This window comes from Coffea eugenioides, chromosome 6, assembly GCF_003713205.1.
Source record: "Coffea eugenioides isolate CCC68of chromosome 6, Ceug_1.0, whole genome shotgun sequence".
In the NCBI taxonomy this organism is placed as follows: domain Eukaryota; kingdom Viridiplantae; phylum Streptophyta; class Magnoliopsida; order Gentianales; family Rubiaceae; genus Coffea; species Coffea eugenioides.
Genome location: NC_040040.1, coordinates 21,267,967 through 21,340,055, shown reverse-complemented (window position 1 = coordinate 21,340,055; position 72,089 = coordinate 21,267,967). Strand labels below are relative to the sequence as shown.

General features: G+C 34.0%; 2 protein-coding genes, 1 non-coding gene and 1 pseudogene across 3 annotated transcripts in view; 1 reads left to right on the top strand and 3 right to left on the bottom strand.

Moving 5' to 3' along the window:
* Positions 1-30,124: 30,124 nt before the first annotated feature.
* Positions 30,125-32,199, bottom strand: LOC113773829 (cytochrome P450 71A2-like). The gene is made up of 2 exons (XM_027318433.1): positions 31,279-32,199; positions 30,125-30,736 (listed from the first exon to the last, which is right to left on the bottom strand). The coding sequence occupies exons 1-2, from the start codon at positions 32,197-32,199 to the stop codon at positions 30,125-30,127; spliced, it is 1,533 nt and encodes a 510-aa protein (XP_027174234.1).
* A 24,498-nt stretch (positions 32,200-56,697) lies between these two features.
* LOC113776559 lies at positions 56,698-56,802 on the bottom strand. Its single transcript, XR_003469045.1, has one exon. It is a non-coding gene; the product is annotated as a small nucleolar RNA R71 (small nucleolar RNA).
* Positions 56,803-69,284: 12,482 nt separating this feature from the next.
* Positions 69,285-70,248, top strand: LOC113773828 (annotated as a pseudogene).
* A 1,693-nt stretch (positions 70,249-71,941) lies between these two features.
* LOC113773827 (60S ribosomal protein L23A-like) overlaps positions 71,942-72,089 on the bottom strand; it is an 867-nt gene continuing 719 nt past the window's right edge. Inside the window, exon 2 of the mRNA XM_027318432.1 lies at positions 71,942-72,089. This exon is cut by the window's right edge and continues 262 nt beyond it. Coding sequence (XP_027174233.1) covers positions 71,942-72,089 — 148 coding nt within the window.

The window sequence follows — 72,089 nt, the reverse complement described above, 5'->3', positions numbered from 1 at the left end:
CACGTATACTTAATTCTTCCTTGTGCTCTTCATTTGACATGCTTTTCGTATGCATGTAGACCAAAGTAGCGTGAGTCATTTCTATTACAAAATATCTTATTTTCTTCTTAGAAGGCTGATTTGTTATTATTTACAGCAATTGAGTCACATCTATTTACAAAATGACTACTACTAGCCTCAGAGTCTAACATAGTTAAAAACATAGCACCCAAGTGGATAGTATTAGTATTTCAACAGGAAATTAAGGACATATGTAGGCAAATTGTCTTAAAGGCAAATTAGATAAAAAAAAAAGTAAAAAAAAGCACCCATCGATCATTCAACAATTGAAGCACCTCGCATAAGCTTGACATTCCTACAAGGATATTGTCCACCTTCCAATCGATCATTTTTTTCGTTTCGTGCTTCAACTTCTAATTTTAGACACTGATGGATAACTGTTTCAGTCAAGATGCACAATTTAGGGTCATTGCATGCATAGTTATTAAATTCGATCCGGTCTGACAATCGAATCGGTCAATCCGATAAACCGGTCATTGGATCTGACTGGATTTCTAATTAGATTATTTAAACATAGAGATTGTTGATTGGTCAATGATCTTGCAGTTCAACCAGATTAAACCAAAAACCTGATCAATTTTGTCCATGACCCAGGTTTTGTGGAAAAAAATTTAATTAGCTTTGTTAGGATTCAAACTTCAGACCTTTGGTATATGCTATAGTATACTTACCACTAGGCCACTTTGCCATATGTTAATAGAATAGCTTTCTTATAGTATATAAACGTTTTGCGAATTCTATCTTTTTTTAAATATCTCTAAAATAAATTTATTTGGAATCTTTTAATAAAAATTTATGACCACCTAAACTCTATAAATTATAAAATGGATTTCAAAAATAACATATTACATAATTCATTTTAAAGATAAATATTATTTTTAATAATTTTTTACACTTAAAATTCATAAATAAGTTAGATAATTACACCATTTTTTTTTTATACGATAGACTATTCTACACTAGAGGGGGGGAGGACCTCTAGAGGCCCAAGGGTAATTTGGAGGGGATTAAACCACCACCGGATCAGATGGGTATACTACGCACTCGTATAAATTTTTTAAGTAGACCCACATAATGTGGCAATTGGTAGGAGGTAAGGTTTGAACTCTTGACCTCCTATCCCACCAATCCTTAATGCTTTGGTGGTGGTCACCAACCAAAAGACTGGTGGTTAGATAATTATACTAAACGTAGATAAAATTTTACACTTGAAATTTGATGAATTACTAAATAAATTTATTTTTTATTGATTCTTATATGAATTAATTGTTCTATAGCAAATCAAATTAAATGAGCATTTGCTACAGCATTATTTATTACAATTTATATCATATATCTTATATCAAAAATTATAAAACATAAAATTTAAATATATTTAGCAATTAACTGATTTAATTAGTGACTTGTTGACCTATCTCCTTCGCGGTTCCTTCCCAGTCCGGTTTTAATAACCATGATTGCATGACTCGCTTAAAAACTTTAAAAAGTCATCCTGCATGGGTCATGACTTCCAACTCATGCTGCATAATAGAGGTGGCACAATGTAGTCCATACAAAGCAAGTTTGAATGGATTTGTATGAAGGGTAATGACTTTAGATCGATAACGATTTCAACCCAATTGAATTGATGGATTTGTGTGAATTATTCACATGGTCCATATAAATCCATTTAGCCAAATAGATCGCTATGGGAACGAGGACCAAAACTCGTCTCGCGCCCACCACCAACTCTACAAACAGTTTGCATGCAAGCATAGGCAGGACCTGCAACTTCTTTCCAGATTGGCGTTCTTGCAGTCCACAATACTGGAGAACGTCATAGTTGAACACTTGAATAATTGACAAAAACAAGTGGAGCTAGGAGCAAATAGTCAATATTGATAGCTAGCCTCTCCAAGATATTTAAATTTGACAAGAATCTTTTTTGTTATTGTCTTCTACTTCCTTTAGTATATTTCCCTTTTTTTTTTGTAGATTTTTTCCCTTAGTTGCTTAATGATCAAATGTTCTTTGTAGATTTTTTTGTAGATTTTGTTAGATTTTTCTCCTTAAAAAAGCACCAAATTTTGATATTTTGCTAAAAGTACTTTTAACACCAAAAGCCCTACTTCTATTTTTATGAAATAATGTTTACAAAATGCCTTAATAGTACTTTTAGCACATAAAAATGTATTTTTTAACCGAAAGTACTACAACCTCAAATGGGGTCTAAATCTATGCCAAGTACTAAACTCATCATTATCAAATGTTTAAACTCAAGTTGCCTTTTTAAAAAAAAAAAATCAGTAGAAAAAGGGTGAAACTTGGGAAGCAGGAAGGAAGGAAGGAAGAGATTTGAACTCAAAACTAATTCTTCATATTTGGCCTTAATCAAGGACTCCTCACCCTAGTTGCTTCCCTTTTCCTTTTTTCTCTCAATTTTTTTCATTTTCACGCAAATTTTCTAGTTATATAGTTTGCTCCAATTTCTATCCTGATTATAGAATGAAATTTTTATTGCCTAATCTTTTACACATCATGGAAATGGAAAAAAAAAAAATCACTCTTTTTTTTATTGGTAGCGGCTTGAGATAATCTTTAAGCATCAACAAACAGAACTTTCTTACCGCATTATCTTTGTATTAGATTTATCGGATTACATTCTAACCAATCATTATAATCAATTTTGATGAATTCCTAATTAAATTAATAAGAATACGATAAGGCAGTAAAGAGGCGTGGAAATGAACTTAAATTGTGCAACATCATCAAGGAACCAAAAAGACTTGCAAGAACAAAATTTGAACAACAAGAATCCGTATGCACACCAAAAAAAAGGGTTAAAAACAAAAAAAAAACCCTGTGGTATACCTAATACATAAAAAAGCCCCCCGTAATTTCAAAACATACAAAACGACACCTCATGTTTTGAACTAAATTATAAACTAACAGAATTCATTACATTTAACGAAAATGACGGTTTTGGCCGTTAAATTTACTGGATTCCGTTAAATTTATCAAATTTCGTTAAATTTTCCGTTAAGTTTACCGGATTCCGTTAAGTTTAACGAATTCTGTTAGTTTACAATTTAGTTCAAAACATGAGGTGTCATTTTGTATGTTTTGAAACCAGGGGAGGCTTTTCTATATATTAGATATACCACATGGGACTTTTTTGTTATTAACCCAAAAAAAAAAAGCTACGTGTACTATGAATGGATCATCCAGCATCGTTTGGAATTGCAGGAATTTTGAAGCCGTTTGACTCAATCCGACGCCGGCTCCGGCTTGGAGAGCCTCCGATCTAGCATTGGATCCAACATTGGCCAACAACATGATTTTTTGCTGTCTTCTCATTTTCTTGATATTTTTTTACTTTTCGGTTTCAGATGTTTTTCGCCTATAAATAGGTGCCATTAGGACTTTTGTTAGCAGATTTTTTAATTAATCATTATTCAACTATTGTTGGTTTATTGTAATTTTCTTGAATGTTTTCAAAGGTGTATCTTGATTCTTTTGAATCGTTCTTGAAAGTTGATCTAGTGTAGTTTTCATTTTGAATCTATTATGCATCATATATATAATATGAATCTATTGTCATCAAAAATCCTAAAATACCCCTTCATTACTTAGAAGGGTGAAAAACTCACTAAGAAACTTCTTCCTACATTGCAACTATTGTAAACGATATAATCACCATTCTAACGAACTCAATCCATTTCAACTTATTCTCGATATTCTCACAATTTTGACAACTTACTATTGCCGCCCCAAAGCTTCCCATGCAAATCAACTATGACAATTAAAGTTTGCATTCAATCTGATCTTCAGCCCATTTTTTCTGCCTAAATTCAGTATTTGAATTGACCAACGTCACTTTCCAAACTCAATCTAAATGGCTACAATATTGTTGTTGCTAAAATAATCTCACCCACCAAGAATACCAATGCAGAGTAACCAAAAGTAACACTAGAGAGCACATCCCATGTCTTTAAGCAAATCTAATTGCAGTTTTTATATTCCAAAATTCTTTTTTATCCATTGGTATAATAACATAACCTTCCTCAATTTATGTTCCCTTTTTAGCTATAACTTTTGCTTTCTCGTCTGTATTCTATATCAAAGTCATCCTTTTCACCTTCATTTAGTGTGACAACAAATCTAATTCAGCAACTTGTCATTTGGCAATTTCAATTCAATAATACTTATAGAAAAAGGAAAACAAAAAAAGGGAGAGAGGATCTATTTCCAAAATAATGAGGATTTGAGATGTATTAGATAACTGTGTAAATGGCAATTGTGAAAAAATAATGGATTATAGGATGTAGGAGAAAGAAGATAGGAAAGAGAGTTAAAAAGAAAGAATAAGATTTTATTTTGTATGGTAGCTGCTGCTTTAAAATGAAAGACTAGTTGTAGTTGTAGGGTTTTTTTTTGTAGGAATTATTTTTAAATGAAGGATATTATAGTCAGTTTACTACATGAAGGGAAGTGTGTGCAATTGTCAAAAACCTTAGGGGAGGTTTCTGAAATTATTCCATAATATAATTAGGTTTCATTGGTTTGACTTAATTTTTAATCCTAAAACTACGGATAAAGCATAATCTAAAGGTAAAGCTAACTGAATGAACCCTTGTCACTTTTGTGAAACCAAACACTTATGAGCTAATATCAAAAACCTCTCATGAGATTTCTCTTAATATCATATGACATTCCTAAAGTTTTAAAAATATCATCTGACATTCCTAAAGTTTTAAAAATATCACTTATTTCCCTTACTTTTGTTATTTGTGTAACAACATTTTTTAAAACTCTAAATTACTCTTTCACTTGCTAAATAAAAATATTTCTAAACCACTTTGTTCACTTCAAGAAAACCATCGGCTTAAAAACAATCTCTTATAGTACAACCACATCACAATGTTGTATCCCAAAAAATTATAAATTTGAAAAATAAAAAAGTTATTTAAAAAAGAAATACACTTGTATCAATTTAATTTTATATGCTCAAAACCGATTTCTTATGAATTTATATTTTTTCCAACAACTTCTCAACCCTTGCTCAAACCATTAAACTGTACCAATCATTATAAAAATCAACTCAAAATAAGCAAATAAATTATACCCCACTTTATCGCAATCACAAAAAGTAAAAGATAAAAAAAAATTAATTTCTTATAATTTACAAATAAAATATTGCATAGTCATCCAAAAAATATGAATGAGGGAGAATGATGAAGAAAAGGGGAAAAAAGAAAGTGACTTTCATTTATTTTTTTTATTTTGGAGTTTCATTTATTTGATATATTGTAAATTATGTGTCAAGTGAGAGTTAAAATAGTGTTTTTACAATTAATAGGGAAGATAAGTGATGTTTCTAAAATCTTAGGAATGCCAAGTGATATTAAGAAAAACCTCAAGAAAGGTTTCTAATATTATCCCAACACATATTGATTAGGCAAAAGATACTATTTCAATTTTTTAGGTGGCAACAAGTTTTTTTTTTTCCCCTTATCACTACATGCGATACTCATGTACAAGTACAAAACTAGGGGATTAGGCCTGAAGTTTAAAGAATTCAATTTTCCTCCCTTACAAAATTACATATTGTCAAATCAAATAATCTTGCTCCCGAAAAAAACCTAAAGATATTTAGATTATACATTTAAATTTATGTATATTAAAATTTGCCTCCTCGAGATATATTTTTGGGTATATGACACATGAGTCATGGATCATATACAAGTGCACATGAATGGAAAAGCACGTCACAAACACATTACCACATAGAGATTCTCAATGCCCCTGCAAGTCTCTTTTAGATTAGAGCCATTTTAGCAGTCATCAATTACATTTAGGTACCATAAATATAAAAAATTAGTCTCATCATAATAACATAAGAATAAAACACAAGGTTGAGTGCCTTTTACTTTTTTATACTATTATTGTAATATATCTTTCTAATATAGAAATGGTACGTCAGAAATGCATGTGAAAAATCTAGTGAAGCGGACAATAATAAGTGTATAAAGAATGAACTAGAGCTAGAAAAACAAAGGTACAATTTCATACACCTTTCTTGAGGTTTTTAACAATTGCAGCCATCTCCGTTGAGATTTAAAAAATTACACTTATACCCCTTGATATTATTTTGCGAATGTTTCTTTATTCAAAAGCTCCAACCTCGACCTAATACATTATATTCAGTTCTAAGGTCATTTAAATGAACTTCTTACTTAGTTTTATAAACAGTTAACTAGTAGGGATGCATTTGTTAAAAAAAGTTTCTTCACAACTGATAGGTTGCAATTTTGCTATTTATTTTGTAATTAATTTCCCCTATTACCTTACCAAATGTGGATTAATTGTCAGATTCTATTCACTTTTGGTATTTGTGCTTATTACAGGGAGTTGGAACAAAATGTGGTGAAACTGTGCAAATTTTCCACTCCAATTGCTGTTTGGCGTAGTTACGTCAGGTCGGGCCTTAACGTGTCCAGGAAATGCGGGAAAGACGCGTGACACCAACTATCAATTGGAAGTGCAATGTGGGATCACAAACATTCCTTTAGTTGATTGCTTGATTTGAATTAATAAAGGAAAGGAGAGTCAAAGTTGGAGTAGGACTCCAATTCCAGTGCAACATGGGGGCCGGCCGCACAAAGAGGAAACAAGCAGCAGACTTAAGAAAGGAAGGAAATTTGTTTCCTTCTTTTTGGTGTGGATTCGGCCGTAGGAATTTGGCCGCAAGTCATGAAGCAACGATTAGTCACTCTTTTGTTTATATAGTTTTCCCTCATTCTTGTTCTTGATACATCGGATTTACATCTCAATTGAGAAGAATGGACGTGACAATTGTTTCTGTAATTTCGCATGGGATTTCCTCATTAGGGATGAACTAAATTCCTTCTTCTAGTCAAGAAACAACGGAGGCTTTGGTTCATCTAAAATTGTGAGATCGAATTAATTTTATTTGTTCCTCTGAATTACTGGTATTTGCATATTCTCTGTTTGTAATGTTTATGGTTGTTTTGCTAATTAAATATCCTGGGTCCGGACGTTGAATTAATTTAGCAACCTGATGTCAATTAAAGCGTTAAATCCGTAATTGTTTAATTGCTCTAAAATAGTGACAACTGGCATGATTGGGTTTGTGTCAGGAGAATACGCAGGCTAATCTAAAATAACCCTGGTAGTGTGTTATTTGGTTAGAATAAGGCTCCTCTAATACGTAAGGCAATTGGAGAATTAAATCTTACGGGCGTATCTAAGCTTATTTCTCAATTAGAGTAGTGATTGACGGGCGTACCTCAGTCATCGACACAGTAAGGAGGAGTTGACTGTCATCGCTTGTCTGGCAGTTATAACTTATTTACTAGTTAATAATTGGAATTATTTTTGCATCGATAATCAATTAGTTGAACCATGGTTGAAGTTATTTCTTGACTAGTGCTTCGCTATTGTTAATTTGGTTTTAGTAATTTGTCATTTAATTTTTAGTTAGCTATTTAATTTTATTCGAACTGTTTAATTACTATCATCTTTTATACAAAAACACCCCCCTTGTTACTGTGAACTTCAAAAGAAACAAATATCCCTAATTCCTATGGATTCGACCCTACTTATCACTGTCTATAGAAATTACCTTTAGTTTGAGCAGGTTTTTATTATTGCACAGGCTCGACACCTATCAATTTTTGACGCCGTTGCCGGGGACTGGTGCTTGATTAATTTGTTTCTTTTTTAGTTCATCTTGATTTCTTTCTTTTTTTTTCTCTTATTTTTTTATATATAGTTTATAGCTGCTAACATTCCGTATTTTGGTGATAGACTAGATTTTATTTCTAGAAGAGGTTATGAGACTCATACTTTTTCTAATGATCAATTGACTGTTGCAAATTGTGGAAGTTATTTTGTCTCAAATCATTCAATTGACATATGCCCCGCATTTCAAAATAGCCTAAGTGTTCCAATCGATACTTTTGGAGATTTTTCACCTCAATATCAAATGTGGTATGACCCTTATTCAAATGGGTATAATCAAGGATGGTGGAATGATTCCAATTTTAATTATGCGACCAGGCCAATGGACTTTCTACAGCAAAAGTCTCAACAACTATCATCCATATCAGGTATGTCTTTTGAATAAATGATTGAATTAGTAACTGCTAATACATATCGATTTCATCAGGAGACACAAGCGAGCATTAGTAACCTGGCGGATCAAGTGCATCTATTGACATCCAAGATAACACAATTAGCTTCTAAGATATGTGAAAAAGTGCCCTCACAGACCAACATTGACCTTAAAGAAGATGAGAGTGCAATTATCCGAACAAATGACATGGAATTACAAGAGTTTCAAGAAAACGGATCTAAAAATGCAGTTGAAAAAGAAGTTGATGTGCAAGAAATGAGACCCCAATAGCAATTCATCCAAGTGAATGAATCCAGTGAACAATCTCCAAATACGGTGACATCTTCTCCATTCTTTAATCAATATTTTCCTGTCTCTTATTCTTCAATTCCTGTTAGTGAGATTGACTTTATTATACCAGAAAATTTTGAATTTCTTGACAGGAATAAATTAAGAGTGGCGATGGCAAAATATCTTGGACCAATAAATGCGCGCGATGGAGGAGCGAATGGAGAATTCAAATTATCGTTGACTTGTTTGGCGCCATCTACTAGTTCATGGAAGACCGTAACTCGTCTACTCAAGGATGACTCTATTTACGAGGGCTATCAGGACTATATAGAGGATGAAACACTGAAACGAGCCACAAGATTTTATCCTCCCTGAACAAACATGACAATGTCTAGCCAAAAACATTAAAGAAATGTGCTTTTTGGGAGGCAACCCAATTTCTCTCAGTTGTTTGTTCAGTTTTGTTTGATAGTTTAAATATGTTTTTCTTGAGTCTGACTAATTTTTAGCTTCAATTTTCGTTTTTGATGATTTGTAGGTATATCTCTCTGACTTGACGCGCCCGCGTCAACTGGGCGCGTGGCAAGGTGCAACTTCTTGATGCTTGGTCAAAAGGGTTTCCACCCTCATGACGCTCCCGCGTCGAGTCACCTGGAGAGCTCTTCATCAGAAAAGTTCTTGCCTTCTTGATGTGCCTGCGTCATGTTCGCGGAAAAGGTAAGTATTCAAATCTCGAGAAAAATTTCGATTTCCTTTTAATCTCTAATTTTGAATTTCGAAAATAAATTTTATTAATGATATTACAAAAAAAAATTTTAAAAATTTTAAAATTAAAAAAATTAAATTAAAAAAAAACATTTGACCGTAACTTCAAAAATGAAAAAAAAAACCAAAAAACTATTTGTTTTTCTTTTTCTCTTTTCTTTTTCTTTCTTTCTTTCCTTTCTTTCTTTCTTCTTCCCCGATTGCTTTTTCCTTCGTACGCCGCCTCCCTCCCGAACGACCGCTACCGCTGTCCACCGCTCCCCTGCCCTTTCTCTCACGGCTGCTGCCGCATGCCGCCCCTTTCTCCCTTGTGCATATGGCAACACCTCAACTAGCGCACGCCACCTCGTGCGCAACCCTCCACCAGAGTCGCCTCTCTCTCTCCTCCTCTCGCGTTCAGCCCGTGATGCGCGTCGCTGCCCAGCCCACCAACGTTCGCCGTTCCTCTCTCCCCCCACACCTTGGCGCAGCCTAGGACCACGCGTGGCCACCTCGTGGGCAGCCCTGCTCCCCCTCACGCGTGGCATCAACCACACTCCACTAGCTCTCACCACCTCCGCTGCCTTACGCCACCGCCCTGTCTCATTTTGACAGGTGGAGAATCTGGTAGCATTTATACAGCACGCGGGCTTTTCGCCTCCATTTGGGCCTAACCCGCCACTGTTTTGACGACTTCAGAGAAGTCCCGTTGCCCTTCTTCTTGTTATTACTGTTTATTTGTCACATTGAGGGCAATGTGTCATTTAGGTGTGGGGGGGATCAGATGGGGTGCTAGTGTTTCTAGTTTTTAGTTTCTAGATGTTTTTCCTTTATTTTTAGTTTGTTATTTGTTTATCTTTCATTCTTTTTCTTTCTTTTTAGTGCTTAGCTCTCATGTGAATACCAAGGTTTGATATTGGATTGTTGACTCTAATTCTACTATTGCCAAGTTTTAGTAATAAAAGTGTATGTAGTTAATGTGGATGAGCCCAAGAACATCTCTTTGGGAAATATCGTGATTGTTTGGCTCTTCTAATTTTTTGGTTAATTTTTCTAGGCATTGGGAATGATGGTTGGCATTTTCATGTAAATTGGTTCAGTGATTAACTTTAGTTCTCCATGTTTTGAACATAATGAGGCTAGCTGCTGCTATTTTCTTTGTGATATTGTGAGTTCTTGTGTTATCTGGTTGTAAATAAGCCTTGACTGTACTCCACTAGTTGTTACTACTGAGTAACTGGAGATTTTCACCAAAAGTGTCGATTCTCGCGTCAAAAAGTAGTAATTGCTATGAGTACGTGGTCGCGTGGCGATAGAATCTGAGTAACCGGACTCTTTCATCTGACAAATGTTGGAACTCACGTTAAAAGGCTCTAATGGCTAGAGACTAAGTCTTTTGTTCCCATTGAAAAAAAAAGAAAAAAAAAAGAAAGATAGAAAAGTGTGATAAAAAGGTGAAAGTTATGTCGATATGTGCTTAAAGTCAACTTGCCGATTTGTGGATTTAATGTTGAGATTTCGATTAATAATTGGACCATTTGCTGATAATGTTGAGCAACCATTCCTCTTTCTTACATTAGTTTGCCTTAAATTGCAAGAGTTTGTGGTTTAGAAGCTAACTGGGGGGATGTTTCTTGGATCTTGATCACTGATCCTTGATCTATGTTTTCTTGGTATCTTGACAATATGGTAGATAGAGCAATAGCCATTGTCAAATATTGGTATTTGTTTGTTGTTCTCATGTTTGAGAACAAGCATGGTTTAGGTGTGGGGAAATTAATAGGTTGCAATTTTGCTATTTATTTTGTAATTAATTTCCCCTATTATCTTACCAAATGTGGATTAATTGTCAGATTCTATTCACTTTTGGTATTTGTGCTTATTACAGGGAGTTGGAACAAAATGTGGTGAAACTGTGCAAATTTTCCACTCCAATTGCTGTTTGGCGTAGTCACGTCAGGTCAGGCCTTAACGTGTCCAGGAAATGCGGGAAAGACGCGTGACACCAACTGCCAATTGGAAGTGCAATGTGGGACCATAAACATTCCTTTAGTTGATTGCTTGATTTGAATTAATAAAGGAAAGAAGAGTCAAAGTTGGAGTAGGACTCCAATTCCAGTGCAACGTGGGGGCGGCCGCACAAAGAGGAAACAAGCAGCAGACTTAAGAAAGGAAGGAAATTTGTTTCCTTCTTTTCGGTGTGGATTCGGCTGTAGGAATTTGGCCGCGAGTCATGAAGCAACGATTAGTCACTCTTTTGTTTATATAGTTTTTCCCTTATTCTTGTTCTTGATACATCGGATTTACATCTCAATTGAGAAGAATGGACGTGACAATTGTTTCTGTAATTTCGCATGGGATTTCCTCATTAGGGATGAACTAAATCCCTTCTTCTAGTCAAGGAATAACGGAGACTTTGGTTCATTTAAAATTATGAGATTGAATTAATTTTATTTATTCACCTGATTTACTGGTATTTGCATATTCTCTGTTTGTAATGTTTATGGTTGTTTTGCTAATTAAAAATCCTGGGCTCAGACGTTGAATTAATTTAGCAACTTGATGTCAATTAGAGTGTTAAATCAAAAATTGTTTAATTGTTCTAAAATAGTGACAACTGACATGATTGGGTTTGTGTCAGGAGAATACGCAAGCTAATCTAAAATAACCCTGGTAGTGTGTTATTTGGTTAGAATAAGGCTCCTCTAATACGTAAGACAATTGGAAAATTAAATCTTACGGGCGTACCTAAGGTTATTTCTCAATTAGAGTAGTGATTGACGAGCGTATCTCAGTCATCGACACAGTAAGGAGGAGTTGACTGTCATTGCTTGTCTGGCAGTTATAACTTATTTATTAGTTAATAATTGGAATTATTTTTGCATCGATGATCAATTAGTTGAACCATTACTGAAGTTATTTATTGACTAGTGCTTAGCTATTGTTAATTTGGCTTTAGTAATTTGTCATTTAATTTTTAGTTAGCTATTTAATTTTATTCGAACTGTTTAATTACTATCATCTTTTATACAAAAACACCCCCTTGTTACTGTGAACTTCAAAAGAGACAAATATTCCCAGTCCCTGTTGATTCGACCCTACTTATCACTGTCTACAGAAATTACCTTTAGTTTGAGCAGATTTTTATTATTGTACAGGCTCAACACCTGTCAACAACTTACTTAGCAAAGGGCAAAAAAGAGAAGTTTGAGCATTAAAAATTGATGTCTTGAAATATGGCCTAAATTTTTTTCACAAAGAACTACCTTAAAATTTTTTTTACTCAGCAAGTAACAATAATATTTGATTTGTTTTACAATTTAATTTGTTTTGTAAAACAAATAGAGGCAATATAGAATATTTGTTGAACTTAGATTTTATCCCACCAACCATTTATTTTGTTGAATTTTGATTTTATCCCACCAACCGTTTAGTTTGTTGGGCTTGGGATGTGGTGAGATGGATTTTATCCCACCAACCATTTATTTTGTTGAATTTGAGTTTTATCCCACAAACAGTTTAGTTTGTTGGGCAACGTCAAGTCCTTTTTTTTATCAATATATTCTTATCATATATGTCTAATTAAAAGAGCTACATAAGATAGAATCCTATTTTTTTTGTTAATGAGTATAACTATGACATGACAATAGTTATTGTCTAGCTCTTTCTTTGGTCATAGTTGTTCGACAGCTTTGTCCACTAGTAGTCAAATACAATCATACCAAAAGCTATGCCATAATTGATAACCTTGTTATGTACTTGGAACAAAAAATGAAGAGGAAAGATTTTTCTTCAATTGAGGTCTGTCGGCAAATTGTTTCCTTTATTTTACTCTTATCTTTATTACATCAGGTTCGTTTGATTCGTGTAACATACGGGCGTCTTATTAATAATTATTATCTTATGACGTTGGATTTTTTCCGCTTTCATTTGCTTTATTTCTTTGACTCGTAAAGTTCGGTTACATCGGACTAGGGGTGCAAACGAATCGAGCGACTCGCGAGCGGCTCGATTCGAGCTCGACTCGAGCTCGCTCAATATCGAGCTCGAGTCGAGCTCAAGCTGGTCGAGTCAAAATCGAGCTCGAGCTCGAGCTCAAAATATTAAGCTCATTGGCTTGCGAATTCGAGTATATATATATATATTTTTTATTTTTATTTTAATAGTAAAATTACATAAATATTCTTAATATTTTATTATTTATTAAGAAAAAATATTATTTTATTTATTTTTTTGAAAAATAAAATAATTATTTTTATTTTTTTCGAGCTCGATCTCGGCTAGCTCGGCTCGAATCGAGTCGAGCTCGAGCTCGAGCTTCAAAATTGCCAGCTCGTCGAGTTCGAGCTCGAGTTCGAGTTCGATGAAATTAAGTCAAGGCTCCACTCGATAAGACCAAAACTTGACTCGACTCGGTTTGTTTGCAACCCTTCATCGGACTGTGACTTTGAATCCTGGGTACCCGGTTCTTCAAACATTTTGAAAGTTCTTATTGGAAAAAACAACCTTTTCTTTTGAAAGTTTTTATGGAAAAAGCAGTCTTTTCTTCTCATAAAAGTAGGAGTGAGGTATCATAAATTATCATATAGAGTCAACTCATTTGCTATGCAAAACTTTTTTTTATTATTTTTCTTTGGCTAGAATGGAAAAGAAAATTCGAAAGAACAACTGCATGCATGTACACAAAGTCAATCACAAAATAATCAATTTGACTTTTCTACTTTTTTTTTTAGTGTAAGCAGGATGATTCAAACCCGAAACCTCTCACTTACACTCCCTCCCCCGTACCATCCAACCCAACCCTCCCCTCTTTCCCTCTTCGTCCCATCTTTCGACCAGTTCACATATGTAAAGGGTATGAAGGGAATCACAAAGTCAATCACAAAATAATCAATTTGACTTTTCTACTCATTTTTATTACAGCTTTCTATTTGTATCTTTTGTAATTCCACATATACTTAACTCTTTTTGTGCTCTTCATTTGACATGCTTTTCGTATGCATGTAGACCAAAGTAGCGTGAGTCATTTCTATTACAAAATATCTTATTTTCTTCTTAGAAGGCTGATTTGTTATTATTTGCAGCAATTGAGTCATTTCTATTTACAAAATGACTACTACTAGCCTCAGAGTCTAACATAGTTAGAAACATAGCATCCTGCTCCCAAGTTGATAGTATTAGTATTTCAACAGGAAATTAAGGGTATATGTAGGCAAATTGTCTTAAAGGCATATTAGATAAATCAAAAAAGTGAAAAAAAAAACCCATCGATAAATCATTCAAAACACTTTTATATATAGTATAGATTTGCAACAATTGAAGCACCTTGCATAAGCTCGGCATTCCTACTAGGATATTGTCCACGTTCCAATCAAGCTGCAGTTTTCACTTTTGGACAACATTAATTGCTCTGTATTTGCTTCTCCCTTTACATTTTTTGTTTGGTGCTTCAACCTATAATTTTAGATAGTGATGGTGACAAGTGTCCATTTTACCTAATAGTTTGTATATATTTTAATTTATTTATAGCTAATTTTGCATCTCTAAGACAATGTGAGTGACCATTTTGATATTTTAGTTTATAATATTTTAGCATACATGATGCAAAGTCAAAAGGCATAAGTATACTAACCATAATTCATGCAAAAATATAATTAGTTATGTTGTCATATACAAGCATAACCAAATGAAGATCAAATATCATACTAACGATATATGTATGATACGTACATACTTGCATGACCAAATAAATCATCACAAGGATGATACATAAACATGGAATTAGCCATTAATTCTCAATCATTGAGATAATGGATACATAGATCCCATGACAAATTGAATTTGATTCATTTAATATTAACCGAATCTATGTAGCTCTTCTCAGATTGCCAACAAACCATGAAATCATATGTTAAACAACATGGTTCAACGGTGGCTTTGATACCACATGTAAACCAAATAATTACAACTAAATTGTACTAAGCAGTAGAAATTTAAATGACTTACCTCCAGCCATTGTTGTTAAACAAAGATTAATCCCTTACAACTCATTTATCTTCTTGCCTTGTTCTTGTCTATGTGGACAAGAAGGAGAATTTAGAAGAAGAGAAAAGTAGAAGAAGAATTTAGAGTATGGATCTTCTAGCCTATGCCTTACCAAAAAATGTACAATTGATGGAATACCACAGGTATTTTGTAGGCTAGGCTAGAGACCCTTACTGGCAAATACAAAAATCCCTGTGATTTCCTTCCATCAAGAAAATCTTGCCAAAATTCATAACCGAAATAATATTTTCTGACTAATTGATTGATTAACTGATTGAATAAGACATCAATTAACAGTAGAAATCATCAATTAATCATTAGCAAATGGAAGATACAAATTAATTATTCACAAAAGGATTAATAAGACCAATAGTCCCTTACATATGACTAATGTGAAATTTCAGTCCCTCTGAATCAAAATGATCGATTTTAGTTCCTAACAATTGAAAAATATTCATTTTTGGTCCCTTGTTACCTTTCCGGTCAAAATTTTGTCGGAATATGTAACTAGCCCATCACGTGATTAGTTTTTTAATGACAAATTTGACACTCAATTAATATTGTCCCTTTTTTTCCTAATACACCATTTCTCTTCATTATTCACCACGTGCAAAACTAGTTAAAATGACATAGTTTTGAGAAAAACTCCATTTTCTCTATTCTTTCTTTCTTTTTCCTTTTTCTATCATCTTCCTTCCATTTTCTTACCAAGCTCACATGAGCTGCCATGGTGCATTCCAGCAACGGCACCACTGCAGACCATCATCTTTTGTTCACAATTTGTCTCAAATTTTTACTCCTCACTTGGTTTTTTTGCATAAATTTCGATTCTGGCATTATTTTATGCAAAAATAGTACAAAAAGTGGTCAAAATGGCCAAAAATAGCTGTGATTTCTTTTCATTTATTTTTGTCAAAACAACACAAAAACTCATTGAATTTTTCTCAAAATGAGCCAGATGAAATACACAGCATCAATATCTCCAAAATCAGCCATGTAAGCCTCAAGAATCAACAAAGTTAAAACAAATCTTTTTTACAAGTAATGCTAGCCATTAGGTTCAATAATTTGGAGATGATCACATTAGAGCTTCTTGAGTGAGGCTTTCGGATGTGATTATATCTATATCAACCACATATGCTATCATGGGTTTGCTAAGGCTCTCCGGAATCTTTTACTTTTCAAGTCTTTTGGGAATAAGCTATCAAGATTTGGTGTGGCGGTGAGAAATAATCATTTCTTCAAAGTATTATTGAAAATGGGTGATGGTAGGGAAACCACCTTCGCCTTGGATTTTCTAGGTCCCTCTCAAGAAAAAGAGAGGTTGGACTACTGGATGTGCTACTGGTGACACCGCCTTACCTCTGCCGTCCATCTTTACGTCAGGCCTTGTTGACCTTTGTTGTTTAGTTACAACAAATCTTGAAATTTTACATAACACATTTCCATGATTTTTTAAAAATAGAGGTAGAAAGAAATATATTTATTTACAAGACCCATAAAGTTGGGGGAGAAGAGGAGAAAAGAGGGAAAAGGGAAGAGATGGAGATTGAGAAGTAAGAAAAGGGTCATATGGTTGTGGTGGCGGTGGCGGAAATGGGAGTGATATGAGAAGATGATGGTAGGAAAGGTAAACAAGTGATGTGGATTTAGATTTGTGAAATTAGGTTTAGGTGGAGAATAATTTGAAAAAATGGTAGATTAAATGGAAAATTAGTTCAATATTAAATGAGTTACCAAATTTGCCCTCAAAAAATTAATCACATGATGGATCTGTGACGCATTTCGATAAAATTTGGCCGGAAAGGTGACGAAGCATAAAAAATGATTGTTTTTCAATTGTTAGAAACTAAAATCAAGCATTTTAGTTTGGGTTAATATCAGAAACCTCCCCTGAGGTTTCTTCTAATCACATCTAGTACCCCCCATGTTTTTGAAATCACACTTAGCACCCCTGGCAGTAGGATGTGACAGGTTGTCCTAATCAAAAGGTGAGAAATTACCCAAAAACCACCAACACCAGGCAAATTTTTAAGCGGGGAAATGCTGGAAAAAAATAATGAATAAGAAAAATTATTGGAAACCAGAAAATAACAAAAATGCCATTGTTTTGGCGCACAATTTGAGCGCCATTTTCTGCATATATAACCATGATAACCATAAAAACGGGCTTTCACAAGTAAGACAACTTGAAAGGTAAGTTGTACTCTCTTTTTTTTTAACTCAAAATTGCTTATGTGCTGGTAGAATTAGGAAGAGATTGCTGATGATTAGTTGCAAATTAGTGCAGTGATGAAGGAATATAGAACCTATGTAGTTGAAAGCGTCGTTTTTGGGTGGAAGGAAAAGTTCGAGTGCATTTGAAGTCGTGGATTTTCAGCTTAACCTTCAATTTTGGATTCAACAAAACAGGTAAGCTTCACAGGCTGTCCTTGCATATTAAATTTGAAAATAGTACTCTTGATGTTGTTGACCTTGTCAAAATGAAGCCATGAGTGATTGTTTTTTTTATCACAGAGAGCAGCTTTTGTTGTGAGTAGGGCTGCAAACGAATCGAGCCGCTCGCGAGCGGCTCGAGTCAAGCTCGAGTCGAGCTCGATATTAAAGCTCGAGTCGAGCTCGAGCTCGAACTCAAGCTCAGAATATTAAGCTCGTTAGGCTCGCGAGCTTGAGTATATATATATATATATATTTTTTATTTTTTTTTTATTTAATAATAAAATTACGTATATTATATATATTTTTTATTTTTTATTTTCATAGTAAAATTACGTATATATCCTTAATATTTTATTATTTATTAAGAAAAAAATATTATTTTATTTATTTTTTAAAAAATAAAATAATTATTTTTTATTTTTTTCGAGCTCGAGCTTGAAAATTGCCAGCTCGTCGAGCTCGAGTTTGGTGAAATTTAGTCGAGGCTCGGCTCGATTAGCTCAAAACTCGACTCGGCTCGGCTCATTTGCAGCCCTAGTTGTGAGCATGTGATATTCGTTGATTTTGACTAATGTTATGAACAAGCTAGCAAGTTTGTGTTATGGATATTGACAAAATTGAGATCTGATACTATGTTCCATAGCATATATGATGGTTGTTTCAATAGAGTATTTATGAAACTTAGAAAATAGCTTCAGCCAATGGCGGCATGATCATGGTGATCAATAGCTATGTTGAGTGGTTGTTTGATATTGCACTAGAAATGTTGAAAACTTTCTTGTGTATTGCTCAATAATTGTGCATTTAAGGGTAGAAATGCTCTGATGTATACATGAACATGCCTTTTTCTGTGTGTACTGTATTAATCTTGTAGTGAGTAGGAACTAAAAAATTTCTAAATTGGGATATGTAGGATGGCATCTATGGTTGCTCATGACATTGTTATTCACTACTTGGGAAAGGCTAGTAGAATTCCCAACATTGATCCTGATAAGTACTCGTACATCGATCTACTTAATGATGCATCTGAAACGGCATTGAATGCTATGCCTGGAAATCTAAATTTGCTACTTCATATGAGATATTTGATCCCTAAAACTGAGACCTTTATGGAAATAGTTGATGACAAATCAGTGCTTGAGATGTTTAAAGTCCATCAAAATGATCTTGTTATCAACTTGCATGTGTTTGACATGGACATAATCCCAGAATTAGAGGGTAATATGCATGATGATCAGAATCCTGAAGCAAGCCAAGAGAACTTAGGGCCTCAAAACAATGCATATCAAAATTTGGCAAATAGTGAGAATGAGAGGGAAATATATGACTCTAGCTCTGATGAGTCTTGGAAACAACCAATGGAGAAGGACTTAGATGACATGTTGGATGATGAGAGATTGTCACTGTCATCTACCGACAACAATAACATGGACTTTTCTGATTTTGAGGAACATGAAGATGCTGCAATTGTACGTGACTCTGAAACAGATGATGAAACTGATCCATTGAAAAAAGTGATGAGGTCCAAAATGTGGATATATAACCCTAAAGAAGAAATAGAATTTCAGAAAGGACAGTTATTTACTAGTGTTGGTGCTTTCCGGGCATGTTTAAAGGATTATGCCATTGAGAAAGGATTTCCATTGGTGAGGGTAAAAAATGAAAGGACTAGATGCACTGCCAAATGTGGTTCTGAGGGCTGCAACTGGAGAATCCATGCATCCCCTGTTGCTAACACAACTATATTCATGGTAAAAACTTATAATCCAGAGCACACATGTGTCATGAGCAGGAAAAATACTGAAGCAACATCTGATTGGATGGCAAAGAAACTGATTGCTGTATTGAGAGAGCATCCAGAGATGTCAACTAAGGGTATAATAGCTGAGATGAAGAAATTTGGTGTCGAACCAAATAGGATGCAGGTATATAGGGCCAGAGACAAAGCATTGGATGAGATTGAAGGTTCGCATGCACTGTCATATGCAAAACTCCCAAAATATGCTATATTGGTGAGGCAATCCAATCCTGGTAGCATAGTTAAAATTCACTTTGATAGGCCTAATATGCTGGTTGAACCTAGATTCTTGAGACTCTTTATCAGCTTCAAGGCACAAAAAGACGGCTTCCTTACTAGTTGTAGGCCATTTGTAGGATTTGATGGATGTCACCTAAAAGGTTCCTTTGGTGGTATGTTGCTCACAGCTGTTGCTTTAGATGGGAACAACAGCTTGTTTCCCCTTGCTTTTGCAATTGTAGAGTGTGAGAATAAAGAGACATGGAGCTGGTTTTTTCACTTCTTTGAGCATCATTTTGGACCATTTCCGAACAATATGCCATTGGCATTTATGAGTGATAGGCAGAAGGTGAGTTACTTATTTTCTTTGCAAGAAAATATTCCTGTTTTGTGGTGGTGCACAATGTCTAAAATGATTTCATTGTTAATGAACTTTGCAGGGATTGAACCTTGCATACGAAGAAATAGTTCCAGCAGCTGTTGGTAGGTATTGCTGCTGGCATATATACAACAACTTCAAGCTCAACTTTCCAGGATTAATGCTTAGGAGATATTTCTGGCAAGCAGTAAAGAGTTTTGATTCTATTGGACACAATGAAGCAATGGACATCATTAAGGACCTGAACATTGAAGCTTGGAAGTACTTAATGAAGATTCCAAAATTTGCTTGGGCTAGGCATGCTTTCTCGATTGCTATCAAGTGTGATCATGTGACCAACAACTTCACAGAATCCTTTAATGCATGTGTTGATAATTTAAGAGGAAAAAGTATACTTACACTTGTTGAAGGATTGCGAAGGAAAATGATGAACAAGTTGCACAAAAGGTATCAAAAAGCCACAACATGGACAGCTGCTGTCACTCCTAAAGTTGTGAAGAAGTTAAAGGAGATTGGAAATGCATCAAGGAAATGTGAGCTAATGATGGCCAGTGAGTATGTATTTGAAGTAGGAGATGTTGACAGGACATACATTGTGAAATTGGAGGAAAAGGAATGTGATTGTGGGGTATTTCAATTGACTGGGCTTCCTTGCAAGCATGCTGCATTAGGGATTATTTATAGAAGGGAAAGTCTGGTTAAATACTGTGATCAAGCATTTTCATTGGAGATGTACTTGAAGTGCTATTCTTCAATGATCCACCCAATACCACATGAGAAAAGATGGCCTTCAATAGAGAATGTGACACCAAAAACACTATTGCCACCACTACGTAGGAAGGCACCAGGAAGACCAAAGAAAAACAGAAAAAGAGGACCTGATGAAGAACATGCATCAGTTCATACACAAAGGTCAACCACATTAAAATGCTCTAAGTGTGGTTTATTTGGCCACAACAAAAGAACATGCAAAAGAGAACCAGGAACCTCTACAAGGACCAATACTAGTTCTACTCACGGGGTAATGCTTTTAGAAACTGAAGTTTCTACTTTTAATCATCGCAACAATATGCATAGTGCAATGATATGCATACATTTGGAATGGTTATTGGTACTTTGACCCACTTGTGCATCTCCTTGCAAGCTGCAATGGGTTTGTAATTTTATCTATATGACTAATACTAATTTGCTTATAAACACCTTACACGGGGTGATTTATGAGGTACAATCAGTTTACAAATATGTACATTATGTTAGATCTTAATTACTTGATTATGTATATCTATAAAAGGTAGTGTAATGGTACGCATAATTTGGAATGGTTATTTAGCCCTTTGATCAATTTATGCATCTCCTTATAGTAGATGTGTAATTTTGCTTGTATGAGTAGTCCTTGCTTGTTTATGAGTACTTTACAAGGGGTGATGTATGAGGTACGATCAGTTTACAAAAATGTACATTATGTTAGATGTTAGTTACTTGACTGTGTATATCTATAAAAGGTAGTGCATGTATACGCATAAATTTCGAATGGTTATTTAGCCCTTTGATCAATTTGTGCATCTCCCTATAGTAGATGTGTAATTTTACTTGTATGAGTAGTTCTTGCTTATCTGTGAGTACTTTACACAGGGTGATTTATGAGGTACAATCAGTTTACAAAAATATACATCACGTTAGGTGTTAGTTACTTGACTATGTATACATATAAAAGAAACCAAATTTGTCCTGATAATCACAAAATATTAGCTAACTTGTGGGAGCTAGATAATTATATGCTCAATTTTGAAGTTGTTACATTGCAGGGTGCTCTAAGGAGAGGAAAGCCTAGTAGAGGCATAGCTAACACGGGATTGGCAGGGGCTGTGCTTTGGGTAACTAAGTTCAATCTGATCATCTGATCATGTACCAAAGTATATATGTTGCACATATTATTAACTTGTTTATCATGTCTTCTGTGATCTAGGATCATGTACAAGGAAATGTGCCAGTGGTTGTTTCAAGTCAGGGGAGTAATCCAAGTTTTCGCCAACAAGATGTAGCTGTCAATGTGCAAGTTAATTTGCAGGCTAGCACAAGCACTTCTACTAAGAGGGTAAGCATTATAATGTCATACATTGCTGCTGCAAAATTCAGAACTAGTGCACTACTGGAGTAATTTAAAGTTTTGTTGCAAAAAAGTTTAAATTGTTCTTTTCTGATGCAAAGAGGAAGGCCTTCAATGAAAACCAATGCTGCTGTAAACAAGCAAGGTATAATTCCCTTTGTACCAAATGCTCAAGCTACTCTAAATGGTGGATCTCAAGCTGAAACTTCTGTTAGCATTAATACTGCTACAATAGTGGCCTCTAACACTATTACCAGCAGTTTCTCTATGATGTTTTGAGAGTGCTAAAGGTTCCCTGCAATCCTTGCTTTTGGTATCTGAAGTAGTTTAGGTACTAGTCTTCTTAGCTCCCAGCAATACTGAAGCAATGTTAGCTTTTGTGGACAATTTTTTGATAAGTGGTGCAATGTGCATCTGATTTATATTTCCTGCCACTTATGGTGCTGTTTGACTAATCTTAGAACTACTTGTGTATAGTTTTGTGCATTGCAATCCTCACCATCTAAACAACTAGTTGTAGATGGTGTTTTTGTTCAGAATTGGATTGCAATATAAGGCTTACGTATCATGTTACTAGACTGATCCAATGTAGTATCATGGACTATGTAATTAGTGGAGAAGGGGAGGGACGGTTACTGCTGTTAAAGGTAGTATAATTACTCGTTGTTGTTCTAGTATTACAACGTGTACAAATGATGTTACACCGTGTGCAAAATGCACACAAGCTTTCGGAGTGCAACCGTTCCGGCCCCAGGTCCATAATTAGTTATGCATCTCTATATCGCCAAAATCTCTGATAATTAGTTATAACATTTTTTTTATTACACTTTTACACCCTCAGCTTCTAAATTAATATCATATGCCTATTTATTTCTATTTTTATCTTCTAAAATTCACTAATCATTTTGGGCTTTGGGTAAAAGTGGAACAAAAATAAAGTCTCTCTCCTACAATTCATTTTTTACTACCATTTTCAAATAGAGGGGCTGACAAGATACCAAAGTTGTCATTCCAGGGGTGCTAAGTGTGATTTAAAAAACATGGGGGGTGCTAGATGTGATTAGAAGAAACCTCAAGGGAGGTTTCTGATATTAACCCTTTTAATTTTAAGGGACTAAAATTTTACATCAGTCATATGTGAGTGACTATTGGTGCAATTTTTCCAAAATATCAATCAATTAATTAGAATATCAATCACTAATCATTATCTAATGAGAGATATTAATTAATTATTAACAAAATATCTATTAATTAGTTAGAATATCAATCACTTTAAAATCAACCATGTCGGTCATAATTGCCCCTAAAGGAGGCAAGTCTTACAAGACATTTGACAGGTGTCGAGCCGGTGCAATAATAATTACCTACTCAAGAAAAATACAAATTTTTGTATAAAATGGTGAGCAGGGTCGAATCCACAGGGATTAGAGATAATTCGTTTCTTTTAGAGTCCTGAATAGGGGGAATTTTAGAAAATATAAAAATAACTTAATTAACCAACTAATAAAACAACTAACGAAAATAAATAGGAATTAATCAACAGTAGATACGACTGTAACTAAATGTGTAACTTTTCAGACACGGACCATTTAACTGATCATCGATGCAAATATAATTCAATTATTCATTAATAGATTGGTTATTGTCATCGACAAATTCTGACAATCAGATTTTCCTTACTTTATCGATAGGCAAAGTACGATCGTTGACTATTTCTCTAACCAAGAAACAACCCAAGGTACGGTTGTAGAATTTAATTTTTTCGATTGCATTAGGAATTAGAAAAGCCAAACCCTAACCAACAAACACGTTACGAGGGTTTATTTAAGTTAGATCACATGTTTCCCTAATATGGGACCAATCATGCTAGTCGCCGCTAGCATTAACCAATCAAACAATTACGGATTCAACCGGTTAATCTGACAGTAGATTATTGATTAATTCGAATAGCAGGCCCTTGACATTCAAATAACACAACAATCATAGGAAGTTAAACCAAAAAACGTACGAATACCAATGAATAAAAGAAATAAGTAAAATAATTCGATCTTACAAATGTTTGGAACCGAGTCTTCAAGTTGACCTTCGACTAGAAAAAGAAATTCAGCTATTCTCCATTGAGAACTACCCAAGCAATTCCATTGAAGAAAATTGCGTGAACGTTCGACAAAAGAAGAAAACTCAAGAAAAGACGAACAGAAAGGCCAAGCGGCCGTTCTTCTCCTCTCTAACAAAAGAGTCACAACCCGTTTTTTGTTCTTTCTATCCTATGAAGTACTAATCAAATGGGAATCCGGCTTCCCTTATTCTTTGTTTCCTACTTCGCTTCTACTACTCATAATATAGGCCTATTGCCTAATTAGAAAAAAAGGAAATAAAAATAATAATAACTCATGTTTCCTAATTCAACTCTACAACTAACAAAAATAATTAAAGTCTTCCAAATTCCACCAAAGATATCCATATTTAACTCGAACTAGGAAATCTCCATGCGTGATAAATTTCCGAGTCAGACTTGAAAGTAATTTTTGAAAAATCACATCTTTTATCACTTTTTGCTCCACTTCCCTACAATTAGCACCAAATACAAAATATAACTAGAATCAATCAATTAATACAATATTTAATTAGCTAAATCAAGGGAAAAATAATTATAAATTGAATAACAATTTTGCACCCTATCAATTCCCTCCACAACTAGATCATGCTTATCCTCAAACTTGAGAAACAACAAATCAAACAAACAAGTTCAAACAATGGCTAGCACTCAAATTACCCATTGCCAAGATACAATTAAAACACATGTCAAGCACTAGTGGCTAGTCTCCAAGATGTCTCTCTGGTTAGCTTTTGTAACCAAAAGACTCTCCCAATTTCTGACTAACCAATCTAAGGATATAAAATATTCAACTAGTATTTGTTAGCAAATGGTTTGACTGTTAAGCAAAATACACTTTGACATTTTTCACTATTAGCACATCTTTTTTTATTTTTAAAAATATCCCCACACTTGAGTTTTTTTTTTTAAATTCGGGAGAAAAAACTTAGTCCTTAACTATTCAAAGCTTTTGACGCAAACTCTGACATCTACTAAATGAAGGAGCCCGGTTACTCAACTCTCATCACTTAATGACCACATACTCATAGCTATCGCCACTTTTTGATGCGAAAGTCGATACTTTTGGCGAAAACCCCCGGTTACTAGGCAACGAAAACCAGTGGAGTATAATCAAATATGATTCACAGATTAGCAACAAAATAAAATTAAAGATCACAAGTCCGCTTCATCTCTCAAACATGGAGAACTAAAATTAATAGTTGAACCAATTTACATGAAAAATGACAGACAAATATTTACAATATCTAGAAAAGTTAATCAAAAATGGTAAAAGTCACAAATCTCAAATATTCGCCAGAGAGATATGCTTCGACTTAACCATGCTATACTTGATACATTAACACATAAAACCTTAGCAATAGAAAATTTTGAAATATCTAGCCATTGTTAATTAGAAATAACCACAAAAATATGCAAGAAGTGGTAAAAATTGGATAAAATTTGACAAAGTTGAACAAAAATTCCAACAAAAATGCCTACACTTGTACTTTTCTAATATACTATCATATACTACCCCCCACACCTAAATCTTACATTGTCCCTAATGTAAGAAATAAAAAAAAATAAAAGTAGAGGAAGGGAGCAATGAAACTTCCCTGATTATCAGAGGGGCTGTGGCTCAGCTATAGGTGAGAGGCAAAAGACATGTGAAGCTTGACATTAGCCAACCGATCATCCATTTGATGGACTTGTCCATGCAGGTGAGAAATCTCCTTTAGTGGTGCACCATTCGGCCGACAAATTTTAGGGGCTACGATTGCCGACGGTGAAGCAAATTGGAGGGGGATGAAATTGGTCCAATAGCAACGGTGACCTTTCTTGGGACGTAATAGTCGATGGTGAAGAAAGAAGGATAGCTATGGCAAAGAAAATGGAAAGGGAAGAAAGATACAAAGAAAGAAGAGAGGAAAAAAAAAGAAGAGAGAAAGAAAGGAAAGAGAAAAGGAAAAAGAAAAGGAAAGAAAGAAAGAAAGAAAAAAAAATCTTTTTGTCTCTCTGTTTTTTTTTACTTCCCCCTTGTTGGAACAAGACGTGGGCATGTTTTGTTGGTTGAAACTCTTCTGGTGATAAAGTTGACTAATTACGAGTTACAATGTGTCCTCTAGGTGCGTGCGCGTCATGTTGCCTTGTCGGCCTTTAAACTCAAAACATGAGCTCTCAGGCAAGTAGCCGTGGGCACGGCTTGATGGTGTAAACGTTTCTGGTAGTGGAGCGAATTATTAGCGCATTACCACGTGCCCTCTACTCATTGGCACGTCCTGTCGGGAGGAAGTCTTCTGACCATTGAAATAAAAAATGAAAATTAAACACACCAAATATGAAAAACATAAGATAAATATAATGAAACTAATAATAAAAATAAACTAAAAATTGAATTGGGTTGCCTTCCAATAAACGTCTTTCTTTAATGTTTTTGGCTAGACATTGCTATGCTTGTTCACGGAGGATAAAATCTTATAGCTCGTTTCAATGTTTCATCCTCTATGTAATCATGGTAACCCTCGTAAATAGAATGATTTTTAAGCATACTAGTTGCTTCCTTCCATTGACTAGTAGATAGCACCAAATAGTTAAACAGTGAACTTAATTCTTCACTTGCTCCTCCATCACGAGCACTTATCGGTTCAAGATATTTGGCCATAGTAACTCCTAACTTATTCCTGCCATGAAACTCAAAAATTTCTAATATAACAAAATCAATTGCACTAGCAAAAATTATAGAATAAGAGACAGGGTAATGTTGGCTAGAGAATGGAGAAGATTGCACCATATTTGAGAATTATTCACTAGATTCATCCACTTGAACAATTAGAGATTGGAGTTTTATTTGAATGATTTGAGGCATAATAGAATCCACAAGTTGCAATAGCCAATTTTTCTCGAAAAAAAGGTTAGTGTATCTAAATATTGATCATTAGAAAATACACGAGTCTCATTACTCCTCCTAGGAATAAAATCCAATCTATCACAAAAATATTGAATGTTAACAGTCATAAACTAGTAAAAAAAAATAAAAATAAGAGAAAAATAAAAATAAAAATAAGATGAACTCCAAAAGAAACAAATTAATTATGTACCAGACCCCGACAACGGCGCCAAAAATTAACAGGTGTCGAGCCTGTACAATGATAATTATCTACTCAAGATAAATACAAATGTTTATATATAACGGTGAATAGGGTCGAATCCACAGGGATTGGAGATGATTCGTTTCTTCTAGAGTCCTGAATAGGGGAAATTTTAGAAAATATAAAAACAACTTAATTAACCAACTAATAAAACAACTAACGGAAATAAATAGGAGTTAATCAACAGTAGATACGATTCTAGCTCAAGGTGCAACTTTTCAGCCACGGTCCATTCAACTGATCATCGATGCAAAGATAATTCAATTACTCATTAATAGATTGATTATAACTATCAACAAGTTCTGACAACCACCTTTTTCTTACTTTGTCGATAAGCAAAGTACAACCGTTGACTTTTTCTCTAACCAAGAAACAATCCTAGGTACGACCGTAGGATTTAATTTCTCGGTTGCATTAAGAATTAGAAAAATCCAATCTTAACCAACAAACACGCTATGAGGGTTTATTTCAGTTAGATCATCGTTTTCCTAACACGGGACCAATCATGCTAATCGCCACTGGCATTAACCAATCAAATAATTACGGATTCAACCCGTTAATCTAATAGTAGATTGTTAGGTTAATTCGAATGTCGGACCCTTAACATTCAAATAACAGAACAATCATAAGAAGTTAAACCAGAAAACGTACGAATACCAATGAATAAAAGAAATAAATAAAATAATTCGATCTCACAGATATTTGAACCGAATCTCCAAGTTGACCTTCGACTAGAAAAAGAAATTCAGCTACTCTCTATTGAGAACAACCCAAGCAATTCCATTGAAGAAAATTGCGCGAACGTTCGACAAAAGAAGAAAACTCAAGAAAAGACGAACAGAAAGGCCAAGCAGCCGTTCTTCTCCTCTCTAGCAAAAGAGTCACGACCCTCTTTTTATGGTTTCTACCCTACGGAGTACTAATCAAACGGGAATCCGACTTCCCTTATTCTTTGTTTCCTACTTCGTGTCTACTACTCATAATAAAGGCCTATTGCCTAATTAGAAAAAAGGGAAATAAAAACAATAATAACTCATGTTTCCTAATTCAACTGTACAACTACCAAAGATAATTAAAGTCTTCCAAATTCCACCTAAGATGTCCATATTTAACTCAAACTAGGAAATCTCCGTGCGCGATAAATTCCTGAGTCTTCTAGACTTGAAAGTAATTTTTGAAAAATCACCTCTTTTATCACTTTTTGTTCCTCCTCCCTACAATTAGCACCAAATATCAAAAATAAGTAGAATCAATTAATTAATACAATATTTAGCTAAAATCAAGGGAAAAATAATTATAAATTGAATAACAATTTTGCACCCCATCAACATTCCAACCATTGACCTTGAGGAAGCTGCAGGCTTGAACAAGCTGAAGTCATTGAGCCGATTATGAAATCAAGCCAAGAATTTGGATTCTTTCAGGTTCATAGTACTGATTATGTTTGAACTGAAAAACTAAACATAATCCTTGATGATGATTGTCTAAGACCATCATTTGGAACACATTATCAATCTTGCTACTCATAAGTAAATGCTGTTAGTTCAGGTCATTATTCATGGAGTTTCTGAAGGCTTAATGGAGGAGACAATGAATGTTATCCAGGAATTCTTTAGGCTGCCAGGCTTTTACTCCAACGACAGTGACATCAGCCAAATCTGCAGAATCTTCTCAAGCACTCTAAATTATCACAAAGAAGATTTTCACCACTGGAGTGATAACATCACACACAGTTGCCATCCTGTGGAGGATTATATTCAATCTTTGCGCCTACCAGATATCGGTAAAGCCTCTACGTATGACCCAACTTATTTAAATAAGAATGAAGTTAGGAATTCCCTTACAATGATTAGCACCACAATTCATACAACCTTTTTTGAAGCACGAAAGTTTCTCTTGAGGATTTTGGATCTGATTTGTGAAGGATTGGGACTCATAGGCTACTTTGAAGGTGAGCTAACCAAAGTTCAGGTGCTCTTAGACTGGGAATGCCAGAACACTATGATTTTAATCTCATAACTATGCTTCATCAAGACACAAGACCTGGACTTCAGCTCTTCAAGGAAGAAAACAGTGGGTTGGTGTTGAACCTTTGCCTGATGCATTAATCGTCATTTGTGGTCTCCTATTAAATGTATGTATTATCCTGAAGCTCATTGAACTGTAATTCTTGCCAATAATCATGTATATCCCCCTGCTAGGTATCCATCTTTTTCGTAAATGGTACGGGTAATCAGTAATGATTTGTTCATAAGTCCTAAACATCGAGTGGTAACAAACACAAAAACTTGAACAACCATTGCAACGTTCTTGGCTCCATCTAATGATGTTGCAATAGAACCAGCAGCGGCTTTAACTTGGATTAACTCCTTCCCGTGCCCTTTCAATCTCAATTGTTACGCGCAAAATTTAAGTCTTAAATCTAATAGTGAAGAGAATTCAAAGAGCCATCCCGTAATCACTAGGCCGACGCCAATGGTAACTTGGATCAATGCATTACTATAAGAAAGGTAAATTTATATCACTATATAAGAACGGTAAATATATGGCTGAACCCATGATAATCACACCAAAAAGAGGGACTAAGCCACTACGAAATTCCAACATTATCAGTAAATTGTAGATAACTTAAATAGTATACAATAACCCATCACTATAGTTACATCATAAACAAAGATATTAGCAAGAATATGGTGTGGCAATGGCATGCAGAGGAAATTTTCTGTGGACTGTGATACCAAATGATTCGGTCATGTCCAACTCGTTTGGATTGATTCCATCAGGTGATGTAAAGTTAAATTTGTTGACCAGTTTTGCCAATGCAAGTTCAATTACTGACATGGCGAAGTTGACGCCCGGGCAAACTCTTCGTCCAGCACCAAACGGAATTAACTCAAAGTTCAAACCATGAAAATCTACACTCGAGCCCAAAAACCTCTCAGGTCGAAATTCCTCAGGGTTCTCCCACAACAATGGATCTCTTGCAATTGCCCAAGCATTCACAAGCACCTGTGTGCTCGTTGGTACATCATACCCCATTATTTTGACGTCTCGATTCGATTCTTTAGGACCCAGTAATGGAACTGGAGTATGAAGTCGCAGAGTTTCTTTAATCACTGCTTTTAAGTACTGCATTTTCTCCATATCAGCTCGAGTTATTTCTGGTTTTCCTTGAGTCACATCTCTTACCTCAGCCTGCAATTTATGCAAGACTTTGGGGTTCTTTAGAAGTTCTGACATTCCCCAATCCATAACTGAATGTGTTGTATCAGATCCAGCACCAAAGACATCCTAAATAATGGAATCAAAGAAAGTGTTGCATTAGAACATGTTTCGTTTATACAATGGCAATAAGCCTTTATTTCTATTATGTACCAATCCAACTTTATTCAAAACCATGCAGTAATCAAACTTTATCAATGAAATGATTTTAAAAATCAATAAATATAAGCTAGCTTGGGCTGGCTCATAGTCCAATAAAGAGCCTAAGGTTTGTGAGCTTTTATAGTTCTAACGTATATATGAATATTTAAACCTTCGATTGACAAAACCCAATTATTACTCCATTCACTCATCAATCCGGGCTTCATAAGGCTTAACTCAACACACTTAAATATTTATATGTTTGAGTGGTTAAAACAGGTAAAAGATTTAGAATTTGACACAAGTTCGATTGTGATTTATATGTTGTACTCCAATTTACTGATATAAGTATATACCAAATTTAAAAAATAAGAATAAAATGACCGTCTGCAACCACACCAAAATCAACCATACTTGCTTCGATCCCAAAGATTTATTACCAATGCAAAGAGATGTAGAGAGAAATTTACCAGGATGATAGCTTTCATGGCATCTCGCTCAAGAGCAAAGCCCATAGTCTTTTCCTCATTAATCTCAATCAAGATATCTACAAAGTCTTGGCATCTTTCCTCAGTAGTAGAGTCGCTTTCAGCCTTTCCTTTCCTCTTATTCATGTGCTCTTCTATCACACCCTCCAGAAATCCATCAATCTGTTTAACCGTTTTCTTCACTTTAGAATCCAAGCCATTGAAGCGATTAACCCATGCAAGCGAAGGAATATAGTTTCCTACATCAAAAATACCCAGTAACTCACCAAACACCTTCAAATTCTCCATACTTTTCCTACCATTTTCTTCCTCACTATACTTCCTCCCCAAGGCAACCCTACAGATTATATCGTTTGTGAGAATTAAAAACATGTCACTTAAGTTTACAGCTGAGGAAGAACACATTCGGCTGATCTTCTCGACCATGAGTGACGTCTCTTCTTCTCTGACATGTTGAAAAGACTGAATCCTTTTGTTACTCAAAAGATGAAGCATAGAAATGCTTTTTAGTTGTCTCCAATACTCACCATATGGTGCAAAAGCTATGTCCTTGCTTCCGTAAAAGAGTTTATCTGGGATGCCAGATTTAGGCCTGCTTGCAAAGGATAAATCATGGGTTTTCAAGATCTGGCGAGCTGCATCAGCGGAAGAGACAACCAGCATTGGCTTGCTTCCCAGTTCAAGCAGCATGAGTGGACCATATTTTCTTGACAGTGATTGGAGGGAGCGATGTGGAAACTGGCCAAGCTGGTGAAGATTGCCAATAATTGGGAGCTTTGGTGGAGATGGTGGTAACTTTTTCTGGGGTTTAGAAGCAGCATAGAACCATTTGAGAAGGGGTAGAAGGAATATGAGCAAGGAAAAAATTGAGAAAAATGAAAGATCAAGATTGATGAAAGCCATGTGATATATGATCATGCATTTGGCTGTGCTGGTGTTCTCTTTTTATACTAGTTTTTCAAGCTCTTTTACCATAGAAAATTCAGTAAAGCAGGACCAGTGGGGATGATTAAGTCAATACATCATTTACGGCACCGTTGTACGAGTACGACCATGGCAGGTCCTAGGGTCGTTCACTTTTTGAGCAGTGATATTGGAATCTTCTATATATTTATATCTATACAAATAAATTTTCAGAAAGTAATATGTTTATGCGAATAGTTTTATTTTCACAAGTAGATCAACGCAATTAAAAATCAAACTTATCTATGAACATTTTTGTTATTCTATTTGAACAAAATATTTGGACAGTAGAAAATAGTTCAAAATAACGATAAAAGTTTTAAAGTTTGATCTAATGGTAAAATTTAATCAATTTAATTTTCATTTTTGTATATACATTAAAATCCTTTTCAGTTAATGGAGAGGAGCTTAATTCTTTGTATGTGAGAAAGGTTTCGTAGATAGGAAAATTTTTGGGTAGATCATGTGGTTTATTTAAGAATTTGATAGTTTTTTTCATACCATTTTATCTTGCTTCTCGTGACTTTTTAATGTACTTGGAATTTGATAGGAAAATTCTAATTGTCGTATAAAAGATAGAATCCTATTTTTCTTGTTAACGAGTATAACTATGAAATGACAACAGTTATTGTCTAGCTCTTTCTTTGGTCATAGTTGTTCGACAAATTTGTCCACTAGTAGTCAAATACATTCGACAACTTTGTCCACTAGTAGTTAAATACAATTATACTAAAAGCTATACCATAATTGATAACCTTGTGGGATGATTGCTATGTACTTGGAACAAAAAATGAAGTGGAAAGATTTTTCTTCAATTGAGGCTTGTGGGCAAATTGTTTGCTTTATTTTACTCTGACCTTTATTACATCAGGTTTGCTTCGTCTAACATAGGGGCGTCTTATTAATATTTATTAATATTTTTTCCGCTTTCGTTTGCTTTATTTCTTTGACTTGTAAGGTTCTGTCACATCGGACCGGGACTTGTAAGATTCTTAGGTACCTCAAACATTTGAAAGTTCTTGTGAAAAAAGCAGCCTTTGGTCATAGTTGAACACTTGAATAATTGACCAAAACAAGTGGAGCTAGGAGCAAATAGTCAATATTGATAGCTAGCCTCTCCAAGATATTTAAATTTGATAAGAATCTTTTTTGTTATTGTCTTCTACTTCCTTTAGTATATTTTCATTTTTTTTATATAGATTTTTTCCCTTAGTTGCTTAATGATCAAATGTTCTTTGTAGATTTTTTTTGTAGATTTTGTTAGATTTTTCCCCTTAGAATTTTTAAGTGCTTTTATATATATTATTTGAAATATAGTTCAATGAGTACTTATTGTATTAAATAATGTGTGATTTAAAATTTTTAAATGTATTTGATAAGTAACTAATTTGAGCTATATTTGAATGACATTTTATATTATTTTTAGTCACTTTGGCAATACGATAGGAAGAAAATGGATTATGTTTGGCTATAATTAGTTTAAAATGTTTTTAAGTGATTAAATGAGGTTTATGTCCCTTTTTACTTGCATTTTATCCATAATTGTTTTTTATAGGGGTTGAAAATAGACTTCATTTGGATGAAAAAGGAAAGTTGATAGTTTTGACACATTTTAGTATTTCGGCAATATCTTGAGTTACAAGCATCGGATTGAAATGATTCTTGAACCATTTTGAGGATAAGAGATAGTTCTACATTTTCTATGAGACATCGAAATCCTATTTAAAGGTTTTCCAAATCAAAAAGCCAAATTACAGTAGCCAATTTCTATGGTCGAAGCTGAAACATAGCATTGAGCAGTTAAGGGTATTTCAGTCATTTCTCAGCTTACACAAATTCAAATGAGATGATTCTTAATACATTGGCAAGCTAACTCAAAGGGTTACAAGTCTTATGTTTTGGTAAAGAGTTAATTCGACTTTTATCATCGAAAAAAGTTCAGTTGAAATTAATGCAAAATTGGAACAATATTGAAGACTAAACAAAAATTGAGAAGCAAAGCAGGGGAGAAATCCGGCCGTATATCCAACCAGTTTCTAGACGGATTCTTGGCCGGATTCTGATCAGAAATTACGGTTTTCCACTTGCACAACTTGTTTTCTCCTCCAATAATTCACAACTATTGATGGACATGTGACAACTATTTTGCAACTATAAAAGTGATGTTTGAAGCCTCATTTCTTAACAAAATTCTTTTATATATAGCCATGGAGTTGCAAGAATCAAGAGAGTTTGAAGAGTGCAAGAAATACTACTAAAATGTAGCTCTTATATTTTCTTAGTGTTCGGTTAGAATAGTATAGGATTGTTTAATTAGATAGTCCATCCTTCTTGTTCATTAGCTAAACAAAGATGAAGAAGGAGACGAAGATGGAGTAGATAAGCTTATGTGACAAGAGTTACATTTCTTTTCAAACTCTTTATCTTTTGTACTTGATTCTATTATTTAGTTAATATACAAGTTTGAATTCTATGTTTATTATATGTTTCTAAAGTTGAATTCTATGTTTATTCTATGTTTTTAAAGTTTATGCCTTGGGTTTGGATGAACTTTCTATAATTGTTAGTATTTATTATTTGGTTATTTGATGCTATTATTTTAAGTTATTTAACTCTTTAAATCATGATTAACTTGGTACCATTAATTGTGATTATCTAAAGATGTTATTTCTTCAATGAAAATTGAGATTTAACACTAGTTCAAGAAGTGCTAAATCTAGGGAGTGCACTCACGAGAATAGAGTTGCACCTTTGTAGCTTTAGTGATTCATTTCATGTAATTTCATAGAATAAATGAACTTATAACTAATTTCATAACCATGATAGTAGGTATGGATTGGTTATAAGTATAGTTGATTTATTACGAAAGTGGATTTCACACGTATTAGAAAATTACAGCATGACTAGCTAAGATAGTTAGGAATCAATAATCCAAAAATAGCCCTTGTATGAGTAGTTAGGAATACCATAATGTAAGAAGTTTTCATTTGTTATTTTTCTTGCATAAGTTTAACATAGTTTTATTTCTTTTAATTCTTTGATCGTCTAAATAATAGAGAAACTTTAGTAGTGTCGGTAATTGTCCAATTTTTCTCGTGGGATTGACCTGATATATGCCCTAAACTACTAATTTGACCTATATATTTGCAGTTAAAACGGATATAAATTGGATTTAAACTTGTACACATATCAAAAACCCGTCAGTATTTATCTCTTTATTGAGCTCATAATATAGGATAAAATGATTAAATTTAATATTTATTTTTTAAATCACAAAAGTTACTCTAAAAGCACCAAGTTTTGATGTTTTGCTAAAATTGCTTTTAACACCAAAAGCTCTACTTCTAATTTTATGGGATAATATTTATAAAATGCCTTAATTTGCACATAAAAATGCTTTTTTAACCAAAAGTACCGCAACCTCAAATGGGATCTAAACCTATGCCAAGTACTAAATTCATCATTATCAAATGTTTAAACTCAAGTTGCTTTTTTTTTAAAAAAAAAATTCAATAGAAAAAGGGTGAAACTTGAGAAGCAGGAAGGAAGGAAGAGACTTGAACTCAAAACTAATTCTTCATATTTGGCCTTAATCAAGGACTCCTCACCCAAGTTGCTTCCCTTTTCCTTTTTTTTTTCTCAATCTTTTTCATTTTCACTCAAATTTTCTGCTCCAATTTCTATCCTAATTATAGAATGAAATTTTTATTGCCCAATCTTTTACACATCATGGAAATGGGGAAAAAAAATCACTCCTTTTTCTTTGATTGGTAGCGGCTTGAGATAATCTTTAAGCATTATGAATCAGAACTTTCTTATCGCATTATCTTTGTATTAGATTTATTGGATTACATTCTAACCAATCATTATAACCAATTTTGATGAATTCCTAATTAAATTAATAAGAATAGGATAAGGCAGTAAAGAGGCGTGGAAATGAACTTTAAATTGTGAAACATCATCCAGGAACCAAATTTGGACAACAAGAATCCGTATGCACACCAAAAAAAAAAAAAAAAATTGTCTATGAATGGATCATCCAGCATCGTTTGGAATTACAGGAATTTTGAAGCTGTTTGACTTCAATCCGACCCCGGCTTCAACTTGGAGAGCCTCTGATCTAGCGTTGGATCCAGCCTTGGCCAACAACATGATTTTTGGCTGTCTTCTCATTTTCTTGATTTTTTTTCCTTTTTCGGTTTCAGATGTTTTTCGCCTATAAATAGGTGTCATTAGGACACTTGTTAGTAGACTTTAATTAATCATTATTCAACTATTGTTGGTTTATTCTAATTTTCTTGAAAGTTTTCAAAGGTTTATCTTGATTCTTTTGAATCGTTCTTGAAAGTTGATCTATTGTAGTTTTCATTTTGAATCTAGTATGCAATATATATATTGTATGAATTTTTTTATTATAGATAGTGTGTGAAAAAGATTAATGACTTCAAACTTTTAAGGATGCAATATTGATGATGGAATAAATAAAAAGAATTTATTATTATTAATCTAATTTATCCACCTTGGCTTCCTTCACTGCCTCTCACAATTTACTCAATCTAATTTATTATTATTAAAAAGAATTTCATGATGAAATAAATAGTCCACTTTGGCTTCTTTCGATGCCTCTCACAAGTAACTTAATCTAATTTATTACCATTGAAAAAACTTAAATAGTAACCAAACTATTCAAGTACTATAGTTTTGGCCACTAAATTATTTGCCGGTTTTAAATCGCACATTCAAACTCACAAAAGTGATATACTAGTAGTCATTCCTTTGAATTTCACCATTAAAATAATTATTTTCCGTTAGTTTTAGTTTATTTATGCCAATTCACAAAAAGCTTCGTTATATGTTTTTACACAAAAAGGAGAGCAAGAAAGAGAAAGAGGAAAAAAAATTGAGGAGCCAACTGCTGTCAATGAAAAGGAAAAGGAAAAATGCGAAAGAAAAGCATATAAGTAAAGAATATAATTAGGTTTCATTGGTTTGACTTAATTTTTAATCCTAAAAGTACGGATAAAGCATAATCTAGAGGTAAAGCTAACCGAATGAACCCTTACCACTTTTGTGAAATCAAACCCATATGGGATAATATCATAAACCTCTCATGAGATTTCTTTTAATATCATATGACACCCCTAAAGTTTTAAAAATATCACTTACCTCCCTTACTTTTGTTACTTGTGTAACAAAATTTTTAAAAACTGTAAACTATTCTTTCACTTGCTAAATAAAAATATTCCTGAACCACTTTGTTCACTTCAAGAAAACCATCACCTTAAAAACAATCTCCTATAGTACAACCACATCACAATGCTATATCCCACAAAAATATAAATTTGAAAAATAAAAAAATCATTTAAAAAGAAATACAATTGCATCAATTTAATTTTATATGCTCAAAACCGATTTCTTATGAATTTATATTTTTTCCAACATCTTCTCAATTCTTGCTCAAATCATTAAACTCTACTAATCATTATAAAAATCAACTCAAAATAAGCAAATAAATCATACCGCACTTTATCACAATCACGAAAAGTAAAAGATAAACAAAATTTAATTTATTGTAATTTACAAATAAAATATTGCATATTCATCCAAAAAATATAAATGAGAGAGAATGATGAAGAAAAGGGAAAAAAAAGAAAGTGACTTGCGTTTATTTTTAAAATTTTTGAGATTCATTTATTTGATATTTTGTAAATTATGTGTCAAGTGAGAGTTAATATAATGTTTTTACAATTACTAGGGAAGGTAAGTGATATTTCTAAAACCTCAGGGGTGTTAAGTGATATTAAGAGAAACCTCAAGGAAGGTTTCTAATATTATCCCAACACATATTGAGTAGGCAAAAAAGATACTATTTCAATTTTTTAGGTGGCAACAAGATTGATTTTTTTTTTTTTTTTGCCCTTATCACAACATGTGATGTGATACTCATGTACAAGGACAAAACTAGGGGATTAGGGCTGAAGTTTTATAGAATTCAATTTTCCTCCCTTACAAAATTACATATTGTCAAATCAAATAATCTTCCTCCCGAAAAAACCTAAAGATATTTAGATTATACATTTAAATATATGTATTTTAAAATTCGCCTCCTCGAGATATATTTTTTGGTATATGACACACGAGTCATGCATCATATACAAATGCACATGAATGGAAGAGCACGTCACGAACACATTACCACATAGAGATTCTCAATGCCCCTGTAAGTTTCTTTTAGATTAGAGCCATTTTAGCAGTCACCTATAAAAAATTAGTCACATCATAATAACATAAGAATAAAACACAAGGTTGAGTGCCTTTTACTTTTTGATACTAGTATTGTAATGTATCTTTCTAATATAGAAATGGTACGTCAGAAATGCATGTGAAAAATCTAGTGAAGTGCACAATAATAAGTGTATAAAGAATGAACTAGAGCTAGAAAAACAAAGGTACAATTTCATAAACCTTTCTTGAGGTTTCTGACAATTGCAGCCACCTCCCTTGAGATTTATAAAATTACACTTATGTCCCTTGATGTTATTTTGCGAATGTTTCTTTATTCAAAAGCTCCAATCTCAACCTAATACATTATATTCAATTCCAAGGTCATTTAAATGAACTTCTTGCTTAGTTTTATAAATAGCTGACCAGTAGGGATGCATTTGTTAAAAACAGTTTCTTCACAACTTACTTAGCAAAGGGCAAAAAAATGAAGTCCGAGCATTAAAAATTGATGCCTTGAAACATGGCCTAAATTTTTTTTGCAAAGAACTACCTTAAAATTTTTTTACTTAGGAAGTAACAATAATATTTGATTTGTTTGATAATTTAATTTGTTTTGTAAAACAAATAGAGGCAATATAGAATATTCATAAGACTTTTTGTTCTTATATCACGACTTGTTAACAAACATACTTTCTAGGGGATGTGTATGTAATTTTTCAAACTTCAGGAAGGTAATTGCAATCAATACAAACCTCAGGGGAGGTTTTTGAAATTATCCCCAAAAACAATATACATTAGTTCCTAAAGTTGTAAAATTAGAATTCTAAATTTAATAAATTCATTTAAACTTTAATTAACTTCAAAAACCTGAATTCATTCATCAAAGCATGCATGAACATCATAAAAGAAGGCCAAGAATTCACAAGAAAAATTTTGTCAGTTTTCACAAAATTTGGGGCCTTAACATGATTATGCCAAAATTAGGTGGCCAAACAGCAAATATACTTTTTTTTGGGGCTTCCATGAAAGAAATCAGCAAGCAATTATCATGAATAAATGCAAAAGATATCGAAGGCTCCATGTTGAACCAAAAATGGAGGAAAGAAAGCAAGAAAGAAAAAAACAAATAAGAGACTAGGATTTTCATTTTTTAACTCAACTCCGAACATCAACAAAGCTAGACATTTGGACTGAGTCTTCTAATCCAAACGAAACTAACTAAATAACTCTATTAGAATGCATGTAAGCAGGAATGAAATAGACAAGTAAGTCCAACTCAAGATTAAAGCAACCCAAATAAACTTATATTCTACAACCCAAACTTCAACCCATGAGTAAACCCCCTAACAAGACCATATAAAGATACAAACAATACTATTCAAAACCACAAGCAAGCCCATTATAAAGTATTAATTCAGCCCATATCATAACCTAAAAGCCCAACTCAACTAATCCAATAACTTCATTTATATCACATATGATAGAAAAAAAAAAAAAAGAAAGAAGAAAAAAAAAGAAACAGGAAAAGAAGAACGCAACAAGGTTGGCATGAGGGAAAAGAAAAGACAAAGGCATTAGTTTAGGAGAACAAGGAAGAAAAAGTCAACCCAGGTCAAATTATTTTGAAAACTCATAGCAAGGCCACCAAGCACCAACTAAGCTCCAACTCTAACCAAGAAGAACGAACTCTGGGGCAAAAAAAGAAAAGAGAGAAAAAGGAAACAAAGGGAAAACCACACAAAGCATCAAAACTTTTCAACTGATAATCCAAAGGATGATGATTCATCTCTTCATAAAAATAAATTAAAACACAGGAATACAAAGGAAACTTCTAACTCATGCATCCTTGTCATAAACCAACGAAAAGCAAAGAAAGTCAGATTAGCAAGTTCATAGGTTAATGAAAAGAGATTCACGCCGAGATTCCTAAGCTTCACATAACTCAATGAAAAAAATTGCAGAAAACTCATGTCCTACATCTTTACAGGTCTAAAATGGCAAGACTCATGTAAAATTTTAGGACAAAACATCACAAAAAAGAAATCACTATTGTCAATCAAGAATGGGAGAAATTCTAAGAAAGTAGTCAAATATGATATAAAATGAAAAGAGTTGATCAAGTAAGGTTATCTACAACTCCTCTAAGGGTTTTAAGTTGGACTAGATATCAGTGGATGGCCGAAATTCAAGATTTGTAAAATTCTTCTCTGAACTTCGATTTCAAGAGCTGAGAAATGGGTGATTTGAACAAGAATTTTCGCAACTTTAGAGTGGTTTTCCTCAGAAACCTTCAACAGAACGATTACTTCCCGATGACTTGGGAAAGTGCAGCAAAAAGAATGTCCCTAAAACGATCAATCATGAAAGAGATATTCGGGCTTGAACAGGGCCGGTTCGTCAGCCCTGTTGATGAGGAGGTCGAGGGAGCTATCCAAGTGGAGCAAGTGAAGGTGCCATTGGGGCCTATGACACGAGCTCGCGTGAAAAGGTTGAATGAGGCACTACAAACATTGGTTCGTGCGGCCCGTGAGTCAAGTGGAGAGCTAAGGACCATTGAGGGCCTCAACGAAGCTAGAGATGTTGTCCTACTATCGGCCATCCATGAGGATTAGCTGCCCATGATTCGCCTTGGCCATGGCCCATTATTAGTTTAGTAGAGTGTAATAAAGAGGTCCAACTAGCTTGTGGTTTGGAGCTTAGTCGTTTTTAGTTCTTGGGTCAAGGGGCTAGGCCATGTGGGCCTTAGGACCAATAGCACTTTAGTAGGCCACATAGTTAGTCCCTACGCTGATTAATAAAATTACATTGAGAGTTCTCTCAAAAAGCTTCATTGAAGCACCTTGAATATCTTAGATTTATATTTTAGGTATTCAATTGACTTATCAATCTAGAACCGCGCTAAATTGTGGCGTCTTCTACAAATACCGAGGTTCGTTGACCACGTAATCAACGGGTTTAGGTGATCCGCTGCGTTCGTCGTTTTCAACGTGAGTCTCTACCTTCTAGATCCAAACCTTTCTGTACGGGTTGCATCACAAGGTTGGTGCCGTTCGTATCACCTGTTTTCTCTTGTTTTTCCAGAAAATTTTCTCTTTTTTTTTTCTCTCTCTCTCTCTCTCTGATCCTTCCCCAAACCACTCTTGTGTGGCTGATGAGCGCACCAAACCTCATCCTTAAATTCTACAACGCAGCCGCTATTCAATTAGTTGCAAGAAAGAGAAACAAAATTCATAAAAATCAAACAAACCCGTGACTTGCTTGGACATGAGGATCCACTAACTTTCAGATTTAAAATAACTCTTTTTTTCATCAAAACAAATCGCTGAAAATATGCTAACATATACACACATATTTGCCCCTTTTTTAATTCTATATTCATTCAGGCATTTTAAATCTACAAAAATAACATGAGCAGGGCATGATATGGATTGTTGTTTTTGTTTGCAAATTAACATCAAAATCCATGAATTCAAGAAAACAACTCAAACACTTATTTATCAGGCTCCAAGCTTCATCCAAATACACCAAGAGAGAAGGAGAGAATGGAGTGATGTGTGTGTTTTTGATGGTGTGCAAGTGTGTGTATCCTTGGGAGAGAGAGAGAGAGACGTGAGAGAGTTGTGTGACGATGAATTTTGTACGAAAAGGAAAAAGAGAAGAATGGGAGGTGGAGTGGGTTAATAATTAAGTAGTCTAAAAAAAAAATAAGTATGAGGTATGTTGATATAATTTTTTTTTAAAAGGAAAAGTAAATGCCAAGATTTTTTTCTTTTCATTTTCACTATTTTTTTTTCTTTTTTAGATAAACCTACAAAAATAATAAAAATATACATCAGAAAGCATAAAAATAAATGACCCATAAATAGAAAAAAATTTCAAAAAATATTAAAAATAGTAAAAGGTTGGTGTTTATAAATGCATTAACGGCTACCAACTTAATTATGTCATTTTTGCTACTGTCTTGGACTATATTCAAGAAGAATCTGAAATTACTCGACTATATCACTTTCAAACAACAAAAAAATAGTAACAGTAATATGTTTTTGCCAAAATCATTTGCGGCTGTAAACTTTATGTCATTTTTGCTTCTGTCTTGGATTTATATTCATGAAGAATCCGGTTACAACTCACGGGAATCTTTTTTTTTTTTTTTTCATTTTTTGTAGCACAGGAGGAGTGAGAAGGGGGATGCGGATTCCGACCCAAGATATTTATGTCATTGGGTTTCAATCTTGTCTATTAAACTATGGCATCCTCAACACAGGAATCATGCTTATACCGACATAAATCATTAACCACACGGAACAAAATTTAGTTTCAAATTTTGCAAGGACAACCAATTTATGTGATGGGCCACATTCACGGGAATGACACTTTATGTTGAAGATGATTTTTCACGCTAGCCTAGCTTCTTTCTTCCAGCTAGCAGCTTTTGCAAGAGCAACAAACCATGGGATGTATTTCTTGTTCGTCTAATATTTATCAGTGCTGAAGTACTGCATATCTTGCTCAATTTTTTTGGATAAATGAACATTTCCTTACGATTAGAGAAGCTATTAACCATCACCCTTCTATTATAAAGTTAGACAAGCAATTAATAATGAATTACTATTGCTCGAAATAATTGGGGGCAAAGCCTGCTCGATGCGTGGGTAAAGGGTGCCTGTATGTGAAATTGTATTTGCAGTTTTTTTAGTTGCAAGAAATGTAGCAAGTCTAAGTTCTAACATTAATAATCATGGGAAAAGGTATTTTCTACCAACAATTCAAATTTTGTAAAGGAAAGCTAGGTTTGAACTGTACAATCACTACAGGAGGCATTTGAAACACTATATGAAGAGAAAGCAACTACTTAGGCAATCAAACAACCAACTGTAGTGCCTTAAGAGTAAAATTAGGCACCATTCTCTGTCACACATTTATGAAAGTAACAACAGCTACCAAGGGAAGACGCACACTAATTTGCATGGCTCTAAAAATCAATCCTCTTTCTCTCAAATTCTTTTCCACTTTCATTTTTCTTTTTTTTTTCTATCATTTGGCAACTATCATTGCTGGTGGAGGAGACTCTGGCTGCAAGAACTTACTACTAGCGGCTTCCAACACTAACTTTGTGACGCCCCCGCTTCTCCCAAGGGCGAACTCTAGGGTATCGGCGGGACGCCTGCCTAACTCGCGCCAGGACTCAAAATTTCAAAACAATAAAACTAGATAAACCCACAAGCGTACTATTCACTATATATCTAACGCCAAAAAAGTTCTATTTACATCTTCAAAAGTATCGAGTCAAACCACTCTAATACATTATAATAACAACCAACAGAAGGTAGACCCTAAGGAGGGTCCTTATACAAACCACTAAAATAAAAACAAACATCCTAACTGTCTGACTATTACAATCAAACCTAACTATACTAGTGAAGGTGCCAGGAAGTTCCCCGCGTTGTCCCCTGCTAAGGAAAACAAAGGAAACGGGGTAAGCTCGAAACTTAGTAAGTAAACAGGGGTAAAAGTGTAAATTTCACATTTAAATAAACAATTATTTCACAAAAATGTCAAGTCGAGTGCAAAAGTAACAATACAAAGAAAGGATACAGGTTGGCTCCAAAGCCAAGTCATTTGCCATGCGTGATCTCCTGTCGACACTCCGTCGACCATAAATAAGGTCCGTAGAACTCTGCTTGTACACCCACCAAACACCTTATCACCCTCACTAGCCAGTCACCTCACAAACTTGCCCGGGCGAACGAAATCACAAACTTGAGCTTGAGTCACAAGCTCGGGTCACAAACTTGGTTCACATTCTCGGTGAACCGGATTCACAAACTTGGTGACCTCAGACTAAGTTGGACTGGCTTCGACCAAGCCCTGACCGGCTCGAATAGTCCATCTAGGTCGGAAGATCAACCCCAACTTACAAACGTCACCCCGAGCTACAAGCTCAAGGGGTTCAAACCCAAAACTCACAAACGTCACCTCGAGCTATAAGCTCAAGGGGTTCAAACCCAAAATAATTCATGTATACACATCTCATAAAGAAACATAGGTACAAACTAGGGTTTAGGTCGAGTGTGATAAAGTACACCCTCGCCTAAGTTCCCCTTTTATTCACATCAAAACACATAAGCAGTTTATACACATAAACGGCCTGAATACTTACTCAAAATACAAAAGTAGTACAAGAGCAAAATCACTTCGTGCGTGTTCGCTAGTAGTGGGCCCCACCGGCTCCGCCTAGCTCACCACTGTCTGAAATAGAAGATTGCATCACATATTATCACAAACGGCCACTAACATGCCCAAAACAAGCAAAACGGCAAAATCGGCACATGCAAGTGCGGAAACGGCAAAATGGGCGCACGCGCGCGCGCGGAACGGCAAACGGAAATGGCCAAATCTGCCATCTCAAACCGTTTTGATCAAAAGTTAGGCTAGGAATGTCGGATCAAGGTGAACGAGACACCATTTCGAAGCTATGAGGAAGGGATACAATTCTCATGAAGACACCTTAATCTAGATCTGAATGGAAGCAGGTCGAAATTATGGAAAACAGTACCAGAAATTTACGTGTTCGGGTGACGAACAGGGTTTGTTTGCTGGACCATAACTCACAGCTCACAAATCCAAATAAAGAAATTCCAGAGGTGTTGGAAAGCTAGGACATAAGGCTATAACTTTCCTGTTTAGGTCAAAAGCTGAATCAATACATAGCATGGAGGAAAATGGGTCCAAACATTCCTGTCAGAACTGTCCAAATTCGAAGGTAGTTCTGACAACCGATCTTGTTTTGGTCATAACTGGAATTACGGGACTCAGATTTGGATGAAATTTATACCGTTTCGAAGCTAATGGAAAGGGATACAATGTTGAAGAAGGCTAATCAGTCCATTTTGTGATACAACTAGGTCAAAAATGCAAGATACTCAACCAGAACCGCAAAAACAGGTTCACAAACCGCATTCTGGTTCAAACATCATAAATCAGGTTACCTAAATCCAAATCAAGTAATTCCAAAGCCATCTGAAAGCTAAAATACATGTCTAAAATTCATCATAAGACCTAAACAACTAATTCTGAAGTATTCCCAACCAAAATAACCCATTACAGAAGCAATTCTCAAGTTCGGGTAAAAAAAGGGCAGCAGGGGTAATTCGGTCTTTTCACAAGTTACGCTACTCCGATTGATCTGAAATTTTGTAGGAATCTCTAAAATATCATTCCTTACAACTTTCATGTTTTAACCCAAGGCCAATTCGGCCTCTAACTATAAGCTACAGTGCCGGGCAAAATGTAGGACATGAAACCCTAGTTTTCCAATTTTCCTTCCAAAACAGAAATTTCCAGCAATTAACCACTTTTTCCACCTTCTAGCTTCCTTAAATATCATTTCCAATCATCATACATGACCCCATAATAATATTCATATGAAAACAGAAAAATCACCAATAATTATAAAACTTCACCAAGTCAACCAAAAATCAAGATATAATCCATCAACTTACATCTTAAACTACCACAAATCATGAATTAAACATCATTAGAGGGAGGAGAGGGGTTCCTTCACAACTCACCTTAGTAACCAAAGAAAAGAGACCACTTAGCACCTTAAGCTTCCAAATAACTTCACCAATCACCTAAATACCACTAAACTAATATGTTTTATGGAATAATTTGAAGATTAACCGGTTGGAATGAAAGATTGAGCAAGATTGAAAGTAAGAAAATTGAGTAGTTTTTCTTCTTTTTCTTTGAGGAAAAGTCGGCCAAGAAGCTTTGGAAATAAGGGTGAATTTTGGTCAATTTTTGATTTAAATGGTAAAAGGATGAATAGTGGTCAAGAATCAAGACTTAACCTCTAAGTGACACTTGTCACTATAATTAATACATGGTTATCCTTTTGTCTCTCTCCACTCTCATCCATAACAATCTCTAATTATCTCTTAACACCTGATAAAATAAACCCGGTATCCAAAACTTAACCTAACTGGCCGAATTTTACCGAACTTTCCGCACTAGTGGGTCCCACGTCCGATATATATTCTTAATTTCTCAACAACTAACTGATACTAGAAAAATCATCTAAAAACTATATTTACTCGCTAAAATTATCTGGGGAATTTTCTAATAAAGAAGATGTCGAAAAGGCGGGCGATCAATAAAATAAACCCTAGGAACTTAGGAAAATTTTCGGGTTCTCGCACTCATACTTTCGGGGCGTCACAAACTTTGCTGCCCATATTTCTTCCTCTTCATCTAGAATTGCAGTCACTTTATTCTTTGGATTCTCATTGCTTCTCTGTTCACTGAAAGCTGTGGGGAAGAAGCATCTTTGAGAGAAAGAAGCAAGAGATTTGTTACAAGCACTTTTAAGCAAAGTTAGCATCATTAGCATATGTTATGTTCCAATTATCCCAATATAGAGGAACCGTAGCCTTTTGATCATGTCATAATGTCACCAATCTAAATGTAATAAAACATTTCAATTAAGCCAAATTGGTAGGTGAGAAAGTAAAGATTACTCATGAAAGCTTGATGATGCTTACTTCAACAAAAGTAACACCACAATTCTTGAAGCTTTCAACAAGTTTTCCCTCAAAGAGGATCAGAAACTTGGTCAGCTTAGACTCTTGCCTTGACTATAAACTTGTCAATGTATCTTGTTTCTACAATGATGAAAATCTTGCTTTGTTCTGCCGTTCTTGAAAATTTTGAGATACCAAAAATAGAAGGGGCATGAAGAGTCTTGCCATTCTTTCCAATGTTGCTTTAAGCCTGTTATCTGAATCATGATCTCGTCACCTGGATCAAGGAAGGAATCTGCACAAGAAACCTCAGCAGATATATTAGCTCCAAACACAACATCTTTTGTGAACATTTAAAAGCATCCATGGCATCATAACGACAAGAGAATTTTGAAAAAGCAAAGCCTCGATTCGTACCATTACTATTAAAAAGTCATCAACAAATGTAGGGTTCACAACACCATACTACTTTACCTTATTTACTTTTTTTTTTCGTGTAAGTGGGAGGGTTCAAACTTGGGGCCTCTCACTCACACTCCTTCCCCGAATTGCCCAAACCATCCCTTCTTCTTTCATTGTCCTTATCTACTTTCATCTTCCTTTGTCCATGTTTTGCAGATATTAACTAGAAACAAATTAAGTATCACTATCTTGACTTGGGTAATACTACATTGTTTTCCATGCATCTGGAATTTGGGGCTGCTAAAGATATGAATTAAATTCAGTTTTTATCATAACAACTAAATCAGAAAAAAAAACTTCATTTTTGACCTATGAACAAAGCTTGTTTAGCTTGTTCCACATTTACAAAACTAAGATATGTGAATCCATTATTTGATTTAGTTTCAGGATTCATCATTAGCTTGACTTTAATAAACTCATCAACTTCATTGAAGATTTTTCTCTGCTCAGGCTCAGTATCATATTTGTTCAGGCCCACAAACATCTACTAACGATTGAAACTACCTTCAATTACAAAGAACAAGTAGTTGCAGACAACTCAACGTGCAAAATAATTACAAGATCAAGTAGCACGTATCTTGTTTAAAAGATTTCCATTGAAGCCTATTTTGGACGAAGACTTCAATTTATTTGACAAATACACCTAATGAAAATTATGAAAAATAACAACTTTTATCAATCAACTTTAGTTTGATTCCTAAATTCATCATAGATCCAAAATTCAGAATAGGAACTAAGTAATAGATCTAATATTCAAAAAAGGAAGTGATAGAGTGTAATTTATAGTATATTTTGATGTATAAGGTGCTAGTTAACTACGCTATTTGAGTTTTATATTGAGTAGAAACTACTTAATTTTACTCTTATATTGTTCTAATAGGTGAATAGTTCAACTGGATAGAAAATGGACTAAAAACATAGCACAAAGAAGCAATGGAAGAAGAAAACATAAAGAGTAAGAAGGGATTTGACCAGATTGACATGTTTCAATATTTTGTCAATAACTTGAGTTACCAAAATCAGATTGAGATGATTCTTAATTGATTCGGAAGCTAAGAGGGTTCTCTACAATTTTTATCAAGACATTAAAGTTTGGTTCTCATGTTTTCATACCCAAAAGTCCAAATTACTAAAGTATAGTTTTGTTGTGATGCTCTTCTGACCAGTTTTTAGTACTTTGGGCATATCTCAATGTCCATACCCCTAAATGACATTAATCTTGTGGCATTGAAAATCTAATTCAAAGAGCTATAACTTTCATGTTTTGACCAAGAGATGATTTAGCCTTGTTAATAGAGTTTTTCGACTTCGAAATGGATCTCCACATGGATCCCAAGAGGTCTGTCTAATATTGATTTCGGTTTCCTCATTGGTGTTTCTCTAGTCCCAATTCCAGCACCAGGGTTAAGGCTGGAGTTCATCAGAAAAATGAACGAAATTGTCATTTTTAGCTCCAATAAGCCCGATCCTACCCTGTTTGGGATAATACTTTAAGAAACTATAAATATGATGTTTTTAGGGAGAAAACATTTGCATATAAACATTAGTTCTAAGATTTTTCTTTGAGATTCAAGAATCAAAGTTAGAGATCAAGGTGCAGGATTTAGCGTTTCTTCAACTAGGAAGTTCTACATGCTCTTTATTCTAAGTCTTCTATTTTTCAATATTGAAGTATTGCCTACTCTTACAAATATGATGAACTAATTTATATTTAGCATTACGGTTTTATGATGGAGGTTTGATTATTTATCTTAGTTAATTTCTTAATTTTTGCCTTGATTTATTTATTCTGATTTAATTACATATTTGTGATTGGCCACCATAGACATGCTTTTTGGATTGCATTGAACTGAGAAGCGATATACAACCGTGCACTACATAAATAAACATACCTAACCTAATCATGAAAATAGATTAGAGTATGTAAGATGAAACTATATCACCTGTGATCTTAAAGAGTTTAATTAAATGCATATGATATCGAGAGAGACGTAAGATTTAATTAGGCAAAACTTAGATGTATCTAGACATAATTTAAGGTACTGGCGTGTGATACATTCTTGCCATGTTAAGAAATTAACTGGTTAATTAACTCAAACTCTGGATCAAAATTTGAAACCTAGTCCTTTGCCATTTGTTTTTTCACCTGTATCTTGTTTGATTTGATTATTTATTTAATTTCTTGAGTAGTGATTAAAACAAACTTTGAGCTCAACTTTTGTTATTTTTGTTAGAATAAATAAAGTAGAAAATTAACTCGTTCCAGTGAGTTCGGCCCTAAGGTACTCGAGGTAATTTATTACTACGATCAATCATGTGTGCCTGCAGGAATTCTTCGATTAGGAACTAAGTAAACAACTACAAACAACCAGGCTTCTTTAACGTTTCAAACAAATAACCCAAAGCAAAAAAAAAAAAACAATAAAACTTACAAAACAAACCTTTTGCTAAATAGCAAATTAAAAGAATTCATAACAAAAGAAGAGAAAGCCAAACGATTTTGAAAAAAGTAGGATGAATATTGTCAACCAATTTGACAAATCAACCAATTGAAAAATGACTTTTCGCAAAAGAAATAACAATATATTATAGAAACAATTTCAGTTTATCACATAAATCAATCACAAATTTTGAAGGAACCAAAATTTTTTGCATTTAAAATCACAAAAGTGAAAAGGGAAAACCAACTCAGAAATCCAAAGCATGCACAATTGATGAACCCTAAATCCTAAAAAGTAATGAGGAAATAGATGCAATCAAAAGCCCGAAGATAACTAATTTTAGAGCACAGTTAGAAGCTAGTGTTCATATAATCACATCAAAACAACTGAATTTTACAAATTATGAGTCCAGTGATGAAATTACTAACCTTATTCAAGATATATGCAATAAAGCTAGATTTAGAGAATAACATCAGCCTCACATATAGGGAAAAATAAACGAGGGTGAAATTAACAGGTTAAATAATGCAATTCTAGTTACATCCATATATAGATCATTTGCAGATGAATATGTATATCTATTCCTTGTAAACTGAAAAATACCCAAAAAGAGAGCAGGAAAATTGATACGAATGCCGCCAAACTTGTGACGAAACTCGTTAAAGACAAGCCCCAAATTTCCAAGATTTCAAGGATTTCAAGACTTGAAAAGTTTGAGCACAAGAATTCAAGAAACCTTAAAGTTTGTTTCAAGATCTTTAAGAACTTCTGGAATTTAATCAAGAAACTCAAGAAACTCAAGAAAGATTCAAGAAATAGACATGAACAGCCAAGATTTCCCCAAAAAAATTTCAAGAACTTCAAGAACCAAAATTTAGGGTTTCAAGTATCAAGCGCCAATAGCTCACACAACCCAAGATTCAACAAGGCTCACGAAGAAACCCTAGGTAAGAACTTTGGATTTCCAAGAAACACTTTGAACAGAATTTTTTTTCGAGATGAACAATAACACGGATGAACAGTACTGTGAATGAATAATAATTTTTTTTTTACTCAAAACACAAAGCCCTAGAACTCTAGAATAAGAACGACAAAGACACTAACAAGAAAACTAAAAGGGATATAACTTTGACACCTTCAACTAACTCTAATGGCAGCTAATACATTTTACTCCCTATTTAAGATATAACTTGTAGTACCACAAGCCCTGAGGATCTAGAATCGATATCAAGGTTTGGGCAGCAGATATCAAAATGCTCAGGGAATGGCTTAAGAACATTTGATAGGTAGACAATACCACAATCAATGTGACTACTTGATTAGTATGTCGATGAGCACCCTAGGACTACTCTAAAGTGCTCAAGGATAGCTCATAAAGAAGCCAAGAGGGAAACACACATGTGTTTAATGTTGGAAAATATGTTCTCTCTATTGTCTTTATTAATCAAAGCAAAGACTTTGACTATTTATAGCCAAAGTACAAATCCAAAAGGGCCAAGATTTAACTGCTTAAGTAATCAACTAAGAACTAACTAATTAAGGCCCAACTTAAATTTTAAGTAGCCAAATTATTTTACTAACCTAAAAGGCCCAAAACAACTCAATTAAAACAACAACTATGTGGTTCCATCTTACATGCAAGCTGGTGCAATTTATTCTTAACACAATCGACTAAATAACTAAGAAATTAAGGCCCATTTTGATCATCCAATTCAGTATTTAAATTTAATAGATTCAGAACTTAATATGTTCAGACGTATTTGATAATAAAAAATTGAACATCTAAATTAATTAAGTGATACCGACTTTCCTAGGCAAAACTTACTCCCAAAAATAAGTGATAAACTATTCATTTATCACTAAATGTGATATACACTCAAATGTATTTGATTTAATACTTAACAATTTAATAATTTAATGGATTCAAATTTCAGATTTCAGATTTTAATTTCCATTTTTCAGTTTTATCAAACGCACCCTAAGAGAAATAGATGACGCCAAATCAATAAAGAATCTACTCCTTGATCCACCTCATGAATTAGGGTTTATGGTGCGGATTTCCCATCAACATCTTTAAAGTCTTGATTTGAAGCTTGGTTTGCAAAATTGTGAGCTTGAAAACCCTAGGAATTTGAGAAATTGATCTCTTTGACTTCACTTAAATGAAAGTAATAGAAGACATTTCACCCTGCTCGAATAATAACAACCGGATCAACACTTGAACAACTTTTGTGCTCACATAAAAAATCATCAATTAACTCACCTCAATTATAAAGAGAAGCCACACTTGTGTCCAAACATCACAAAAGAAGTTAATTTGATCTTAAAGACCTGTGATATATACGAATTAGCTTGGTGTGTTTTAGACACTTTTATAGCTAATTAGTTAGGATTTTATTGAAAATATGTATTTTGTGGTTTAAGTGTTAACATTGCATTTCTATGTATTTTAATGGTGAAAACTTCATGTTTTTGGTAGGTGACAAGTATATATTTTACGTGTTTTAGTGTTTTATTAGTTAGCTTTGGTGTGTTTTAACTAGTTATATAACTAATTAACTAGGGTTTTGGTAAAAATGTACATTTTGTGGTTAAATGGCAAACATTGCATTTCTATGGATTTTAATGGTAAAAACTTCATGTTTTTGTAGGTTTAATGATTCAATCATCGAAAGGGGTGTGAATTGAGAAGAGAATTGGATGATAATTGATAATTTGAAGAGGTTAAAAGAAGACATGAAGTGCAAAATATTCAAATGAAGAAATGCAAGTGAAGACAGTTTTGACACATCTTTGTATTTCGGCAATATCTTGAGTTACAATGATCGGATCGAGGTGATCTTTATACCATTTTAAAGCTCTTTAGATAGATCTACATTTGGTATGAAGACATCGAATCCAATTCAGTTTTTTTCCTGGTCAAAAAAGTTGAAAACACAGAAGCTTATTTGTATGGTCGAGAGCTGAAACAAGGGATTGACCAGTCGATGGTATTTCGATCATATCTCAGTCCACAAAACTCTAAATTGGATGATTCTTAAAGCATTGGAAAGCAAACTCAAGGGACTACAATTTTATGTTTTGCAGAAAAGCTAGTTTGGCCTCCATCATAGAGAAATAGTCGTTGAAATGAAGCCAAATTCACAGAAGTGAATACGCGACTTGAGAATACGTAGGTTGCAGTCGCGTATTCTCAAGTCGAGTATTGTAGCCTGATTTCAGTAACTTTCTCAGCCACTTGCCTTGTTTTCACACTACTTTCCAGCTATAGTTGGAGAGAGAATTTCAGCTGCACATGCTTCTAATGCAAAAAGGAAGAGGAAAGGAGCTTTATATCTTGTCCAAAGTCCACCTTTTTTACTCTCTTAACAAGGAGATGTTAGAATCATTAGAAGAGAGAGTAGCACATATTAGAGGAGATCTTATCAGTTTTTAGCATAGGAACTTAGAAGAAAGTCTTATCTTGTTCTCTTTAACTAGTACTTTTTGTGAGAACAATTGGAGACTTCATTGTACACCATTTTGTTGAAGAAATTGAAGATCATTGGGAGCTTCTTCATTATTTTGGCTAAGCTTTCCTTTTCTATCTTTAACTTGTGATTCATAACATGCTCATGCAATGAACTATGTGTTTTATTGTTATATCTTACATGAGTAGCTAATTTTCTAGATCTAGGGAATAGATGAAACTTATGGCTAATTGATATGAAGTGAATATGTTTTACACTTGTTACATCTTGTATTAACTTGTCTATTTGTGCATGCTTATCATTTGTTGTTGCTTGATCACCAATAGCAAGCTCTTAGTTGTTATTATTCAATGAAAATTGGTAATAATGATGGAACAACATGAGTAGAGCTTGAGTAGTAGACTCATGAGAATAGAGATACACTTAAGTGGATTAAACGTGCATTTCATGAAGAAAACAATAGTAGATCTAGTTATTCACCATGAGAATAGGGAAAACTAGACTATATCTAGGCCATTTTATCATGAGAATGAGATTTGGTAATATTGGAAATGAATCCCTAGTTAAACAAGAATTGTAACAAGAGATAAATCTATTCATTTGTGTTGTTTATGCCATAAGTGGAATCTACATCCCTAGACTCGAGTTTTTAGTAAATTTTCTCCAGTTGTTATCTTGTAAATATCTAGTTAAGATTTGTAGGTAGTATTAATCATAGTTTCTCTTGTTTAAATTGATCATTAGTCTAAATAACAGAGTAAGTAAGGATTTAGTACTTGTATAGCGCTCTCTGTGGGTTCGACCCGATATATACTCTAAAACTACTAGCTTGACCTGTATGCTTGTAGTAAAACAGGTGTAATTCGAAATTAAACTTGTACTTATAACAATAATCCATCAGTAGGTTTAATGATTCAATCATCAAATGGCATGAATTAAGAAGAGAATTGGATGATTATTGATGATTTAAAGTTATAAAAAGAATGCATGAAGTGTAAAATATTCAAAGGAAGAAATGCAAGTTTTCAGCTTTGACATCTTATGGTATTTCGACTATATCTTGCGTTACAAGGATCGGATTAAGGTGATTCTTATACATTTTGAAGCTAAGAAATAGAACTACATTTGGTATGAAGAAATTGAAGCCCAGTTTAGTCATTTTATTTGTTAAAAGGTCGAAATACAAAAATGTATTTTCATTGTCGAAAGCTGAAACAAGGTTCTAACCAGTAGACGGTATTTTGGTCAATTCTTAGTTCACAGAGTTCCAAATTAAATGATTCTTGAGGCATTGAAAAGATAATACAAAGGGTTGCAACTTTCATGTTTTGCACAAGAGTTAGTTCGGCCTCCATCATTGAGAAAATATCATTTGAAGTGGTGCTAAATTTGCAGAAATGAAAATACGAGCTGTCAATACACGACCGTAAGTCACGTATTCCTAAGGTCATGTATTCGAGCTTGATTTCTGCAACTTGCTCTACTTTCACACTGCTTTTCAGCTCAATTTCTAAACAGAATTTCGGCTGCACATGCTCAAGATTTCAAAAGGAAGAGAAAAGAAGTTTTATATCTTGTTAAAAACCACTTTTTGACTCTCTTAACACTAGACATGTAAGAATCATTAGAAAGGAGGGAGAGAGACATTAGAAGTAGTTATCATCAAATTTTAGCATTGCAGCTTAGTTTTTAGTCTTGTTTTGTTCTCTCTAGCTAAAACAATGTGAGAACAATTGGAGACTTCATTGTACAACTCATTTTGTCGAAGAAATAGAAGATCATTGGGAGCTTTTTCATTATTTTGGCTAAGCTTTCTTTATTTATCTTTTGCTTGTGATTCAATATGTGTTCATGCAATGAAACAATGTTCTTTCTTGTCATATATTATATGAGTAGCTTAATTTCTAAATCTAGGCAGTAAATGAAACTTGTGGCTATTTGATATGAATTGAATATGATTTACACTTGTTATACTTTGTATTAACTTGTCTATTATTCATGCTTATCACTTGTTGCTTGCTCACCAATAGCAAGTTGTTATTTGTTATTATTCAATGAAGGTTGGTAATAATGATGGAACAACATTTTAGAGCTTAAGTAGTAGACTTATGAGAATAGAGATAGATTTAAGTGGATTAACCTTACATTTCATGAAAAAAACAAGAGTAGATTTAGTTATTCACCATGAGAATAGGAAAAACTAGTCTAGTTTAGGCCATTTCATCATGAGAATGAGATTTGGTAATATTAGAACTGAATCCCTAGTTAAACAAGAGTTGAGTTGTAACAAGAGGTAATTCTATTTATTTGTATCTTTTATACCATAAGTGGACTCTACATTCCTAAACTCAAGTACTTAGTGAATTTTCTCCATTGTTGCTTTGCAAATTATCTAGTTAAAACTAGTTAGATAGTAGTAATTACAACTTTTCTTGATTTAATTGATTATTAGTCTAAATAATAGAGTAAGTAAGGTCTTAATACTTGTAAAGTTGCTCCCTGTGGGATCGATCTGATATATGCCCTAAATTGCTAATTTGACATGTATGCTTGCAGTAAAACGGGTATACTTCGAAATTAAACTTATACTTATATAAAAATCAGTCAAGTTTTAGGCGTCGTTGCCAAGGAATGACAGTATTAGGATCGAACAAACTTTATTAATTTAGACACTTTCTTGTAATTGTAGTTAAAACTTTTGTGTGGTCTTTATATAGATTTTTTTAGTCACTTTTTAGTGTAAAATTACTAAATTTGTTATTTTCTTTTTGTTTGTAGTGTATACACTGAACTTTACGGGTAATTACACCCTTTGATCTGAAAATTGAAAGGACATTGCGTAGACAAAGAAGACGTACACCACAACAAGAAGAAGAAAAGATTCAACAAGAAATAGAGAAAATCACAATAGAGCTACCTGTTGAAGATGAAATAGTAGAAAACGAAACAAATAGGCGATCTCTTAAGGATTTTGTTTTACCGGGAACTCAAGAATCTCAAACAAGTATAGCACGGCCAACAATAAATGCTAACAATTTTGAAATTAAACCACTATTAATTCAAATGGTTCAACAATTTTAATTTAGAGGTAATGTCATAGAGGATCCAAATATGCACTTAGTCATATTTTTGGAGGTATGTGATGCAATCAAAATGAATGCAGTTAGTAAGGATGCAATACGACTAAAGTTGTTCCCATTTTCTTTAAGAGATAAAGTTAAAATTTGGCTACACTCTCATGCTCCTAAAACTTTCACTACTTGGGATGATTCATCTAGAGCATTCTTGAATAAATATTTTTCACTCGGCAAAACGGCTAAGTTTAGAGGATATTACTAGTTTTAGCCAACAGGATGGTGAATTATTATATGAAGCGGAGGAAAGGTTTAGAGATTTGTTTCGGAAATATCCACACCATGGATTTTTCGATTGGCTAATCGTACAAACCTTCTATAATGGTTTATTCTTTTATACTAAAATGACTATTGATGTAGCCGTAGGTGAAGTCTTGATGGCAAAATCACCCCAAGAACCTCAAGGTTTGATAGAGGAAATGGCGGCAAACAATTATCAATGGGCTAATGAAAGAGGTAATCCAAGAGTCCAAGCAGGTATGATCAAAATTGATACCATTAATATGCGCAGTGCCCAAATGAGCAATATGATGAAAGTGTTAAATAGATAAGTTGGATGTGGTACAAGTTTATCTAATGTACATGTAGCTTCTTGTTCTATATGCGGAGGTGATCATGATACTAACGGGTGTGTTGATCTTGATTAGGTTCAATTTGTTAATAATTACAATAGAAATACTCAAAATAACATATACTCGAATACATACAATCCGAGATGGAGAAATCATCCAAATTTTGGGTGAAAAGATCAATGCAATCCTCAAAAGCCGATTAATCCACCGGGATCCCAACCAAGACAACCACAAGTAGATACTAAATCGGGTTGGGAGATAGCAGTGGAAAAGTTAGCCAGGGGTACTTCAGAGAGGTTCTAGCGACTAGAGGGGCAGTTGGACCAATTGGCCGAGATATATAGAAACGTAAAGGTCCAAATTGGTCAAATTGCCAATTCTATTAACAATCGAAATCAAGTAGAATTACCTAATAAAACTGAGGTGAATCCGAGAGAACATGTCAAGTTCATTACTCTTCGTAGTGGTAAAGGACTAGAGAATCCTCCGACGGTAGAAAATGGGGGAAACAATGAGAGTGAGAAGCAAGGAAATGAGTGAGTGGAGCAAGATGCGAGTGTGGGGTAATGTAGTAGGGAAAAAAAAATCAACCTTCATCTTCCACTACCATTCCAATACCTCCGGCAGTTCCATTTCCTCAATGACTCAAGCCAAATAAGTTTGACAAAGATTTTGAAAAGTTTGTCAAAATTTTGAAACAATTGCATATTAATATTCCTTTCGCTGATGCTATTTTGCAGATTCCTTCATATACAAAGTTCCTTAAGGAGATCACGATGCCAAAGAGGAAATTTGAGGATCGCGAAACGATAGTATTAATGGAGGATACAGTATCATTATACAAAACAAGCTACCGCCAAAATTGAAGGATCCAGAAAGTTTTTCTATACCCTGCACCATCGGTAACATTGAATTTTCTAAGACATTATGTGACCTTGGTACTAGTGTATCATTAATTCCTTTAACAGTGACTAGAAAATTAGGTTTGCATGAGTTAAAACGCACTAATATTAGTTTGCAGTTAGCCGATCGGTCTATTAGATATCCATTAGGAGTTTTGAAAAAATGTGTTGATTAAAGTTCAAAAATTCATCATTCCTATGGATTTTGTGGTATTAGATATGGAGGAAGATATGTCTATACCAATTATTCTTGGTAGACCATTTTTAGCAACTGCGGTACTATCATTGATGTCAAAAATGGCAAACTTAAGTTTCAAGTAAGTGAAGAAGAGGTAGTATTTAACTTGAATGAAATGAAAAAATACCTTTTTTTTGCGATCATGCTTGTTCCATTGACACTATTGAAATGCTAATCTAAGAGTTGAGTCGAGTCAATCTTGACTTCGATCCTCTTGAGCTTTGTTTAATGAGTGTAGGGATGCAAGAGGGAAATGATGAAGAAACTAAAGCATTGGCCAAGCAATTGAATTTTCAAATACTTTATAAAAGAGGTAACGTTTATAAAACCTTGGTCAAGGAAAAGTACTACCACCACCTTCAGAGATTGAACTGTCAAAATTAGAGTTCAAACCGCTTCCCAACCATCTAAGGTATGAATTTCTTAGAGAGAATAGCACTCTACTGGGGATTGTAAGTGCTCACTTAGACGAGGAACAATATACGAAACTGCTAAAAGTTCTAAGAAAGCACAAAAGGGTGATTGGGTGGACAATCCAGGATATCAAAGGTATAAGTCCTTTTATATGTATGCATCTCATTTTATTAGAGGACAATTGCAAATTAGTGGTAGAAATTCAAAGGAGACTCAATTCAAATATGAAAGAGATGGTAAGAAATGAAATTTTCAAGTGGCTTGATGCAGGTATAATTTTTCCCATCTCTGATAGTATTTGCATTAGCCCAATTCATGTTGTCCCTAAGAAGAGTGGAATCACAATAATAATGGGCAAGAATGATGAAATGATTCCATCACGACTTGTGGTTGGGTGGAGAGTATATATTGATTACAGGAAATTGAATGCAGTCACTAGAAAAGATCATTTTCATTTACCCTTTCTTGATCAATTATTAGAACGTATAGTTGGTTATGAATTTTATTATTTTCTTGATGAATTTTTAGATTATAACAACTAACAATAACTCTGGAAGATCAAGAAAAGACCACATTTATTTGCCCCTATGGCACCTTGGCTTTTAAAAGGATGTCATTTGACCTATACAACGCTCTTGCTACATTTCAACATTGCATGATAGCCATATTTTCTGATTATATTGAGAAAATTATGGAGATTTTTATGGATGATTTTTCAGTCTTTGGTTAATCTTTTGATCATTATCTTCATAATTTAGATTTAATTTTGCAGAGATGCGAGGAGACAAATCTTGTACTAAATTGGGAGAAACGTCATTTTATGGTTCGTAAAGGAATTGTTTTAGGGTACAAGATTTTCTCTAAAGGTATTGAAATGAACAAAACAAAAATAGAAGTTATAGAGTGAATACCACCTCCAAACAATATCAAGGGAATAAGAAGCTTCCTTGGACACACAGGCTTTTATAAACATTTTATTAAGGATTTTTCTAAAATAGCAAAATCATTATGTGATTTACAATGTAAAGATACCCCTTTTCATTTTAATGATGAGTGTTTAATTACATTTGATAAGTTGAAAAAGGAATTCACTTCTGCACTATTATAACTTCACCGGATTTGTCGCCACCCTTTGAATTGATGTGTGATACATACAAACGACTACGTGGTTGGAGCAGTTTTAAGGCAAAAGAAAGAAGGAAAGATGCATGTTATCTATTATGCTAGCAAATAGTTAAACGAAATGCAACTCAATTATGCAACTATGGAAAATGAGTTATTGGCGGTAATATTTGCCCTAAATAAATTTAGATCCTATTTAGCAGGATCTAAAGTTATCATCTATATGAACCATTCAACTCTTAAATACTTACTACATAAGAAAGATGCAAAACCTAATCTAATCCGGTGGATTCTTTTATTGCAGGAATTTGATGTTAAAATTAAGGATAAAAAGATATCGAAGAACCTTTTAGCAGATCACCTTTCAAAACTAGAGTATATCTTGACAAATGACCAAATTTTAATTAAAGAGAATTTTCCTGATGAATTTGTCCTAACACTTATCAATTCTCCATGGTATGCGGATTTTACTAATTATTTCGTAAGTGGAGTACTTCCGAAGGGTTTTAATTTTCACCAAAAAAACTCTTACATGATGTTAAAAACTATTTTTGGGAGGAACCATTACTCTATAAGTATTGTACCGATGGTATGGTTCGTAGATGTATTCTCGAAGAGAAGGTACATGATATTTTATATCATTGTCATAATTTAGAAACGGATGATCATTTTAGTACTTGTAAAACCGTAACTAAGGTGTGGCAATCAAAATTTTATTGGCCTACCATGTACTGAGATGTCAGGGAGTATGTTAAAAGCTGTGATGCTTGTCAAAGAACCAGAAATATCTCTGGAAAAAATGAAATGCCCTTAACTACTTTCTTAGAAGTAAAGTTATTTGATGTGTGAGATATAGATTTTATGTGACCATTTCCTAGTTCTTTTAATAATATGTACATTTTAGTAGTTGTAGACTATATTTCTAAATGAGTGGAGGCAATCGCTTCACCTAATAATGATACTAAGGTGGTATTTCGGTTCTTTAAAAAGAACATTTTTAGTAGATTCGGTATCCCTAGGGCCATAGTAATCGACGAAGGAAAGCATTTTTATAATAAACAACTTGATTCTTTGTTACTTAAGTATGGTTGTAGGCATTAAACATCACTTCCATACCATTCTTATATGATAGCCCCACCTCTCTCCAAGGCGAACCCTAAGGATTAGCGAGCTGCCTGCCCAACTCTCGTTGGGACTCAGTCAACTAATGAACCAGCAACCCTAAAAAACTAATGAAATATCTTCGAAGTAAAGGTTACAAACCATAATGAAAATATAATCGTCACATCAACTTCCTAAACTTAGATATAGAGATAAATGTCAAACTTACAATCCCAAACTTAAGTTACAAAATAAGTACCAAACTTACAAATTCAAACTTACGAGAGTCAAATATAAAGTGTTCTAAACAAAAGATTACAACCCAAAGTACAAGCTCAAGATAAGATTTAAGACTATGCAGGCTCTTGACAACAGTTCCATCATAGATCTGTTAAGGAAAACAAAAGGGAATGGGGTAAGCTAAACCTCAGTGAGGTTCCAAATAAACATGTAGGCACATAACCAATTAGAGGCGTAATATAAACAAACAAACACAATATAATACTGGAACAATTTAATCACAATTTAATTTAAGGATACGGGTGGCTTCCAAAAGCCAAATCCACTTAAGTTTGATCGTATTGAAAATCCGTTGATTCTCCGTCAACGTATGTATTTAATGAATTTAATGTCTGTATAACATCACTTTCTCAAAATTCCGTCCACCAGTCACCCTCTTATCGGGCCCGAACACCTCAAACAATATAATTAGGTATACTCGAATATACCAGTTTCCGGATTTCAGTAAATAGTCCCCAGGGTTCATCGACCTTCTCGACCAAACCCTTGCTGGCTCAATACAATTAACTCACCTATGAGGTTGGGTACTCAAACAGTCATAGTAGTTGATGGGATATCACCCAAACGACGTATAGTCAAATATAGAGAAATCACATTTTAAATTATCAGTATACAGAGTCTCGGTAGAATCAAAGGAGGTAGACTGTGATATAGTACACGCTCACCTCAAGTTTGTCAAATCAAATGTTTAGATCAAACAATCACAGACCAAGTATTCAGATATCTTACATAGACAAGTAACAAGTAGTGAAACACTCACCTGTTAAGAAATGCAGTCCGTGAAGTCCCGTGATTACCCTCACCTTCATTTTCCAGTCCTAGGGCAACGAGTGAAAGTTGTTAATATTCTAGATTCATTTTCCAATCCAAACGTAAGTTCATTAGGTGACCAAGTGGTTCGTTAATCGACTCAATTTACCATGCAAGTTAAACAAAAAATGTAGGAAAAGGTCATAAGAAAATGAGTTTGACAAGTGCACGAAAGTTGAGTAAAAGGAAAATCTCATTCAAGTTCAAAAGGGTTTTCTTGGGTATAACAGTCGCCTGCGCGCAGTCTCGAGAAAATGGCCATATCTCACTGTAGAAAAGTCAAAATCGCTCGCCGTTGGTGGTGTTGGAAACTAAACTCAAAGAGTTTTTCAACAGTGTAAAATAAAAACTCTAATTCCTCTCCTATCAATACCAGAAGTCCGGGGAAGTTGGCTGATTTTCCTGTTCTGATCAGCTCAGGACTTTGACAAAATCACCCTAATCCTCCTTCCTAACCTCATTCATTTTGGCTCAAATTCATCCAATTCAATCTACTAAAGTTAATATACAAGGAGTCAAGTTATATAGCACTATTTAAGCTTAAAATTCAACACACAAAATGATAAAATGAATCAAGGCAGTCCGGCCAACAAGGAAGAACAAAACAGTCCGCTACCTTGCCAAATCAACCAATTTACTTGCTCTATTTCACCTCAATTCACATACAAGCTTAAACCAATGTTTAGCCAAGTTTCTTCAACTTAATTAAGGTTCAATAAGTCACAAAGATCAAGGGGAAAACCTCCAATCCATGGCCGGCTAGCAAGGAGGAAAAGAGAACAGTCCCAAGTTCACCTTCACCACTAAACTCCATCCTTTCATTATTTTTAACTTAACCAACATTTCAAGAGTTATTTCTAACTTTAAGAGGGTTCATAACATGCTAATACATCAAGAAAAATCACAAACAAAGCTTAGGCAAAGAATCAAACACATGGCATGCCATACATCCAACTTTACTTCTACTTAGCTCAAGGAATTTAACCACAAACAACATTAATTCAACTTCTAGTTTGTCATCAATACCTTAAACACTTGATATTAAACAATAAAACTAGGGTTTAAGGATCATTCACCTTTCTTAAATGAAGTTTGAACCACCCAAAAGTCCACCAAAGCAAGAGTTCCAAGCTTGAATCACAAGCAAGTCTTGAAGATAGTTTACTCAAACTAACTAAGGTTCCTTCTCCTTTGATTTTTTCTCAAAGTCCAAGCTAGGGTTTCAAGCAAGAAAAATGGAATTTTTCTCCTCTCTTTGGAGTTCAAGAAAATCAGCCAAGCAAGGGAAAAAAATGGAACCAAAAAGGTTTTAAAATACTAATTTCCTTGGTCAATTTGTTTGAGTGGTCCCATTGACACTTGGCCCAATCTTGGTCATTCCTTCCCTTAAACTTTGCCAATTAATGTTTCTTCCCTCCAAATGCTTCAAATGTCTAAATAGTACCCTTAAACTTTCACATAAGGTCTCAAACACAAATAAAAAAGGGTATTTGGTCCTAGTGCATATAGTGAAATAAAATGATACCAATTCAAAAAGATGTTACAATTCATATAGAAAGACAATGCAATGCAATAGAAGGAAATGTTACAATTTATTTAGTCTTAGGGTAATGCAAGTGATTTAGGAGAACTTATATTTTTAAGTGAGGGTTCTCACATCTTAAACAAGCGGATAAGTGGAGTTAGCCAATCAAGAGACCAAGTTCATTTTAGAAAAAACGATGAACATATCAAGAAAAGATTGGATAAGAAAACTCGACAATGCACTTTGGACTTATCGGATGGCATTTAAGACACCTTTGCGGATGTTGCTGATGAGCGTGGGGTATACATATACAATTAAGTTATCCACAGTCAAATTTTACATTTATAAATTCTAAATACCCTACACGTGTTTTTTCGCAAGTATATGAGTCGTTTACTGAGGTGTCGATCCCACAGGAAAGATTATCAATTACTGGTAGTTTTCAAACTCTTGTATTAGTTAGACTTTAACAAGTACAATAAATTAAGTCTACACTATAAAAGTAACAAAAATACAATAGAAAACTGCTAAAGGTATGGAATTCCTTACTACTCTTGCAAATGACATTACCGGTTAAGTGAATGCTATTATCTTAGCTAGTTATAATGCAATTTTCTAATGTATGTGAAACCTACTCTCGTAGTGAATCAACTATAATTGTAACTAAGTCATACCTACTCTCATGGTTATGAAATTAATTATAAAATCATTTCTTCTATGAAATTATATGAAACAAGTCACTAAAGATACAAAGGTGCTCTTCTACTCTCGTGAGTGTACTCCCTAGGTTCATTACTTCTTTGAACTATTATTAAATTCCAATTCTCATTGCAAACTTAACACTTTAAGATTATCATAATTAATGGCCAGTTAATCATGATTACATAAGCAAAAGTGATAAATAACTTGCTCAAAATAATATCACTAAATAACCAAATAAACATCACTAACAAGAAATAGAAAGTTCATCCATAACTCTAGGTATAAACTTTAACTAAACATGAAAAACAATATCCAAACTTTTATTATAGTTAAACATGAAATCAAATACAAAAGAGAAAGTGATAGAAGAGAAATCACCCTTGTTACATGAGCTCCAACTCTTCATCTATGCTCCTCAATCTTTATCAAATCTAGCTACAAATACAAGAAGGAAAAACTACACTAACTATACTATATTGCTCTCACTAATGAACTAAGAAAATTCTAGTGAAGACTACATTTTTGGTAAGTTTCTCTAGTCTTCCAAAGTTGTGAAAATGGTTTCCAAAGGTTGTTTTTTATAGAGGATTCAAGAGCAAAATGAATTATTTCTAGTTGTAATTTTTGACTCTTGAAACTCCCATGAGTTGTTTCTTTAACTTTTCACACTCTTCTTGGTCAGATACAGCCGAAATTGTTAGTTGAAAGTGAGTTGGAAAAGGTGTGAAAGTAGGGCAAGTTGATGAGCAAGTTTCAGAAAACAGAAGAGAATACGCGACCATGGAATACGTGACCTTAGGGTCGCGTATTGGTAGCTCGTATTTTCACTTCTGTGCATTTAACACCACATCAACTATTATTTTCTCAATGATGGAGGTCGAACTAATTCTTGTGCAAAACATGAAAGTTGTTTTGGCAAATCTGCAGAATCTTCTCCAGCACTCTAAATTATCACAAAGAAGATTTTCACTACTGGAGTGATAACGTCACACACAGTTGCCATCCTGTGGAGGATCATATTCAATCTTTGCCCGAAAAGCCTACCAGATATCAGTGAAGCCTCTATGTATGACCCAACTTATTTAAATAAGAATGAAATCAGGAATTCCATTACAATGATTAGCATCACAATTCATACAACCTTTTTTTAGGGATGTCATAAGTACATATTGTGTTGAAGCATGGAAGTTTCTCTTGAGGATTTTGGATTTGATTTGTGAAGGATTGGGACTCATAGGCTACTTGGAAGATGAGCTAACCCAAGTTCAGCTGTTCTTAGATTGGGAATGCCAGAACACTATAATCTTAATCTCATAACTATGTTTCATCAAGGCAGAAGACCTAAACTTCAGTTCTTCAAGGAAGAAAATAGTGGGTTGGTGTTGAACCTTTGCCTGATGCATTAATCGTCATTCGTGGTCTCCTATTAAATGTACATATTATCCTGAAGCTCATTGAACTATAATTCTTGCCAATAATCATGTATATCTCCCTGCTAGGTATCCATCTTTTTTGTAAATGGTACGGGATGATTTGTTCATAAGTCCTAAACATCGAGTGGTAACAAACACAAAAGCCTGAACAACCATTACAACGTTCTTGGCTCTATCTAATGATGTTGCAATAGAACCTGCAATGGCTTTGACTGACAAAGGAAATCCTCCTGTTTATACTTAATAGAGCTTTCACATACAAAGAGTTCCGTAGCTCCTAGCTACCTTGGGAAAGATATTAGCAATGCTCTAAATGCTCTGGGATGCTTAAGAATACACACTACAAGAAAAAAGGTCATTAGTGACAACATTTCTTTGTGACGACAAAAAGTCGTCACAAAATCAGGTTGTTTAGTCACGACTTTGAAGGTTGTCACAATTGACTCAAAGCAACTGAGTTTTCAGTGACAACTTTTAATTGTTGTCACAAAACTACTTCGCGCCATGGGACTTGGAAGGCGCGAGTTTTGCGATAGTGACGACTTGATAAAAGTTGTCAGTAATTCTACCACTTTCTTTGACAACTTTTCGTTGTTGTCACTGTTTATGTTTATTGACGACCAATTTTTGTCAATAAAACTATAGTGTAGTTAGTGACAACATAAGTATCATCACTAACTTGAACATCTCTAATGCATTTATTTAATTGTGAACCTCAATATTAATTTATTTTTTTTAAATTTGATGATTTATTAACTATGACTTTATTTAATTGTGAGCCTCAATATTAATTTAATTTTTTTTTAAAATTTGATGATTTATTAAACTAGTCATAGTTACTTAAATATTAATTTAAGTTATTTACGGACGACTTTTTGTTGTCGTCACTGATCACGAAAAAAAAAGTTATTAGTGACAACATTTTGTAGTGATGACAATAAGTCGTCACAAAAGGAGCTTCTTTAGTCGCGACACCTAAAGTTGTCACAATTGCATCAAAGCAACCAAATGTTTAGTGACGACCCGTTATATTCGTCACAAACTACACTGCAAGAAATATGGTCATTAGTGACAACATTGTTTAGTGACGACAAGGAAAGTTGTCATAATTGCTCAAAGCAACTAAGTCTTCAGTGACGACCTTGAAAAAGTTGTCACTAAAATGATTTCTATAGTGACAACTTCTAATATCGTCACTGTCACTCTACCGATTCGGATTTAGTGACAAGAATTAATTGTCACTGTTTAAAGTAATTATTTTTAAGTCACTTTCATTAATTCTACTGTGTCACCCTAACTTTTGCGATTTAGCCCCAAATGTTGTAAAAAATTCCATTAATTCCATTATGATACCTTAACTTTTACAATTTAGCTCCATATGTAGTACACCGATTTCTTTAATTCTATTATTACTCCCTAACTTTTGTAATTTAGCCCCATATGTAATTCACCAATTTCATTAATTCTATTATGGCACTCTAACTTTTGCAATTTAACCCCCATATGTAATACACCAATTTTATTATTTCTATTATGGCACCCTAACTTTTACAATTTAGCCCCTATTTTTTTATTAGGAAATTGCGAATGGTATCTTGATAAACTATGCATAAATATTTTATAATTTTCTCAAACTTAAGTAATAATTTGTTATAAACTCTAAAGATATATCTTTCATTACAATAGTTATAAGGCAGGCAGGTCTTTTTATCAATGGAATAAGAAATTTATGCCAGATTTATCTTTTGTACTACATGCCAAGTAGTATTAGCAAAGGAATAACAAAGTACTACAAAGTAATTAACAAAATAGCCTTCAGAGAGTGTAGTTTATGGGCAAATGAGCATTATCTATTCAAAGTACCAACTTTTTATGGGTATTTTACTTTCAAACATATAATTTATGTTAAATTTATAAATGTTTGTAAGTAAAATTCAAAAAGTGTTACACTGATTTCTTACAAAACGAAAACTGGCAGGTTATCTTTTCAACATAAATTAAATTTTTTTTAAAAAGAAATGACCCATAAAGTACCAACTCTTTGTGGGTTTCCTCCATTACATGAACAAATATTCTGCTCTTTATGGGCATTTCACTCTGAATCATTTAATTTATGTTAAATACATAAATGTTTGTAAGTAAAATTCAAAAAGTGTTGCACTAATATTTTTATGAAAGGGAAACTGGTAGGTTTTGTATTTAACATAAATTAAATATGTGAAAGCAAAAAAAAGAAAGAAATTACCCATAAATCTATGTCTTGCAAATCTATACTAGTAAAATAGTTTCAAACAAAATTAAACATTAAAATAAACTGTAATTTATACACATTAAAATATCTGTAATTTATACACATTTTGCAACTACTACTTTGTGTTTTCTCTGTAATGAATTTTTTAACTATTGAGAACTTAAGTTTTGTCTTGCAAATCTATACTAGTACAATAGTTTTAAACAAAATTAAACATTAAAATAAATGTTTGAAAAAGAACAAAAGCACATTTATTACTTGCAGTAATGTAACAAAATTTTCTCAACCATTATCAATATTTTCACAAAACTATTAAAAACTAGCAATTGACAATATTAAAAAGGGATAATTTCAGAAACCTCCCCTGAGGTTTCTGACAATTTCACTGACCTCCCCTGAGGTTTCCACAATTACACTGACCTCCCCTGGCAGAACTTGGGACCCAATTGCTGACATCATATAATGCAAAATTACTATTATACCCAAGACATTTTGTGTTTTGGATAGTATTGGATTGCATTTCTATTTATTTAATGTATGGTTATGAAATTTGTAATGATATTACTCTTGGATTGCAGTTTTGGTTTGCACCTTATTACTGTTAAGGTTTTATAAATGACTGTTTTAGTTCTTGGATTGCACCTTACCTCCAAAATTTGGGAATTTACCCAAATTTTCCATTTTCTAATATTCCTACAAATATGCAAAATTATGCATATCCCTCAAATCTACCCAATATTAATGTTTTGTTAAACTCTAAATAACAAAAATATGAAATATATTATTTAAATATATTTTAGTTACACACAAGTTGGATGGGTAACTAGTGTGTCAGAGAGTTGCCATAATCTCCTTAAACCCGCATGCGGGTTTAAAGAGTATTCGGATATTCTCATATGCACCTATGCAAATCGAACCAACCGGATATCTTATCCGTATCCCATTTTTTTAAATAAAAATCTTATAAATTTGAAAAATAAAATCAAATTTAGATGTATTAGGGTTTTAAAAATATTATATAAGTGATAAAAATTTTATAAATTGTAAAAATAAAATCAAATTTAAATAATTAAATGTTATATTTGCATAAGAAATAATACAATAATCATATATTAAAAGTACATTTTCAATTATATGAAATTAACAAATTTTGCCACCTATGTTGATGAAAATTTTTATTTTTTGCTAAAAAATAAAGAATAATACTATAGCATTAAAAGGCAATTCGTCAGGCAAATATCCTTCAAAAGGCAATGCTACTTTAAACATATTTTTCTACTTTTGCCCACGTCAATTCATCAGGAAAAGTTTTCGTTTTCCCACCATTTTTTTACCACCAATTTTTTTCCTTTTCGCCCAAAAAAGAATTTAGACGGACATTAACTTATAGTAGGTTGCAAAATGGCCTTCACAAAAGCCCCAATCTTCATCATCCTCTTCCTCATCACCCTCCTCCCGATCTCCACCAATTCTCAAGACCCCAGTTCGGATTTGCTCTTGCAGCTCGAATCCCTCCAATCCCAGTCCCCCAAAGGCGGCGTTATCCATCTCACTGATTCCCTCAAACGGATTCTATCCATTCCAACTCATCGTCCCTGTGCTTTCCTCGTCTTCTTCGACGCCCAACAACTCCACTCCAAACCCGAACTCTCCCTCCCTTCTCTCAAATCCGAGTTCTCCCTCGTCTCTAAATCCTTTTTAGCCAACAACCCTCCAACTTCTCACTCAAAACTCTTCTTCTTCGACATCGAATTTCAAGAATTCCAGTCCTTTTTCGCCCTTTTCGGAGTAAATTCTCTGCCCCACACCGATGTCAAGAAAGACTCCGTCCAGATAAATGCATCAGATTTCTCGAGGCTCGCCGAATCCATGGCTGAATTTGTCAAGGCCAAAACGAAGCTGAGCATTGGGCCAATTGATCGCCCCTCTTTGATTTCTAAGAAGCAATTGATGTTTCTCATTGCTGTTATTCTGATTTCGGCTCCATTCTTGGTGAAAAAAGTGATTTATGGGAACACCCTTTTGCACAATAAGAGTATTTGGATGACCGGAGAGATTTTTGTCTACTTTTTCAGTGTCTCCGGTTCAATGCATAACATAATTAGGAAAATACCCATGTTTTTGGTTGATAGGAATGACCCTGGGAAGTTGGTTTTCTTTTATCAGGGGGTCCGGGATGCAATTGGGAGCTAAAGGGTTCGCGGTTGGGTTCTTGTACACTGTGGTGGGATTGTTGCTGGCTTTTGTTACTCATGTTATTGTCTATGTGAGGAATAGGAATGCTCAGAGGTTGGTGATGTTTATTTCCTCCTGGGCTGTTCAGATGATTTTTGTTGGCATTCTTGTCGCATTTCTGGTTTCTTGATTTTAGTTTGTTCTACCGTGTTAGTTTTTGTTAGTGTTTCAGATAAGGAAAATTGACGTTTTATTTTTGGTGTAAATTAACAATGTACCTTTCATTTTGCTTTTGTGCTCATATTCTGTATTTGCAACTGTTGCTAAAAAAATTGAATCATGTAATTGGCAGTGATTTATGTATCTTTTTGGTGTTGTCTTGGTGAAATGCTTGTAATAAGCATAGCAATCACTTGTTTTCTCGTTTTCTATGGTATCTGTTCTAGATCTTCTTTCACATGTAGATATGGCGTTGAGATAAGTTTCTGACTAAATGAGGAAAGGTGCAATTTTGAATGGTAAACCTGCGGCCAAATTGCAAATCACATGCCAAATTATGAACTAGAGCTATAAGTTGGCATTTGCAGTTGGTAGTGGGTGTTTCTTCAGGAGTTGGAAGAATTTGATTCACAATTCCATAACATTTTAAAAGGCTATACTACGTACTCAGTAATTAGACTAGAGAGGATGATGCTTGAGTGCTAGAGCTTAGTGCAAGAGGATACTGCTATATTATTTGTGATATAAGTAATTCTCAATCAACTTGCACAACGGTGATCTTTATGGTAGTTTTCTAGTTCGAGTAAGAATAAGTACTTTGTAAAATCTGTTTTGCTTGCTTTCCTGGAATTTAAGTTTCATGTCTTACATGGTAGTTTCATGTCTTACATGGTAGTTTGTTCTCCATATAGCATTATTTTATACTATATAATCACAAACTTTTTGCTGGATGTAGGTTGGATTTTCTGTTAACGGAGTAATAATACTAACTTTTATGTGGCTTTTGAAGGCATTCCTTGAGGTAATACCTTTTCTTTTCACATGAATGGTTCCCATTTTTGGTGCCATTCTTGAAGTAAATTTCATTGTGAATGTTTTGCAATGTCCCGCCACTTGCCTAACTTACTAGTTTGATTGGAATACAATATTAAGGGGTGCTGGTTTTCTATGGAATTAATACACCATGACAAACAGCAAAAGTAATTTCAGAGATCTAGAACAAGAAAGTTGTTTTTTGCTTTTAAATGGCAAAGAAACATTCTAGTTATGTTGGTACACATTGCTCCTACTTGACACCTTATATCATGATCAACGTTACTTTGGTTATGATACTTGACACCTTGTATCCTCTGTGGTGCATTAGTTTGGATTGTTTTGGTTTAGTTTAGTTTAGTTTATTTGAATGTTTTAGCTAAGCAAGTGAACTGAAGTTGCTTTTCCTTTAGTGTTGTGCTTATTGTCTTATCAACTGGTTATATTGTTCATAGCAGTACTTATATCAGTACTTGTTATAGTAGTGCTTGTTGCCTTATCAACTTGTTATATTATTCCTTTGAGGCTGAAGTTTAATAGTAGTACTTATTTCTTGAGCTAATTTGGTGCATTAGTTTGGGCCTGATTTTGATTTTCCTTGGGGCTGATTTTGAATGTCCAGCTTTAATTATTGAGGTTCTTATTGGATTGCAAATTTTAGCTAAGCAACCGAACTACAAGAGATATAGTGAAATTGGGAAATGGCAAGGTTTAGTGAAATTTTGTCTGATGTTAAAAATTCCCCCTTGTGTTGAAATTTGGTATTTTTTTTTCACGACAAAACAGCCTAGCAAATTGTCACACTTAAAAGACAGTATCTTTTATCGGAACAAAACAATGACTAAATTCGTTTATATTATTCCAATCTTGTTTGCCACATCCAAAGCATCGTAGTCTGGAGTCAACCGAACATATGCTTTCTTTGTTCCATCAGACCTGATCATAGTGTTCACTTTCTTGATCTGTATGTCGTACATCTTCTTCACTGCATCTTTGATT

Coding starts and splice junctions, on each gene's coding strand:
- LOC113773829 (XM_027318433.1), bottom strand. CDS start 32,199: ATGGCTTTCATCAATCTTGATCTTTCATTTTTCTCAATTTTTTCCTTG. Junction 30,737..31,278: donor CCATGAAAGCTATCATCCTG/GTAAATTTCTCT, acceptor TCCATTATTTAG/GATGTCTTTGGTGCTGGATC.